General features: G+C 41.3%; 4 protein-coding genes across 10 annotated transcripts; 3 read left to right on the forward strand and 1 right to left on the reverse strand.

Annotated features, from left to right (window-relative positions):
• Positions 1-4,067: 4,067 nt before the first annotated feature.
• Positions 4,068-12,972, forward strand: N6AMT1 (N-6 adenine-specific DNA methyltransferase 1). Of its 7 annotated transcripts, none has more exons than XR_008840289.1 (8): positions 4,087-4,261; positions 5,142-5,231; positions 5,648-5,738; positions 6,279-6,362; positions 6,459-6,600; positions 7,268-7,395; positions 7,775-8,208; positions 10,642-12,972. XR_008840289.1 is itself a non-coding variant. In XM_056489217.1 (7 exons), exons 1-6 carry the CDS (start codon positions 4,128-4,130, stop codon positions 7,372-7,374), a joined length of 648 nt encoding a protein of 215 aa, XP_056345192.1. In that variant the 5' UTR covers positions 4,068-4,127; the 3' UTR covers positions 7,375-7,395; positions 7,775-10,508. The 7 variants fall into 7 exon arrangements, 2 of the variants coding, with proteins under 2 accessions (XP_056345192.1, XP_056345165.1); XR_008840290.1 differs by having other exon boundaries at positions 10,665-12,972; XR_008840287.1 differs by having other exon boundaries at positions 4,088-4,261; positions 6,459-6,639.
• CGGBP1 (CGG triplet repeat binding protein 1) lies at positions 12,596-18,999 on the reverse strand. Its single transcript, XM_056489234.1, has 2 exons — positions 18,943-18,999; positions 12,596-17,098 (listed from the first exon to the last, which is right to left on the reverse strand). Exon 2 carries the CDS (start codon positions 17,077-17,079, stop codon positions 16,576-16,578), a length of 504 nt encoding a protein of 167 aa, XP_056345209.1. The 5' UTR covers positions 17,080-17,098; positions 18,943-18,999; the 3' UTR covers positions 12,596-16,575.
• Positions 19,000-19,476: 477 nt separating this feature from the next.
• Positions 19,477-49,463, forward strand: ZNF654 (zinc finger protein 654). Its single transcript, XM_056488429.1, has 9 exons — positions 19,477-19,637; positions 28,117-28,262; positions 31,156-31,237; positions 32,510-32,645; positions 36,307-36,509; positions 37,247-37,386; positions 41,464-41,605; positions 43,046-45,362; positions 45,691-49,463. The coding sequence occupies exons 1-9, from the start codon at positions 19,506-19,508 to the stop codon at positions 45,696-45,698; spliced, it is 3,306 nt and encodes a 1,101-aa protein (XP_056344404.1). The 5' UTR covers positions 19,477-19,505; the 3' UTR covers positions 45,699-49,463.
• A 2,661-nt stretch (positions 49,464-52,124) lies between these two features.
• On the forward strand, positions 52,125-60,372 carry C1H3orf38 (chromosome 1 C3orf38 homolog). Its single transcript, XM_056488439.1, has 3 exons — positions 52,125-52,317; positions 53,461-53,666; positions 55,687-60,372. The coding sequence occupies exons 1-3, from the start codon at positions 52,185-52,187 to the stop codon at positions 56,260-56,262; spliced, it is 915 nt and encodes a 304-aa protein (XP_056344414.1). The 5' UTR covers positions 52,125-52,184; the 3' UTR covers positions 56,263-60,372.
• Positions 60,373-69,937: the final 9,565 nt, after the last annotated feature.

Raw genomic sequence — 69,937 nt, forward strand, 5'->3', positions numbered from 1 at the left:
AGGACCTTTCCAGGAAGGGCTGTACACAAGCATCCAGCATTCCTGCTCTCTAATATGTCATCCCTGGACCATTCCTCAGCAGGGCTAAAAATCACACAGCCATGCCATGATGTATTGCAGCAATGCGAGGGCAAGGATGGGAAGCATGGAAGTAAAAAGAGATTTGAGCTATTCACTTTAGAAATACAACAGAACTGTGTGTAAACCTAGAATTGCAGGATAAACCCCAAGGTTTGGCTTTTGGTAGTTTAGGGAATTCAGGTGTATGATAACAAAGAGTCATTGGGAAATGCAACACTTGGAGAAGTGAATTATGCAGACTAGAAATTAGTAACATCCAAGTGGTTTTCACATCAACAGCAGCAGTAGTTCTTGATAGCCAGAAAAGCAGTAAAAAAGATGATATTATTTTGGCCTTAGTTAAGTGATGAGCATGTTATTCAAGGATGCCAAGGTCAGAAGAGGATGAAAACATTTGATTGAGGTAAGAGATGGAAGCAAGAGAATGAATGAGAGCAGGAATAGGTTTAAAGCTTATTGGTTAAATAACCATCTCAAGCATGAGATAGTGTCAAAAAGAAATAGAGTAAGAGACTGATCTCTAAGAAAGCTATGTCTTAGAAGCTAAAATACATAATGAAAAATAAGAATTATTAAAATTTGAAGTGTTCAAGGCCAGGTTGGACAGAGCTTAGAATAAACTGGTCTAATGGAAGCTGTCCCTGCCCATAGCAGGGGGTTGGAATGAGATGATCTTTAAATTCCCTTCTACCCCAAACTATTTTATAATTCTATATTTCTACTGAAGATATTAAATGCTGGAGCAAAAAGGTTTGGATGTGTGTTCAAGAGGTCGAGAAGGAAAGCAGCAGGACCTCTGCATCACTGACCTGGGATAACAATTAAAAATAACAGCTGAGTGATGATTTTGGCCATGTGGCAGAGGCAGGACACCTTGCTACATTACTGCAGTGTCTGTCTCAATTTTTAAACACCAAAAATTAATCTGCTCAGGCTCCCATGCAGCTTGAGATGTGATGTCAAGTGGAAAAGTATGAACTAAGCTGAAATTGGCAGCAGGAGCATGAAGTGAACAAGAAACTGAATATAAGTTGGTAATATACTGTACTGAAAAGGCATAAGACAGATTCAGTCACTACTGGTGACTTCTGAATTTTCAGTCCTGGGGCTGATTGTGCTTAATATTTTTATCAGGATCCTTGGCATCACTGTGATAACAACAAGAAATCAGGAGATATAAATTTAAAATGAAATTATCAGAATGTGAGCAATAGCCATGCAAAAAGAGAACTATTAAAATCAATGAAACACAACAGAATTCTCACTTTATGGTCATTTATTTGGAAGTTATTGAGGAAAGCTTAAGAAAACCAGCTGATCACAAAAGGGCAAAAGCAAGTGCACCCATGAGCCTGGCATGTACCATGGAAGTTCCACAAGAGATAATGAATCTTGTAAATTCTTCAAAGCATCAGGAAGGCATTATCTGTAATATTTTGTGCCAGTCACATTCGGGGTGAAGTCAGACTTGAATCCATATGCAGAAAGTCTAGTAATGTGGTAAGAGAAATGAAGGTAATGTCTTGTGATAGGAAACTTAAGACTATGTTTTATTTAGTCAAGCAGAACAAGGATGGATGGGAACTTCTCTTTGCCTACAAATCAAAACTGTGAAAAGAATTGCTTAAATTTACATACCTGCCAGAAGAGTGAGTATAAAACCTATGTCCTCCGTATTTAGGCCAGGATCTACAAGGTTTCTAATTATTAGAGCACTGAAGTGTTATCTTTTAATTAGAAATACTGATGACAAGAAAATTTCCTACTTTTAGGAAGATACTTGCTCAACTGAAGAAAGAAATTATGAGGTTTCTTCCAGCCTTCTCTTAGCAGTTCTGTCTTTGAAGTTATCCTGGTGGCTCTACTTCCTCAAATGCAGCAAAACAGGAGAATTCCCAGCCCAGCACAAGATTTCTTCCAGGAAATGCATCTTTGAAATGTTTGAGAATTTTACAGAGGAAGCCTTTGAGGAATGAGAGGAAATGATGGGTTAAGGATTCTGTACGAGAGGCATGGCACTGAATTCCAGATGGGATGAAGCCATACAGCTTAGTGTAAACAAATGGTTATGATTCCTGTCATGATCAATTTTTCATCTCCATAAAGCCCAGTTTAATAACATGGCACAGGCACCACTGAAAAATGGGAATATCAGCTTTTCAACAATTTCCCCAAATTGAAATAGAATCTGTTCTGGCAAAAACAGTATAGTTGTCTACCAATAAAAACATTTTAGGTAGGTAGTTATATAAGCAGTAAAAATAAATGTTTTATAAAATTCACCCACAAGGACTTAGAATATTAAAAAAAGCCCCAATAATAATTAACTAGATTTCATTAAGTATGAAACAGCCAAAAATAATAACCAGTACAGCTGAAGGAGGTGAAGTCATTTCTCCTACTGCACTCCAAAGCTTGACCACCTGGAGAGATTAAAAAAATATATCCAAAGAATTAATTTCCCTAATATGGGCACAGTGCAAAATTCTGTCTCTTAACATGACTTCATTTGGCCAAAGGAATGGAATTTTATGCAAGCTTAGTATGTTTTACAAGTACTTGTTTCTCTGGCACAGCAGCAAATCTTTGGGATGGCAGATAAAATAATGGAGCATCTACTACTTTCCTCTGGAGCCAAAAAAAGATGGTATTGTCTCCTGAAGAGAAAGTGACCTTTTATATTAAAAGGTAATATTAGTACAAGATCAGGTCCATAAATAAATTTACTCTGGAAACTGAAATTTTCTGAACTTCTGAGTTTCTAGAATTGTTTTTTTTAGATAGTGGAGCAAGAAGCCGATTTTAAGATAAAGCTTGGTGGTTTCATTTCCATGACAGGACAAAAACAATCCTTGAGTCAAAACCTCATCTTTGGATCTGTCAATATTAATCTCTGGATGTCTGATTGCACTGACTTTGTTAACATCACCTTTTTCCTTTATTGGCCTAGACAGTCACCTCACTCAGAATTTGAGTCTTCAGGGCATTAATAATCCAACACAGACATTTAATGGGAATTAGAATCTGTTCAGCTCTTTCTTCTGCTGCTGATCAGAATGTCTTTGGGTTTCGTTGAGTAGAGAAAATGATTAATCTGATCTGTGGCCTGAAATTTTTCCTCAACCCTTAATTTTGCAGAGCATCATTTCTGTTCGAGTGCTGCCTCCAGCCCTGGGATCCCGGTACAGGAAGGACCTGGAGCTGCTGCAGAGTTCAGAGGAGGCACCAGGATGAGAGAGGGATGGAGCAGCTCTGAGAAAAGGCTGAAAAATGGGATTGTTCAGCCTGGAAAGGCTTCAGGATGATCTATCTGCAGCCTTCTAGTACCAGAAGGGAGCCTGCAAGGAAGATGGAGAGAGACTATTTACAAGGGGCTGGAGTGACAGAACAGTGAGGAATGGCTTCAAGTGGATAGAGGGTAGGTTTAGAGTGAATATTAGGAAGAAACTCTTTTACTGGGTGAGGGTGGGGAGCCCTGGCACAGGGTGCCCAGAGGAGCTGTGGCTGCCCTGGATCCCTGGAAGTGTCCAGGGCTGGACAGGGCTTGGAGCAGCCTGGGACACAGGAAGGTGTCCAGGGATGGAATGGGATGAGCTTTACGGTCCTTCAACCCAAACCAATCTGTGTTTGCTCGGCACATAAGGATGCCGGTGTTGCCGGCTAAGAATCACAGAAATGTAGTCTTTTTTATTATTGTAAAATAGAGCTTTTTTGGATATCAACGTAAGGGTTTTCCCCGTGCGTTTCAGAAACCTCCTCAGCTGCTCTTTCCTTCGGGTTCGTGCTGACTCCCTGTGGCCGTTCCCGTGATGGAAACACAACCTGTGAATCCGGCACCGAGACCGCGAGCAGGAGCAGCCCCGCGCTGCCTCCCCGCCCTCAGGGGTTTCAAACATAAACACTTTAATGCTGTTAGATATTAACTATTTAATGGATACAGCCGATCAGATCGCACTTCAGCGACGCTGAGGGGCAGCGGCTCCGTCCCGCCCCGTCCCTGCCCGGTCCCTCCCCTTCCCCCGGATGCGGCCGGGCCGCGGGCCGGGATGGCGCTGCCCACACCGCGCTACGGGCCCCTGGGCCCGCGGGGGCCGTTCCGGGACGTGTACGAGCCGGCCGAGGACACCTTCCTGCTGCTCGATGCGCTGGAGCGGGACGCGGGCAGGCTGCGGGAGGCTGGGTACGGCAGGGCCGGGCTGGGCATTGCTGGTGTTAGAGCCATGAGGGAGCGGCAGAGGGGCTGAGGGATGGGGCTGAGGGCATTGCTGGTGTTAGAGACATGGGAGAGCGGCAGAGGGGCTGCGGGATGGGGCTCAGGGCATTGCTGGTGTTAGAGCCATGGGAGAGCGGCAGAGGGGCTGAGGGCATTGCTGGTGTTAGAGCAATGGGAGAGAGGCCAGAGGAGCTGAGGGATGGGCCTGAGGGGATTGATGGTGTTGGAGCCATGCGAGAGCTGCAGAAGGGCTGAGGGCATTGCTGGTGTTAGAGCCATGAGGGAGTGTCCAGAGGGGCTGCGGGATGGGGAAGGGCCTGAGGGCATTGCTGGTGTTAGAGCCATGAGGGAGCACCCAGAGGATGAGGAAGGGCCTGCAGAAGCCGGAGTGAATGAGGGCACTTGGCTCCTTCAGCCTGTAGAAGGGGGAACCTCATTGCTGTCTGCAGCTTTTCTGAGGGGCAGCAGAGGGGCCAGTGCTGATCCTGCTTTCTGGGACCTGAGGGAATGGCCTGAAGCTGTGTTGGGAAGGGTTTGGGTGGATATCAGGGAAAGGTTCCTCTCCCAGAAGCTGGTGGGACACTGGGATAGGCTCCCCAGGGAATGGGCACAGCACCAGACAGAGCTCAGAAAGTCTTTGGAAAACACTCCCAGGGATGCACAGGGTGGAATTGTTGGGGTGTCTGTGCAGGTTGGACTGGATGGTCCTTGTAAGTCCCATCCCACTCTCAATATTCTGGGACTCTGTACTTGAACATTTTTGGGAGGACAGCATGTTCTATAACACTGTCTTGACCAATTCTGTGTCTGTTACAAACAAAAGCCATACAGAGTGTTCTCTCTTTAGAGTGGAGATCTGTCTTGAAATAGGATCTGGATCTGGTGTGGTTTCAACATTTCTGGCTTCTTCCATCCTCGGCCCCAGTGCACTGTACATGTAAGTATAACAGCACTTAAACTGTTCATGCAGTAATGAAGGATGCTTAGCCCAGGATGCTTAGCTCTCTGTAATACATAATTCTCATTTTCACATTTAAAAAACTCTTATTTTCTTGATTCCATAGATATGTACATCAGAGCAAAGAGAGCCTGTTGAGCATTTCTGAGCTTATGGTGCAGCCTGAATTGTTTACTTTAGGTTCTGTAACAAATGAGTAGTGATGTGACTGGAAATACATTTTCCCATTTCTCAGACAAATTGCTAAGCCTGCACTTATGTATGCTAGGTTTAATCTTGTGGGTCCCTTTTAAATCAGGATATTCTGTGATTGTATAAACTAGCTTGTGGTTCATAGGGTTAAACTTCCAGGTACAGTAGCCTATAATTTACACTTTGTAATATTTCCCTTTCAGATGCACAGATATCAACCCCATGGCAGCTTACTGTACCCAGGAGACAGCTCTGCTTAACAATGTTCACCTGCAGCCTGTCATTACTGACTTGGTAAGAGAGAGGTTTCAATAGCATCTCCTTCATAGGTTGTGTAATTTTTTAATTCTGGAGATTGTGGAGTTAGGGTTGGAAGGGACCTCTGGACATCAACCCCTGCCAGAAAACCCCCAGCCAACTACTCAAGCTCTAAATTTCAAAATTAAGCTCTAAAAATTCATTGTATTAATTAAAAAAAAAAAATAAAAATCTATATAGTTTGGAAAGTGCTGGAGAAGGAATTCTATAGTGGCCTGACATTATCATGGCCCTTTGTCTAAAGTTATGCAGTTCTTGGTTCTCAACCTTTTCTGATTTAATTAGAACTTGTGTCTGTTACCTTTAGTATATTACAAAATTTGATATGGAGAAAACCTAATTTTTTTCATCTTTTTAACACTTTTATATGTTTATAAAATATGATGTAGCTAGGGCACAATAAATGGCATTTTAAATGGCTGAATAACTGCACTATGTAACTGTATTTTTACAAAACATTTGCAGTCTTCATGTTTCCAAAAAGAAACCCCACACAATCATCATCTTTACCTACAGGTCAAAGGATTATCCCCAAGATTAAATGGGAATGTTGATCTACTGCTGTTTAACCCACCATATGTGGTAACACCTTCTGAAGAGGTAGGAAAATGTTGAAAAAACAGTATTGCTGCTGTCTGTTGCTGTGACAATTCTGTTATTCTCTATTATGACAATATTTGCTTTCTTTCTTCCTAGGTGAAAAGCCATGGAATAGAGGCATCCTGGGCTGGGGGCAAACAGGGCAGAGAAGTAATGGATAGAGTTTTCCCATTAGTACCAGACCTGCTTTCACCAGGAGGATTATTCTACTTGGTCACTATTAAGGAAAATAATCCAGGTGGTCACTGTCCTTGGACATTCAAATATGCCAAACCAGGTTTAACATGGTATAAATCAAAATGTTGATTACAGCTAGACCAAAAATGCAAGGAAATTTATCAAAACTAAGAACTCCCCAAGCTAGTTTGGAAAGTGAAAGTGTGTAGGACCCCAGCAGTTCTGCAGGAGTTTAGTTCCAAGTCTGAAAGGTAGATTAATTAAATCATAATTAATTAATGATGCCAAGCCAGTTCTTTCTTATGGAAGAGAATGCTGGTGTTAACCTAAAAGGCTTGGAGGGAAATGTGATATCTTTCATTTTACAGGTGTAGAAAAAAGATTTGGACTTGCTTCTTCTGATCTACTGCTTAATGGCCACAAATGATCATGTAATGTCAAGATTATTCTTCACCCCTGATTTATTAGGCAGCTTTTGTGAAAAGGTGCTACAGATTTCACTTTCTCCTACAGTTTAGCTTCATACAAAATTCTAGCAAAATACTGAACTTCAGTTTGTAAATAGTGACCTTTATTTGTGCTTAGAGATTATTTTGCATTAAAATTCCTGTCTGAAAGAGTAGGAGGACAGAGTTTATAAACTTTGCTTTACAGTTTGACAGATGCCTTAGAACTATTCTCTAGAACCAATTTCAACTCATTTGTAACCACTGCACTTTCCATTACAGATGAAATTCTGGAAACAATGAAGAAAAGTGGCTTAAAAGGCACACAAGTACTTTCCAGGCAAGCAGGACAAGAGATGCTGACAATCCTCAGATTTAAGAAGTCTTGATAACTTCTCTTCACCTGCCAGGTAGTAGGCATGAAGAAAATTGAACAGTTGTCAGTTGGTAAACACTGAAGTGAATGTAACCTGCTCTCTGTTAATGGTAGGAACTTACTTATGCAAGCAAAACATCAAGAGAGAAATGAATCCAACAGCTGAACTAGGGAACAAAATATCAATGGGTTCATAATGATCTCATATCATCTGACATAACCAATGGCACACAGCAGAGAGTCTCACTTCTAGAAGCCATGCACATGTTTCACTTTTAATTTGTAGTCTTCAGTTGTCATAGGTCAGAACTAGGGTCATTTTGCACCATCAACATTCACAACAAACTGCAAGTTTACAAGCAGCACAATTAAGATATCCTTCTGTTGGCTTAAAAAGTTCTTTCCTCTCCCAGGATCAGCATTCTCAGCACGGATCACTTTGGCCATGGTTAAGGACCAGAGTCTTCCATGTCTCTCTGACCTTCAGAGAAGAAGAAAGAGCCTGGTTAAAATACACAGATGCTCAAGAGTTCACCACAAAAGCATTTGGAGGAAGTTTGGATCTGTGCAGAGATGGAAATACAGTGGCACTTTATGCAATGCAAAATGTGAAGGCAGAGTTGTTTCACTTGTTCTCACATACCTGTCAAATATTTTGCTGCTGTACTACCCAGGGTACTGAACTTCTCTTCCAACATAAGAAGATAATTCAGCAGCAGGCAAGGAGGATTCTTCAATTCTTCAATCCCTTGTAACGAGCACAACAGTTCTGCAACTCATTGAACACCTTCCCTGAGCTTCAGAGAAGGCTTCTCAAGGAACAGTGGAAAAGTTTGTTTTAATGATTGTACGTATTTATATTGCCATTGGGATTTTTTGAGGAGTGCAATTTTGCAAATAGAAATTGAATTTTAGTCCTTTTTAGTTCCCCGCTCCTCCCCCCTCCCAGTACACTGGAGGATTTTCTGGGGCTCTCATTGTTTTGTCTGTGGATAGCTTTGCAACATACAAAGCTTAAATTATTTGGCTGCAACTCCCAGCTTACTTTTGGCCAAAAAAAAAAACCTCCAAGCAAGTTTAGAAGGGGTAAGATGGAAGAACATTAAAAAAATATTTCCATCGTGGTTCTGTAGAGACTGACTTGCAAGGCTTTTGTTTGTGTAACGCTCCTATAAACATTATTTTGATATTTGGAGTAATTTGTGTCATTTTAGCAGAGCTTTATCACAGGAGGATGCTGGGCACAGTCCAGTCCTCACATCAGCCCAAATTAGCAGAGCCTCATACTCAAAAACTGTGGCCATTCAAAGTTGAAAGAGGGATGATCATTAGATGTGGTTAAGCTAAATAATTGCAGATACATTGTCAAATAAGGATAATTTGATTGCAGACTGGACCTAGAGCTTGTAGGATTTTCAGTTTTCAAGCTCAGGGTTGAATGCTACCAAAACCTTTGGCCATGGTTCAAAAGTACTTTGTCCTCAGGTGCTGGAGTTCTTATCTAGCCAATTACTGAATATTTCTCAGTTATTATCATTACTATCCTCTTCAATTAAATTAGGAGGCTCTGCTATAGTAATAAAATGAGACCCATTATCTCCAGGGTGCACTGAGCACTGCTTTGGTTTCTGTTCTCCACCTGTAATGTGTAATAGCTACAGACAGGTTTAATTATGAGGCCACATCTTATTGTAAACTTGATAATTGCTCTGAGCCAGCATTACCCGAAGAATGTACAGGAATATCCTTTTTATCAACATGACTGCAGAAACTTTTATTGTCTGGGCATTGGAAGGAGAAGATGATCCTGAGGGTTTAAAAATGAGCAAAGCTGCAGGGTTTTTTGTTTTTTGAAAGATGCTGCTGCAAGCGAGGTTTTGATTTTACAAGAAGCAAGATAGCAGAGAGGAGGGATGCAAATCAGGATTTTTAAACTTTGTCAGTGCTTCTGCATGACTCTAATTCAGCATCAGTTAAGAAGTTAAAAAAAATTCACTATTCACACAACAATTTGCACTTCAGGGGATGATTGTTTCAGATGCTTGTTCTCAGCATCTTCATAAGGACAAGTAATTTGGATTTTGTGTGTTCCTTTCTCAGCATGTCTTTCCCCTAAATATTTTTAAGACATTGAAGCACTTAGCTGAACCTTCCCAAAAACTCTGGCCCGAGCAAAGTTTCTTCATAAAGTTAGAACCAAATTGAAAGCAAACAGGAAGTTTGTATATAGCAATTGTCACCTCTGCTTCTGATGGAAATGCTTACCAAAGTCTAAATTACCAGGAATTTTTTCCCAGAGTAATATTTTGGAGAAAATAATGGAACAACATAATTTTTCTATCAAAAATTTTGTGTTTGGACGGAGTGTGTGATGATCAGGAGAATCCTACTGATGTTTGTGAGGAACTGAAAAAGCCTGACAAAATTCCAGTCCAGCCTAAATAGAAAATATTTATGGAAGAAAACTCCTTGAGTATAACTGCACACACAGCAGGGCTCCACTTGAGCCAAAACACTTGTACCACAAATTCCATTTTTGTGCACTGAAGACACTTGGTGGCTGCATCCATAGCCAGCTCAGAGAGAAAAACTGGTTTTTTAGGGTAGTTTTTTTCTTGTTGAGACTTAATTACCATCTTGAACCATTCTATTTTTATTATATTATTAAGATACAAATGAGATCTTTTTGATCTCCAAATGGTAATTTAGATTTTTTGGTTTTGGTTTTTTTTTTTATTCAGTCCATGGATTTGAGACGCTGCAAGAGTCTAGTTTTGCTTTAAAAGCATGTTTCAAGGGATAGTAAATGCTAAATGAATATAAAATAAGTATTTGTCAAAGTAAGGAATGAGAGTCCTAATCCTCTATACAGTCCTAATCCTGTGTAATTAGGAAAGGGAGATGCAGAAAAAGATGCACTGATGTGCACTGTGTGTAGGAACTTAGTGACATCTTTGCTGAATCCTAACAGACATCAGGTATTTAAAAACCTTCATTCAGTGCAACTGAATTCAAAGAACTAAATCAATTTAAACACAACTAGCACAGTTCTGTGGTGGATATGATTATTTTGGAAGAAAAGGCTCCAAAAGATGGGTTGAAATTCAGATCTGAGGATTGTTATAAATAGAAACTTTCTTTAACTGATTCAGCCCCCTCTGCCATGGCTGTTGCTACTTTACTGGATGCAAGTGAAAAGAAAAACCCAACCATAATCTATGCAATGCTCTTTCTGTCCCACCTCAGTTTTGCTTCTGACAAGACCACTGTTCTATTTCAGGGCTGCATTTTTCCTGTTTGCAGGAAACCACAGAGTGAGACACAGCATTCTGAGAATGGGCTCCAGGAAGTCTGCTGAAAATTACCTTTTAACACTGCATGAAGGAGGCTTTAGTGTCTTAAAGGTACAGCAATGTTCCAGTGTCCCAGCAGCTCCTTGCCTGTCACTGGTGATCACAGAGCTCAGGATTTGCTGCTGCACCAGCCAAGGTGGCCCCTGCAGCTTGACTCCTGTAATTCTCTGTTAAAGGAGCGATCAGCTCCTTCATTTTGATGCAAGTCCTTCACAACATGAGATTCTTTGCATCTCCCCACTTTTCTTTCTGCAATTTCAGTTTCAGGAGATGAGCTGAGCCTTGTTAAACCAAACCACGCATCTTGAGCCAGGTTCTAAATTGTAGGCTGAGCTTGGGTGCTCTCACAAGGGGGCTCAGTTCATTCAGTCCAGAGCTGGTTAAAGCTCCACTCGGGGTTTATTGTCTGTAAAACACTTCCCTAAGTGAAACCATGGGTATTGTAGGTGTTGGATTTGTCTTGGGGTAATGACAGGCTTCAGAAATAAGGGAAGGGAGGAAGCAATTTAAAGCTAATTATAGAAGAAATAAAGTGAGAAGGTGTCAATTACTGCAGTGAAATCCAATGCTGAATTTGAGCTATTTTGTACACTGGAGGACAGATTAAAAAACCACTTGAGGCAAACCAATACACAAACCCCTCCTAAGAACCTCTTAAGTCCTAAATACTTCTCTCCAGCTCTGAACAGAACTACTGAACAATATCTTCAATTGAGCTGCAGTAGCTCTCTGTATTCCAACTCTCATCCTGCACTTTCTGCTTCTACCTGAGATGTGCTTTTGGATATGAAAGAGGTGGCCTCTACCACCACATGAGCCACAAATTCCAAACCCCTTGGAAAAAAGGTGGTGGGAAAAAACAAACAAACAAACAGAACTGCCACAGATTATCTCTCCTCCAGCCTGTGCAAATAACAAATGTCAGACCTAATTATCAATATCACTGTGGCCTGACAGCTGTGTGTACTTGATCCTACTGCATCCTGGATATGGATTGAAATGCCTTGATTCATTTAAAAAGGTTAAATGGTACTATCAGAATTTAGAATGGCCCAATTACTAAACTTTAAATATTTGCTTCACCTGGTTTTGCATCACACAAATCCTGACTGATTACGTTGATTTTGCAAGTGTGTTTCTGCTGTTTCATACAGGAATTGTCCACACAAGGAAATTTTACAAAGGGCATGTTTATTTCTATTCTGCTTTTTCACAACATAAAGCACTTGATCTTAATATGCTCTGACCTGCAAATGACTGAAAATGAGAAAATAATGGTTCATAAATTCATCAGTCAAGAGGTTGCCTGAATTTATCATTGATCCATCCTGAGATGTCAAGACAGGTCAGAATTCAGGAAAAGAAATGTGTAAAACAATCAAACCCACACTTGATGATAATTTTTGATGGGTTGATGTTATTTGTTCAATTTTCATGAAGTCCCCAAGGGAGAGGGATCAAACTGTGACCTTTTTGGATTTTTCCACATTGCAGAAGCCCTTCCTGAAAACATCTGAGGCCTTGGATAGCTGCAGGATCCTGTACCTACAAATCATTTACTGCAGTGTCAAAATGCACAACAGTCCACCTGGTATTCACTTGGAGCAGAAGGCATCATTAGGGAATTTCTGTCACCATGAAGAAACTCAGGAATTGACAGGAAGCAGAGGTTTTGTAAAAGCAGTCCTTGCACACCAGTCGGTGTCCTTGCACAGATAAATCAACCAACTGCTTCAATATCTGATGTTCCCTTAAGCTACAGCAGCAGCTTCTAAATTTTTCCTGTCCCAGTCCACTTGTTCTGTCTTATTTTACATCACTCTGTGAACTACCACATGTTCTTGATCCACTTGATTGGTAAAATAAGAGATCATGCATAAATTCTATAAAAAAGGAATACCTTTATTTTTCTTTTTTTAAAGAGACTGTTTTTTCATTACCAAGTGAAAACTTTACAATGTAAAGTATTTCTCTTCAGTATTGTTTTAATATAAAAACTTAAATCACTTACTCTGGTCTTACTGTTCCTACAGGAAGTCTTGTGGCACTGCAGGACCCCAGGTATTTTCAGCCTCACTCTAGTATCTAATCATAAGTTCATGACTGTTATTTTAAATAAAACCATTTCTGTGGCCACTCACCATCAACAAAACATTTCTACCACCAAAACAAAAATAAAGCATCTTCATTAGACCAAAAGAGACCAAACTCTAACAGCACTATTACAGTGAGAAGCTTTGTTAAAATAAAAATATTTTGAAAGTTAGACACGACTTTAAAATTGTACAAAGACAACAAGCACTCAAATTACACAGAGTAAGTAGCAGTGAGTACAATGTGAATGCAACAACAGTAAGCCTTGCCTCTCTTTATATGTAAATATAAATAGAGATTATCCTTGCCAAACTTCCAGCTTTTTTTTTTCCCTTTTCCTGAAAACCAGCTCATTATGCTGCAAAACCTTACAGGGAGCATCTCACTTTCCAGTTCAACAGAATTGCCAAAAGGGGCTCTGGCTAAAACCAGCCTTTCTATCATGAGAATATCCCATACTGTGCAGAACAAGTTTCTCTCTCTGTTGAAAAACAGATTTCCCTTTCATTATGCTGAATGCTTCACCTTCCCTTGGGACTTGCCAAATTACAGGCTTCAAAATAATTAAAAATTTTGAAGCTTACTCATGTTTTGTCAAGAACATGCAAGCTGAAACTATCATGGTGTTTCCATGTAAGGAGTCACTGAACAGAGAATGCTCCTCTTTGTATTTTATTTTTGCAAGTGTTGTTTCAAGAAAAACACTTGGGAGCCATTTTAACTGATTTTGCTAAATTAGTTTAAGTATTGGTCAGAAAAGAAAATTTTTCTTCTTTTAATTTTTTAAAATAACATTTATAGTTCAAATATATTCCTAAAACCACCTGGCAGAATTTTGTTGCCATCCTCCCTTCTGAGAATTTTCTTCTTTACAGGAAATACATTTTTGCACAAGAAATTAAACCCCCATGGTGCCTGTTCAAATAACTCCATCACAGCCTCAAAACTAGAATTTAGTTATTCTTTAGGTTTAAATAGATGAGAAAACTTTTGCTGTAAATCTTCCCTGAGATCAACAGCAATGAAAAGAAAGTTATGTTTTATCCAACTGCAGCCATACTGGCAAAATTATGTTCTGAATTTGAGTGTTTGCAGGACTCTGTTTCATGATAGAATGCAGCCACTTACTCATATTTTCTCTAAAAATGTGATGATTTGGGTTATGTTCATGATTCTAAACTTACTCTTTCTAGATTACCTGGAAGTGCTTTGTTTTTCATAGCTTTACTCCATTATTAATGTTTGTTGCAATGGATCAATGTCTTGATTTTCAAAAAACTTCAAAAGTATTATGGCATTATTTTTAAAGGAAAATATCCTATTCTTAAGACAGTAGTGTCCAGCAAATTGAGTTTGTTACACTTGAAATTTTTTTTTATTTTTATGTAAAATTGTAACTTTGCAAGGAACTTGATTTTTTTTTTTTTTTAGTTATGCAAGAGCCTATTTAATGTTCCCATGAAGCATTTCAAAATGTCTGTCAATCTGTCAGTCAAGGGAAACACATACAGCATCTAATCCTATATAAAACTGTTGTGGGGTGCAGCCTGAAAAATCCCATGTTAGCAAAAACTGAGTGAACTAGCTCAAATTCCTGAATGCCTTTTGACCATCCCTTTTCTCTAGCTGCTTTTATTTTCTCAATATCCCATTATCCTTCATTTGCCTCAATTCTAAGACAGTGCTGCTGAGGTTTCAAAAGAGATGAAAAATTAAAGCAGGGATGTTGTTTCACTGTAAGGAAACAGCAGCTGTGAGAAAATACTTTCAATTCTTGTCAGGACAGAAATGGCTATTGGCAGTTTATCTTTCACTTGGCTTCAGAAGATTTATTAAACAGTTCTAGCCCAAGGCAGTTAAGGATTTTAAGCTAAACACAAGCTTGTGCACTAAAAAATGATATTTAGGAAGGCATATCTTGATCTCTAGGATTAGATTAAAAAGTTGGTACTGCTATTTCTGTCTGAAGTCCTAGACCAGCAGTAGGCTGAGCACCCCTGGACTGATGCACTCGGGTAAGAAACCTTCTGCTTTTTAGCTTTGTCCATTTATTCCAGCAGGTTTCATAGCAGGACGTGGAACACAAGTGCATTTCTGCAGACTAATTGCACAAAAAAGTACTTCTTACTATGTAAATCTCTCTCAGCCCAGCAAAGGAGACTGCTCTAGATAGAGCTGGGGAAATAGCTCCAAACCCAAAATAATCTGATTATTTTGTCTCTTTTCAGGAATTCCTTTGGATTGCTGTAAATAAACGGCTGTGAAACTCTGCTGGGGAAAGGAAGCTGGACAACTGCCTCCACCCTTGGGAGTTAAAGCATCCTTATGCCATTGTACCCATGGAGAGAGGATTCCTGTGCTCCTAGGAGATGCTGGGCACCTCTCTGAACCCAGAGCATCTCCAGGAGATCTAGAGCAGGCAGAGGTCAGTTGTATTCCAGCACTTTGCATAGTACTCCCTCATTTAATTCAAAACCTTTATAGAACACTTGTGTCAGGTGAACTATTTGGCATCATCATTTGGAATAGCTTAGTAACAGTTTACTAGATTTTGGAGAGAGTAACATTATTGAAATTCTTCGATTTCCCATTTTGCTTTTTGCTAGTCCAATAGATGTGGCCATGGCACAGAGTAAGAAATACTGCCCAGGTCTGTAATTCCAGTTTAAATTCAAAGTGTATGTGCCTTCCTACTTGTGCTTACAAGTACTGAAGAGCCTTTGCAGTAACTGCTTTAAAAACTATTTCAATCACTTCACCTCCCTTGACTGAAACGCTGATGACAAGGCCAGAGGTGTAAAGGACCTTCAGGGAAAGATGGAGCAGCCTCTTCTCCTGTGCTCAATGAAAAAACCTTCCCAACTCCTGAATTTAGTACCTCTGCCATCCCCAATATAGATTTAGCTTAGTCCTGCTAGTAGGAAAAAGGCATTAATCTTCTCTGCTAAGAACTTGGTCCAGGATAAGTTTCACTTGACAGCAGCTGCACTGCAAACCACACTCAGTTACTGGTTTGTCTACTCAGCTTTCAAATATTGGCACTGAAATGGAAGGGGGCATGTGAAACCAAGACAAAGGGACAGTGATTTTAGAAAAGCAGACATGGCAAACCTGCAGAACTCCCAGCCTTATGAGAATAGTGGAGTTCAGAGGTAGGTACAACAGACTGGCTAGTTAAGCTGGATAATGAATACATCCACAGTTGCACCAAACAGCATAAGAGAGAGTTCTAGAAGAAAAATGTTTTCTGTTTCAAAACGTAAACCAAGCTTGAATAGAAAGTTGCAGTAGTCCTCCCCCAACAGAGCAGTGATATTTTAACTAACCATCCTAGAGCTTCTTGCATTTTGAAGGTGCAGCACCTCTTCTTGGTCACTCAGGGACAGGATACTGGACAAAGCAATCCACTGCCACCAGCAGCAATCCCTGTATCACACTGTCTTCTTAGATGCACTCTGAAGTGGGGTCCTCCATTCAAGTGCCTTTGTCTCAGCCTGTTACAGCTGGACTGATCAGAGATCAGCTGTATGCCAGGGATGCTCCCTACATTCCTCAGGAGCTCTACATCCATGTAGCTCTGAAGTCCACAGCAGGGTTAGCAACAATATTCAGCACGCTGCTAAGTTCAGGAGTAGATTGTCATTTCTACAAGAATACAAAATAGCTTGTAAAATCAATATGTAACACTGTATATATGCATGAATATAAAAATAAACCACACCATCAATATGTAAAACTTCACAACAAGGATGAAAACAGTTCTCTTCTCAACGGTCTTCGGTGTTGATGAGCTGGTTCTCATTGTCATATCCATCAGGCAGATATGCTTTCCTTAGCTGCTCCGACTTGGGTATGGAGCTGCCGTTCTTAACGTAGCGGGACAGGAAGGCTCGCACAGAGGGGTGATCAGCCTTCTCCAGGGGAATATTGGCTTCCAGGCACATTTTCACAAAGTCCTGGATCACACTGCTTTTCTCTGTCTGGGCAGTGCTGTTGCACTGCAGGGAGGCGGTCAGAGTCCTTTGCTTCTTCCTGACGTTCTGCTCCTCGAACTCCGCCTTCCTCTTGGTGTGCGTTTTGGACTTGAGGTGGTCGTTGATGGCGGACTTGCGGACGTGGTTCAGCACCACGTTGCAGGAGGTGCAGAAGAGCTTGCCGCCGTCCTCGTGCAGCTCGCTGCCGAACTCGGTCACGCGGTCCTGGGGCGTCACGTACAGGGCGGTCTTGGAGCGGTTCCGCGATGGCGCCGACTTCACCCCGAAGCGCTCCATGGCTGCCTGCCGGGCACAGCTGGGAGACAAAACAGGGCACGTTCAGCGTCCAGCCTGGCACCTGCTGACACTAAAATAGCATCAACTACACCTTTGTGACTCCAGGACTGAAAGGCTCCTCATTTGGAGGTCCAGAGAAATTGGGAGATTGAAACAAAACACTTTTTAGTTTCTCAACAGAACCCTCAAAACTCAATCTGTTAATCACCTAAAGTCTAACAAAAACACTTTTGCTTTTCTTGAAGAAGCTTTTTTATCCTTTACACTTTAGGACAAAGGGTACTTTCTTCTTAGCATTTTCAACATATTTGACAGTTTCTTAATTATGTTGAGTCAGTATTTTTCTGTGTATTTTGTCCAGAGCAAGGAAGAAAACCATTACTGTCACTTATATAAGCCAGTAACCCCCAGCAGTAAAAAACCCCAAACCAAAACCAAACCAAAGCTTTGCCAGCACTTGTTTGGAAACAGCCCTGATTTTTAAACCATAGCTGTTAGATTGAACCTGAACTTGGAGCTTAGAGCAAATAATTTTGTCACTGCAATTGCTGCTGGAACAGCCTAATGGGAACACAGAATTGCATATATTGCCACGCAAAATAAGAAACTCTATTTTCAAAGAGGTTTAGCACATCACTCTAAACTAGACCATGTCACCAAAACAGACTCTAACCCAGTTAAGTGCTCTGAAATCAACCAGGACCTGTGTCCTTTTGTTGAGGTGTGGAGTAGCTACTGCAAATCTCAACTAAAGATAATTTAACTCTTTTAAAGTAAAGTTGAAGTTAAGTAATAGATCTGTTCAGATTTGGGGGTTTCTGAGCAAAGTGAATGGTCATGACATTAACTACTCATGTCCTCAAAAAAAACCCAAACAAAAAAGCCCCAAAGGCAACAATGTTCTAAGTATCCAGATACCTCGGGGAGGGGGGGTGGATGTATTTCTCTGCACTTGTTTTCTTTTGTTACCCAATTTGCTGTTACAACATTTTAAAAAAAAAAAAAAAGGTTGAATACAGTTTCTTCTGCCCATAATGGTTTTTGCCCAACCTGGAACGAAAGGAATAGAGAATTTTGTCTTCAAGATTGTCTTTTTTTTCTTAAGCCATTGCTACCTGAATAGATTACAAGCTTCTGCAAAGAAAAAAAAAAAAAAAGGAAACAAAGATCTCGATGTAAACGGCTTTCCTAGTGAATTACTTTTTGCTCTCACTTTGCAGAACCGTAGGTCTTGCACTCATACAAAGATAAACAATCTTTATCCAGCATCTATGTAACCTTCTTCTTTCTTTTTGTTGCTTTATACAAAGCTTTATACTTTCTTTTATGTTGCTTTCCTGAGCAACCATTTCCTGAAATCAAGAAGAAAACAAGTCCTAACGCAACGCAAACTTGTTGCTTTGTCTTCTGAAAGGCCAAACAAAATTTCCCCACCAAACCAGGTGTTGTAGCCTTACTGCAGCAGAATCCCTCGGGATTCAGAGAGCAGCTGAACACAGGATTTTTGGTACGCCTGTTTTTGGGGGGGTGTAAATTTTGGCGTGGTTTCCTTGATCAGGGCTGCTGCCTCCCTCGCACGGATCCGCTCCCCGGGACACTCCTCGCTGTGACCGCTGTCACCGCGCCCGGGCCGCCGGGTAAGGAGCGGGCAACGAGTCGGGATCTCCAAGCCCGGGGACCGACACCAGAACTCGATGCGTTCCTTGCCCCGGTTTGTTCCGCGGGTTAAACGCGCAGAGCCCGGCGCGGCACAACCCAGGCCCCGCGGCCGCGGCCCTTCCCCGCAGCGCGGGGTTTCCCCGAGGCCCCGCAGCCTCCTCCCCACGCGCGGATCCTCTCAGGCCCCGAGCCTGTTGCCATTACCCGCAGCGGCCGCGCAGCCCGCCCGCGCCCGGGGCCGCCCCGGGGCTCCGCCGCCGCCGCTGCCGCCGCTCCGCGCTGGGCCCCGCCGGGCCGGGCCGGACGCGCCGCTCCGCCGCAGCCGCACGGCCCCGCCCCGCCGCCGGAAGTCACTCGCTGATTGGTTCGCCGCGGAGATGGGTGAGGCTTACATCCAATTAACAGTGGGGGGCGGGCGTGAGAGCGCTGATAGAGGCGTGAGCGGCCCAATCAGGGCGCGGGCGGCCGCGCGCAGTGAACGGGGGCTAGGGCAGGCTGCTGAGGAGGGGGGCGTGACAGACGGGGAGAGCAGCCAATGGAAAGGCCGGACCAAAGTAACGACGGGACTTTTCCACCAATCGCAGCGCGCTTCTGCGAAGGGGCGGAGGCAGAGACGTGCGGCGGGTTGATGGGCAGGACGAGCGGGCCAATGGGCGCTCGGCGCGGCGGGGGCGGTGCCGGACGCTGGGCGGCGCGGCGGGGGCGGCTCTTCCGGCGCGGCGGGGCGGGGCGGGGGCGCTCGGTACGCGCGGGGCGGCGGGGCCGCCATGGCGGAAGACGAGAGCGACCAGGAGTCGGAGCGGCTCAGCGAGGAGCTGGAGGCGCTGGCGGCGCCGGGGCTCCCGGCCGGGCTGCCCGCTCTGCTCCGCAGCCAGTACTACTGCCGCCGCTTCTGCCAGGTGAGCGGGGGGCAGCGGCGGGGGGAGCCGGGCCGGGCCCTCAGCGCTGCCGGGCCGTGAGGAGCGGGGTGCGGGGCGCGGCCCGGGGGAGCGGGGGCCGGGCCGGCCGGGCCGGGAGGCTCCCGGGGGAAGGGAAGGGGAGGGGAGGGAAGGCGGCTCTGGGGAGGGCAGGGACAGCCGGGGGCGGCTGCGGGGACACGCGTGCTGCTGCCGGTGCTGCGGGCAGAACGATTCCGGCTGGCCTCGCCTGCGTGGCGGGGGGAGGCGGAGAGGCAAGAAGGGCCTCGGGAACAGTTCTCGTCTCGCTGGCCGAGTAGGACCAGGGTGTTTTATGATTTTTAGGGTTTTGTGCTTGGAAAAGCAGCGTTTCCTTGATGCGGACCCGGAATTGTGCTCCTCGCAAGCCCTTTAGGTGTGCCTTGCAAAGTAACAAGCGCCAACAGGTTGCTTTTCCTGGCTGTTTTCACCAGCAGGTGCGAATGGAACATTAGTTACCTCTGCTGTATTCCAGCCACGCCACTTGCTGCTTCCCAAAACACAGCCCAGAGGTCATTTTATATAGATTTTATCAACTTTTTGACTTATCTCTCCACTACAGTTGTCTTCTGCCATCTGTAGAAACGTGCTGCCATGTTGTCACTTTGTTCCTGTTTTATCGTTCAGTGAAACATCCTGTTTGAAATTCTGTGTGCTGTTATACGTGCTTACAATACTTTTGGGGGACATTCTGCTCACTATGCACGTAGGTTGCTTTTGGGGGCTGTTAATCCTTTCATATTTTCTTCTGTTTTGTGACCTGTCAAAAATTTTAGAGCTAGGAGAAGGAGAAGCAAATGTTTTTAGGAAGTCTGGCATTTTCTACAACCGTAAGGAATGACAACCATGTTTGATGAGGACATTTACTTTTGTTTAACTCTGAGGGGTTTATCTTGAATTTTTCTCTCTGTTCTTACTGTGTGTTGAATATATTTTATTGAGGAAGTGCAGACAGAGTGATAGCTTCATGTACTAATGCCAATCCCAGGGAAAGGTATGAATTAGGAAACAGAGGACAAGAGCAGGGGAAGAATTTTCCTGTGAAATAGTTGTATCACAAGTATTTTATGTGTTATATATCTAGCATTGACTTCTTCTGCAGTTGAGGTTTTTTTTGTGTGGGGAGATTGCCAAACCCTCTCCCCTACTTTGAGTTGATGAACTCTCCAGAAAAGCAGCCAATGTTCTGAGTATGTAAAGTGCTCTACTCCTTTTCTCTTAAACTTTTTTTTTAAAATGCCTACTTTAATTAATCCTGATGAGAGTAAGTTAATATATTAGTAGTTTGTCCCCAGGGTTTCTTTTGTTTTTTTTTTTTGCTTGTTTTGTGTAAATTTGGCCTGGTGTGAACAGCAGTCATGTGCTTGCTCAAGGTAATCAGTGTTTTGTTTAAGCATGTTTTGTAGTAAAGGGGTTTTCTACTGATTTAACTCTGCAAACACAAGATCCTAAGGGGTGTGCTGGTGTGAAAAGCCTGTAGCTGTGTGACATTTATGGATTGACAACAAATGAAGTTGTATGTGCTCCATGTGAGCCCATTTCCCCTCATGGGGTTGATGCTGTGTAATTATACATGTAATATATATTTGTGCTTTTCTATCCAGATCTTCTGAAGGATGTATTTGGCTGCTGTGCAGACTGAGCCTTTCCTCCTCACTCCACTTTGCACTGATAACACAGTTTTGCTTCTCTTCCTACTCATTTGGCCCTTCTGAATGTCCTAGTTTGCCTCCCGTGCTCCTGGTTTTGTGTCAGATGTGGAACAGCAGTTGTCAAATAGTTGCTTAGTGATGGTGCAGTGAGTTTGCACTCACTGAAAGAAACACTGTTATGTTCAGAATAACAACCTATCAGAATACATGGCTGTGCTTCAGACATGGTGTTGAAGCTTGCTGTCACCTGAAAATAATATTGTTTAAATTGCTTGTGGTTTAGCTGATGAAGTCTGTGAGCATCTCTTAGTAAGAGCTATAGGAGAAATCATGCACCTTGTAAATAAAGCCTTTTTCAGTCTGCTGATCTGTTTTCTGTACACAGAAAATCCTACTGATCTTTGAGAGTGGCTTACAGCTTAAAATGCATTGGTGTGCACATCTTTCACCTTTGAATGATGTTAGAAAGGTAAAAAACCTGCTGTAAACAGCCAGATTCAGTTCTCTTGAGGCCTGGAGTATTGTAGATCACCTTCACTTTTGGATTGATTAAGTACCAGTTTAAAAAGATGAGATGTCAGGATTATGAGAGCATTTTCCATAAATTTATGGTTAATGACAATTTAGTGATACAAGGTGCAGTTGGAATGTGGCATCTTGAAGCCCATTTGTAGTTTTGGGATTATGTCTTGTAGGTGTTCATGGTCATAGAGAGTTGTTACAGCCTGAACCTTTCAAGGCAAAATAGAATAAAAAGTTTTCTTGGAATGTTATTTGAGATTGATGACATGGGCAAAGCAAAAAATCAAGCTTTCTGTGGCAGGAAGGGAAAAAAGACAGTTGGAAGATGGGTCAAATGCCCAGTTTATGCATCTTGCCAGCTGTTTCTATGTTACTTTCTGCAATTTGCTGATGTGGCTTTTATTCTCATTTGTGGAGTTCCAAGCTTTGGCAGGCAAAGCAACAATGCATCTGTAACTACTTTGTAAGTTTAAGACATTTGAAAGGTGGTACCTAGAAGAAACTCCCTCAGCCTAAATGTTTGGAAGAGTTTCAGCTTGTGTTTGTGTGCAGCATTTGAAATTCTTTCATGAGGTTTCTCAGGAGCCATAACCATTGAGAGGTTCCTGTGAGACTGAAATACAAATGGTGAAGAGCTGTGAAAACAGCATACATGGTGACTTTTTTGGTTTGGGGGTTAAGGGGAATACCTTGTAATCAGAAGGATGAATTTCCAGTTTTACTCAGCTTAAAAACAAACTTTAATGGTGAGCTAGAAAATGGATGTAGCTTCCTTCATTGCACTGGAATTGGGTTCAGTTTTATTAACAAGAAAAATTAATTTTTTTTTCAGGATATTTTCTCATAACATTAAATACTATCAAAATATTACAAATTGCTTCCAGCATTTCTGTAGTTGTCCTCAGGGCTGCATAACTGTACTAGATGTTATTTTGTTGTTGGTACTGACTGGAATAAACACCAGGTGAGTTCATCTCAAGTAACAAGGTGATGCTGTGAGGGATAAACACTCTTTGATCTGTTCTTCCTGTGGCATCAGCTTACAGCCTTCCAGGATGATCCCACTCCTGAAAGAAGGCCTTTGCCTACATTAATTGGTGGAAAAACAATTCTTATAAAAAAGTTAGGTAGTAAAATATAGCAACACACCAGAGAAGATAGTGTTTCCTGGATTTATTTTAGCAGGCAAAAAAAAGGCAGGGAGGGGTGTGTGACTCAACTGTTGTTTGTCTTGCTTTGTGGTGATGGAAGTAAAAAAAAGATATAACTTTAGATGTTTGTTCTTCTGACTCTGGGGTTAATATAGTTTCACACTTTTTGTGCCTAAATTTAAAAGTATTTGCTTTTGTCTCTTACTCTGGACTTCAATCAATATTGGTTAAGTTGTTTTTATATTAAAAAACAAACAAACCAACAACAACGAAAAAAAAAAAACTGCAAAGAAAACCTCCCCAAACCTTTAGATTATGCCAGACTTTTATTCTATCAAATTTTGGACCTTTGGGATCCATATTTGTTCTACATACACCATTTTATGGTTCAGCTCCACAAATCTTGCTGACATGAATACTAGTAGTAAAAAGTGATTTCTTCAGCATCCTTGAAGCTTATTTCTCTGAAGAGACAGAATCTGTAATTTTTCACCACCTATTTGCTCATTTAATAATTTGTGGTGTTGATGTTTTGGGAATTTTGTATCTTCCTGAACAAATAAGCTTTATCCTTATTAATGGCTGAAATTTTAAGGATGCTATTGCAAGTCATATTTTCATTTTTCATGTTTTTGAATGTTGATACTGCTTATTGCATGAAAACTTGCAAAAGGCCAATCATACATTTCAGTAACTAAAATTTTAAAGACTGCCATAACTACTTGAAACTATTTAAATTCAAAAATTAACCTGTCATGGTGGGTTTTTATTTTACATGTGGGACTGATGGAAACCAGTGTATCCAGGTTACTTATTGGTAGTTTAGTATTGTGCTGCTTGAGATTCAAGCAAATTCACATTTAAAAGGGAATACTTATGAAACAGTGGTGTTTACTGCCAAGTTGGATGCCAGGATGAGCTTCCAGTTGTGGTGAGGATTTACCTGTGTATGCAGCAGGGTGTTCTTGGGTTAGGTGATGTCAATCCTTCCTCTGACACTTGATGGGAAAACTGCAAAATACTTTTATCATGTAAAAATTATTTAATATAAATAAATAAAAAATAAAGTTTTTCATGCAAAACTGGGCAGTGGAAGTGGAAGTGCACTTGGCTGCTCAGTCAGGTCATGAGCATTCACAATAGCAGTTGATTTTCAGCCTCTTTATCCGAAGATTGACTCCTCCAGGCTTCCAGTCTTCAGTGCTCTTGTCCTTAGCATCATAAAATCTTTTCTTATTCACATGCTCAGGGTGGTTCTCATCAGCTTTTGTGCCTGCTGCCCTTTCAGCTTTACCCCCGGAAATGATCTCCCTCTTTTACAAGTGGGATTAAGGAGCTGCTGTTTTCCAAAAGAAACATTTGTTCAATACATTGTAGACTTTTCTTGATCGTTGTAACATCTTTTTACTTCTCTGAAACGTCACTTTTTGACACTTTCAAACCTCTTGATATTGCTACTTTTCCAGGTCTTAATGCCTTTTTATTAAGGATAGCTTTTGTATGAAAATTAGCTCATGATTTTTCCTTGGAAAAATGTATTAGTATTCTAACTTAGAAAGGAGTTGTAGGTTTTTATACCTAAAGGAAGGATCTCCATTGAGTGATGCTTCTGTTTGCTAGCTTTGCTACATGGGCTTGTTCAAGTTAGAGAAGGTACACTTTAGTGCAGGAGCTGATGCAAAAAATCCAAAACTTATGTCCTTTTGTTTAGATGAGGAAAACAAGTAATTGTGCTTCTTCCCTGATACACTCCTTTCATTAGCTGACTTTCATTTGGGGGAAGAGGTGCTAATTAATTGATGAGGAGGAATATTTCTACTTTTCAGTATATGTATTTATTTCTCAGCCATAAATCATACGTAGGAGCACTTACTACAGTGCTCCAGTCATCCCAAACTGCTTTTCTAGAATTAATGTATAGTTTTCACTGTTGTGCAAGTGACAGACTATAAACTGTATAAACTACATGACTTTTTGGCTTGCTAAATGTAATGGGCATATGGTACCAAATTTTGGGTATTGTTCTTACCTCAGGCAGGCTGAGGAGATGGATGAGATTTTGGTGATTAAGAGTAGGGGGAAGCATTTAGCTTTAAGGGTAGAAACTTGTCTTATAGGATGTGTCATGCTATTGCTGGGTGATGTGTTTTCTTTTGCCAGAAGTGTGATTATGTTTGCTCACTCCTTATGTAATATTCACATATGAATTGCAGTAAACCCATTGCTTAACATATTTTAGTATAAAGCCATTTTAAACTTTTACATGTTAAGTAATATTTCATATTACCCTAAAATCCTTATTTGTAAGGACATGGTTGCCTTGTTTGTATTTGGAAACAAAATAAAATGTTCTTCATCCACTGAACAGGTTCAAAAGACAGTTAAAAAGCTGTGCTTATTTCTTGTGATGTTTCTAGGAAGAGTAAATGTGGTATTACTCAAGTTTTAGAGCTGAACTTTGGTATCTGAGCTGCTCTGGTATTTCTGCTGATCAGGCAATTGTGGTGGGTGTTGCTTTTATTTATGGATTTTAATTCTGAGGAAACTTTGGTTTTTCTAAGCTTGCCCTTTTTGGCTTTGTCCTCTCTTGTGACACTTACTCATGTTTATTATAATGAATGACAACCATTATATTTGCCAAGAAGCTTCCAGTGTCTGAAAACTAGAAAAACTCACAAAATTATTGTGGTTTTAATCCTGTGATGACTTTACTGTTAAATCTCACAAGAAACTATGGGAATAACTTTGTTTGAAATCCTAGTAATGATAAACTTTTAAAATTGTTGGGATTTTTAGGGTTGGGTTTTTTTGGTGGTTTTTTTTTTTTGTTTTTTTTTTTTTTGTCATGTGGAGGAATAGGAAAAGCTGTAGCAACTTCCAGCCTAACACTGCATAAAACATTTGGGGTTTGTGTCCCATGTATTTGCAAATCTAATTATTTGCAATGCTGTTTCTCTTAAATTTTTGAAATACAGCCAAATAACTTTATATATGCATATTTAATTGCTTAAAATATGTGTATAATTAATCAGTTAAAACATAATATTCCAAGAAAAGCTATTATTTCACTAGTTCAGATTTTGAATTGCTGCCTTGTTGTTTTTGGGGTTAACTGCCTTAGCTGCATGCTCAGAAATTTTTGATAAGTCTGGCCTTGATTTTGTTTAATGATACACGTCTGAGTTTTGGATTTTCTTCTGAGTTATTAAAACTTATTAAAGGAGGGGAAGCAGTGTATTGGTGTGGGAGAAAGGTGGAGCTGAATGGGGGGTTCATGTCAGGAAGGTGCTTCAGCCTCCTTCCAGTGCCTTTATCTGCTCTGAATGAGAGAGGAAAACAAAAAGTCCCAGTGTCTTCATGGTTATGGCAATGGCAGGCACAGACAGGCTGGAGGATGATGCTTTAAGGGTATTAAAAATTGCACCCTAACAGAGACTTGGAAAGCAGCTGTTGCAGAAAGTCACATAAAAAAGGTTGCTTCCCTTCTGCTTTTCTCTCCTGTGTTGGACAAGGAAGAGGCCACTGTGCTTTGACAATGTTATGTTTTTTGGTGTTTTTGGTTTTTTTCATTATCTTGAAATTAGTGTGCCTGTTCAAAATGTGCTGATAAACTTTTCCTTATGTTCTGCTTTGCAGTTCTGTTTCAAAGCATGGAATCTTGAGTGTTTTGTACAAAAAAGATGCTTGGTTTTTATTACAGAGAAAGTTATTCCATGAGATTACCTAAAAACAGACACTGAAGTATTCATTATTCCCTTCTCCTCCTATATTGAATGTGTATGGGTTATGGTTTGGAATTTATTTTAATCTTAGTTTAGCTTTTTGTCCACACGCTCCCACACCCCCATCTTTTCCTGAGTGTTGCAAGTCATGTGAGAATTGACCAGTTAAACTTCTCTTTCCTGTGACTGATGAGTTCATGGTTTCAGGTTATCTACATTCAAGAAAAAGTGCTATTTCTGTTTTTCCTGAGCAGTTTGGGATGGGGGGCACCATTGCTGTCAGTCTGTTTTGGTACATTTGAGTTGCAGACCAACTGCCAGGCCAAGGTGGGGTTGCTGTTGTGTTCCTTTCTCTGCTGGCTCTGGTATTTGTGTGGCAGAGGAGCTGGTGCAGACTGGGACTGATGGCTTTTTTTTAGGGAAAGGATGTTCCCTCCAATTAATTCCTAACTGAGCTTACATTGGGTTCAGATGAGTGCTGGAAGTGCAGTGAGGGCTGTACAGCAGGACACAAAATGTTGTTTTATTGCTTGAAATAATTTATGAACATATCTATACTGTGTCCTTCAGGTGCAAGCTTTATGAAACATTCTGGTGGGAAGTGATGCTTTATTTCCACTTTGTTTGACCTTTTGGAGGCTCACACCTCTAAAGGATGTTTTTTCTTTCTGTCCACTTTGTTTTTCTAAGGCTTTTGTGGTTTTCTATAAAAGGATCTTGGCTAAAACTATTTCAGGGAACTCTTAATAGATCTGTGAGGCAGGACTATCTTATAAAATGTTTAGTCTTCTTAAGAGGAAGAGTATTTATCTACAAGTCTGCTAATTCTTCTTCAGTTGACCTAGATATTTGCTGCATTAAGCTAACAGTTTTTTAAACAAATTATTAATATAAGTTTGGCAAACTTAGAATCTGCATACAAAGTATTAATCCATCTCAGCTGCTGTTGCCTTAGATCTATCCTATGTCTAAATAAAGCCAAATTTACTCATTTGATCAGATAAGGAAGAGTGACTGGAATGTTTGTGACTCTCTGCTGACATAGAGGCTGGAAGAGTGCAGGTTACTCTTTCCCCTATTGGAAAGGTTTTAGACTAGAATGTCTGGATGTTGTTACAGACTCTCTAATTTGATCCCCTTGCAAAATAAAACTTGTGTTTAATGCAAGGTACAATATCTACTGTGACACAGCATAAAAAGAAAGTATTTCCTGTCTTATCCTCTGACTATTTGAAGGTCCCTTGTGATATTCCTTTCAGGATATAGGTTATAAACCAGAAAACAGTCAAATTTTTCAGGTTACAAACTCTGCTGCTGAGGGAGTGTTAAGTGCTTCCCCTGTCTGCCCAAGGAGAGAGTGCTGGGTAATGAGCTGTGTTTGCATGTTTTTGCCCAGGTTGTTGAGGACTATGCTGGGAGGTGGCAGGTCCCTCTGCCCCAGCTGCAGGTGCTGCAGACGGCGCTGTGCTGCTTCACCTCTGCCTGCGTGTCCTTCCCAGCCGAATGTGAGCACGTCCAGTACGTACTGAGTAGCCTTGCTTTGTGAGTACCTCTTCATTTGCATCATTCCTTCCTTTCCAGCAGCACAGCCAGAGGCTCCAGCTCCTCAGAGCTCCCAAGAGGGGTTTTACAGGTGGTGTAGCTACACAGAACAAAGAATTGCTAGCTAGAATTTAGTTTCGTCTTTTTTATATCCTTGTTAAATATTCAAGTTGGCTATGACAGTGTTTTGTCATAAGGGATGTCTGGCAAAATGAATAATCTAAGAAATAAGTGATCATCATAACCTTATTTTGGAGTATTTGAGGACTGACCTTTGCCAGTAGATCATTTGAAATAATTTATCTCGAATTTTTATTTCTGTACTTCTAGTGGTGTAATAGGCTAAGTACTTCTTAAGATAAATTTCTTAAGAAAGAAGTCAATTACTTTAAAATTGAATGGATTTTTATGTTTGAGTCATGAAAATGCTTATGGGAATTACTTGTCATGCAGTTAACTGACCCAGAGTCACATTCAGCATCAAGAGTTGCAGGATATGTGTCATAAATTTTGCTCTAATTTCAATTTTTTTGATGCATTGGTCATTTTCCCACATGAAGACTGGAAGTATCAGGGTAATAAGGACATAAGGAAAAAAATAAATGCTGTCTTTAAACATTGGTGAAGCTTCACTGTGGACATTGCCTGCTTTGTGTGTGTGAAACTGTTTGACAGAGGACTATTTATGGCATCATAAGACTACAATTTTCAAAGTTACATCAAAATATAGTGACATCTGTTGCTGTGGGTTTTTTCACTAACTTTAAGGAAAAAGTTCAAACCATGTTGATATGTACTTTTAAATAGCAAAGCTTAGGAGATAAAAAGGTGGGAATTCAGGTATTTTTTGGATGGATACATTCTAATAATTGAGAAGCAAATTGGTCACTGAGTTTCTGTCACCCTTGTCTGTTTTGATTTTTGAGACTGGGTTTACTCCATGAGATTTGCTTCCATTCTAGGATGTTAGATTATTTAGTCTTCTGCCTGGCTGGCACAGTTTTGTATGTGATATGATATAAAGGGATCCCAGGGCTTAGTAGCTGCAGTTACCTGGGCAACCTTGCTCAAATCTCTTTTGAAAATTCAGTGTATATTAGGTTTTAGTTCTTGGAGAGCAAAACTCTGACTGTATTGTCATCCTTGAGTAAGATTTCCTTGGTAACCAGACAATAAATAGGAGTAACTGGTTTATTTCCTATACTTAATAACCTTGCTATTTGTATCCAATGAAGCAGCATCTGCATTAATGTCAGGGGGTTTTATAATGGTGCTACACTGGTGTTTTAAGGCAATGTTTTGATGCCACAGCAGTGTTGTGATCAATCTAGATGGATATAAATGTCAATATGCAGTGCTGCAGACAATTTTGAGATAAACAAAGTTGGAACTGACTGTAGTAATTTTACCTGGAGACTGCTGATGAGGAAATAAAAATATTTTGATGGCTTTCTTTATTAGACTGTGAGCAAGTGCATTGATAAAGCAGAAAACCATAGTTTACACTTGTTCACTATTGATTTCCAGATTTTTTTTTTTCAAGCTCTCCCTCTTTTTAAATCAGTCAAAGCAAATTTAAATGCAAGCATGTATCACTTTCTCTAACTAGTTTTGTCTTATTATTTAAGTTCCAGTTTGGTTGTTTGCCAGATCATGACATGACTCATGGCTGACCTTTCCTGAGAGTCAAGTACACTGCAAAATTTTGTTTAACATGAAACGAGATAATGTTTTTTCAGAACCAATACTTATTTGGGTAGGGATTGTTTTTTTATTGCATATTTGAATTGAGATTCAAAGACCTAGCTTTGAGAGAAATTCTGTCACTGAACATAGTAACTTTGCATCTATTTCTCTAAGCCTGTTTTTGGCATAGTTAATCATTAGCTGGGAAAAAAAAATGCTTTAGCATAATCTATTGGAAATCTAATTTTATGGTACTTTTCCATTATTCCTACAGAAAACTTAATTTTGTCTGTAAGTATTAAGACTTTTCATGCACAGTATTTCTGAAAATGTTACTGAGGAGAAAAAATGCCTTTAATTTGCACAGTATTTTTTGAAGTCCTGCCTGTCCCTCTGAGACTTTCTCAGTTCTTGTCTGCTGCTCTTGACTTTCTCAGTCAGCAATTGCAGCTCATTAGTGCAGTGCCTGCCTGGTACTTTTTCCGAGTAGAAATGAAATTTCTCAGAATCTTCAGGCAGAACAGTAACAGTTGCACTGCAGATCCGTGAGCTCTGACTGCCAAGTTTTTGATTAAATTGACTCAACTGCATTATCTGGAAGGAGGCTTTCATAAATGAAAACCTGAAGTGAAAGGAGATCTGGAAAGCTGCTTTTTACCAACCTCTGATTCTGTAACAGGATTTAAAAGAAAGAAAATGCTAGACCAGTATTTTAAGATAAAAGCCATGGAGCCACAAATCAGTTTGAATCTAAGCAGCTGTTGAATGTATTGGTCCTTTCTTCAGCCATTTCTGCCACCTCTCCTTGGGGTGGTTGTTCTTCAAGTTGTATGAACTTGAATGCCACACAGAAGGTGAATGTAGTTTTGTTTGCATATTTGCACAAAAGCTGTCCCTTTCTAAATAATATTCAAAAGCTTCTTTTGAAAAGATAAATTAATTAGTACCTTTAAACCAACATCTTCATAGAGAAACTTCAGTTATGGTAAGACAGTCTGAAATTAAATAAAGTGTGTTTTTAGAAAGTGCCTGAAAATATGAATTGTTTGTCACCAAAATCCTTTGAGTGACTCCACATGGGCACAAGTTTAGAATTCACAGAATTCCTAATTTTAGTTTGAGTGTTGCAAAAAGTAAGAGCCTTACAGTAATTTCATTTTTCTAATCGATGTTTTTAATTTGGCTTGTCACTACTTCTGTTTTTTAGGAGTTTTTTTGAACTGCTGCTGTTCTTTGGAAAGGATGAGTTCTATGAAGATCCTTTGAAAGATATTTTAGGTTCAATCCAGGTAGTGTTGCCTACTTTCATATAAACTTTTAATATTATTTTAGTAGATGTAAAGACAGTTTTGTGAATATATGACCTGGAGGAAACATGCCACTCTAGTGAAAGAAACTCTGCTTGTTTGTGTCTATTTCGAGCTTAATGTCATTCAGTTCATGATGTGAGATCTCATGTTTTCTCTCTGGTTTAAAACAGTAAATTTGAAATTGAAGCTTTATCTCAATGAAATCTTCAAGTCAGCATAAACATGGATGGTTTAAATTGTTCTATTCTTGGGTAGATTGGTACAGAGTTTTCTATGTCTATGTACAACTGCATAAGATAAATGACCCTGGATTAAAAACTTGTTTTGCCAGGTAAACATGGGGTTTGGTTTGTTTGGGGTTTTTTAATACCTGAAAGGATTTTTAGGGTTGTGCCACCACAATTGAAAACTTTGCAGGGAAAGAAAGGATGAAAAAGATGAAAACCAGAGTTGTGTCTCTATTCATACTGCTCATGCATTTTGAGAAAAAGCTCTTCCTTTGCTATTTTTATGTTGATATCTGTCTGTTACTGCTTCTACAAGTGAGTGTGCCAGCAATGTTTCTGCATCAGTTGTGTAATCAAACTGGCAGTGAAAAGCAGGTAATTGTATGTGGATGGAAGCCATTCTTCTGCTGCATTTTTCTTTCAATATTAGATAACTTTTTCATTACTAAAATTTTCTGTTGATTAATGGTGTTGTTGACACTTTTACAGCAAATAAGGTGTGGGGATGAGAAAACTTGACATGTGAAAATCATGGCTGGCTAAAGCATTCCATGCTATTACAGGCAAACATAACTTCTGACTTGTAGAAATCTCAAGAAAAATGATTGCTTGAGGGCTGGTGACTCATGGCTTAATTCAGTTTTTTTCCTCAGAAATCACAAATCCAGCTCAACATGTCTAAATCTGTGCAGGTTGCCATGAAGTGAAGACTTGTCTCAATGTGTGCCAGTAATATCTCCAATCCAAGTTGGTTTTGCATTATTATACAAATGGAAGGCTCTTTCTGAGGGCTGTAGAAGCCATGAATTTGACCTTCAACAGTTCTGTATTGCTGTTTTTAGAAAATATGAGTTGTTGCTTTAGGGCTTTCTGTATGGTCAATGAAAGACTTTGTAGCTCAAATTACTGACTGAGGAAATACTCAGCCATGTATGGGTTTCTTGGTTTGTATCTTTGGGATAGCCTGACTATTTTTAGACAGCATCTTTTAATTCTTTCTAATTGTTTCTCTTTTTACACTTAGGAATGTCAGAACCTTTTGAATAAATACAGGAATCTGAACCTGGAACTAGTGACTCGAATCATTCGAGATGGTGGACCATGGGAGGATCCAGTATTACAAGCAATTCTTAAAGCAAAGCCTGTGTCACAGGAACTAGGTACTTCATTTATCACAGTAATTTTCTAGAGTACTGAAAAATATGTTCAAGTATGCTTTTTAAAAATATATGGGGTCAGGTGTTATCAGCTGGCATTGCACAGTGTTTTAACTATTTTTCTGTAGTAAAATGTGCTGGTCCCTTTTTTATTTGAAAGAAAGCTGAATTTCTTTGCTAATTTAAGTCTGCTTTTATAATGTAGAGGTTAGATTGGTCAGACACAGGCAGCTGTGTAGTAGTTCATAAAATTCATACAGTGGATTTCTAAGTCAAAGTGTATACTTAAAGCACAGAGACCAACTTGACTTGCATTAGACTCCTGAAATAACATGATTGGAGAGGATCTGATGTGTATTTGTCTCCTGGCACTCTGACTCATCTAATTTTTCTCTTCAGTTGTAAATACTTGGTCTTGTGGCTTTTCTTGGTTCTGTTTCCAATGATGCCCTTGGCTACATGTGACAGCTGCTTTCTGTTTATGGATATGTAATTCCTGGAGCTGGGAAAGGTGCAGTTCATGGGAACAAAATCACTGGAATGTTAATGAAAGTTCCTAAGAAAAATACCCCAGCTACAGTGAAGTCTTTACTAGCATGTTAAGCAACAGTGTTCAAAGGGGAGCTCTTAAAAATTGTTTTTATTTGATAGTGATGGGAAATGCCAGTTCTTCTCTAGTTGTTGTGGTGTAGTGTCTGATACAAACTCACACTGTGTTTGTGACAGTGTGTTCATTGAGAGACAGGAAGAACACTAAAACAGGACAGCTCAGCAAGCTGCCTCCTTAACCAGAACAAGTGTTTTGATAGCAAATTCACATCATTATGCCTTTGTTCTGTCTCTTTTGTGAAGCAACTGCTTGAGCAACAGATTTACCCATGGTTTTTATTAGATATCTCAAAGTTCTGGTCAAATACCTACAGAAACAAAATGAAAACCAAGATGAATCTTGTTTTGTTTTGTTCTGCATTGCGTGATTTTGGTGATTATGATGTGGAATTAGGTCTCCATCTCTCCAGTAAAGAATTAGTTTAGTCCTTTGCTATAATGATTCTCTTGGTCATCATGAATCCTCTCTATGATGGGCAACAGTTTGAGGATGTTTGTTTTTAACCTGGCAGAGCAGGAATGAGACCTGTTGTCTCTAGGTGAGCACTTTGTTCCCTTTGGTTTCAGGCTGTACCTCCTTCCCCTCTGCTGAGAGATTTTATCTCCTTTTATTTTCTGATATCCCTACACACAGACTTGACAAATCTCATCTATGCTGACAAGTCTTTTATATTAGACAATTATATTAAATAAAGCTTGTTCTTTCTTCCTCTCACTTCCTTCTGAAGTTTGATTCTTGTGAAGTCTTGCACAAAGCAAACATCCTGTGCTGCTTTATAGGCTAGGAGTGTTTAGCATGTTTTTTGAAACTTGGCCATGTAGTTCCCTCAGGAGTTAGTTTAAATAGGAAAAACTGCCTATTATTGCTGAATCACCAGCCATTCCTTGCAAAAACCAGTTTGTGTAAACTACATAATTCTGTCCTGGGGAGAATCTTAGGCCAAGACAAACCTCTCTGTGTCTTTACATGAGTTGTAGTAAACTTTGACATGTCACAATCTGTTTGGAGATGGCTGGAAACAAAGCAGTCATTGAGTTGAAAGAAAAATAGTAGGGTTGGAACATAGGAACAATCAACTTGTAGTGGACTAGGGAGAATAAGGTGAGCATCCAGAAGAGAACAACACAGAGGTGCAGTCAGATGGAGTTTCTGAGGTGCTGGTTGATGGCTCTTGCTCTAAAGCAAAGCATCACTGCCTGGGTAAGTTAAAATGTTGTTTCTTAGTGTATCACTTAGACTTGGCCAAAGGCTGCTGGAGCTGGCAGTTGTCTTTGGCTTGGGGGGGTTAGAAGAGCTCTGTGTGCTGCCCTGGGACAAGAGGACATGGCAGGACAGGGAGGCTGATGCCAGCAGCATCTGTGAAACTGAAAACAGAGGAGGCTGTAGGAACCCCCGTCCTTGGGAGCTCCTGCTGGCAGTGGTGTAGGGGATGGGGATGCCCTTGCTGGGAGAGGAGGCTGTCAGACTCATTTCTGGAGCAGAAGGGACCACACCATGTGGGAATGGTAGAACAGAGTGAGCTGTGCTGTGGGGTGCAGTTCTCCCTCCTTTAAGGAAAAAGAATGTTACAGCCACTTCTTGTTAGATGGGCAGCATTTCTTTACCATTAGCACTTACCAAAGCTGGGTATTTCCAGCCTTATTTTTCAGTAATCTGTTGGGTAATGCTTGCATGCAAAGCAGAGGATGTGGTTTATTATCCTAAGGGTGGTAATTCAGAGGAGGAGAGGCCTTTACTTGGCCCTAAGGACTTTTCCATATAATGACTTTTCTTGCACTTCATCACCACCATTAGACACTGACTTTCTTTTTAGTCCTCTTGTTTTCTGAGCTTGTTCTCAAAAGTGCTAATGGGATGATTTTTTTCTTACAGTGCATCTGTTAACAAATCAAGTTGAAACCTGACACCTTGAATAATACTGCTTAAATGTTCATTAGCATGGAACACTGCTAGCTTGCATAAAAATGAAGTTGCTAGAGAAATCTTGGGTTTGAGTGTAAGGAATTATTTCAATCCTTCAAAAAAATTTTAACTGAAAGCTTATTGTACAAGTAATCTCTTCATTTTGGGGAAAAAACTAGTTGTTCAGATTGTGGTTTTTAGTAACTATTTCTTAAGTATCACTTTAACTTGCTTGTAGTTAATACAGATTGCTTCTAAAGGATGAGCTTTCAGCCTTCACTGACTTTAAACTGGCAATCTCATTCTTTCTTTCTTTCTTTAAAACATGAAACACTAAAGTACTACAGTTGTAGCCTTGAGTGATATTTTAACTTTTAATCCAAAGAGACACTACAACCTGTATAATCTTTTACAAGAAAGATGCAAAGCATGTCTTCCAGGTATTTCTGAATCTCCAATTTCTTCAATGTTGAGTATTTTCAATATCTCACTAGAAATTATTTCATTCAAATATTAGTGTTACAATTATCTTTTAGAGCCAGAAATTAGGAGCCATAATTTAAATGTATTTAGACAGGATTTGTGCCCAATAGCACTTTCAGAGGAAGATATATTTTCCAAGCAAGCAAGATCAAGGCATTCAAAGCTCCTTAAAGCAACAGCATTTGAATTGTAGTGAACTTTTTTCACCACTTTGAGATCTTACATTTTAATGGATAATGAGTATCTTGAGGTTTTTATTTTTAATTTTAAAATATTTATAATTATAGCTTTGGAAGTGATGTCAGTCCTGTACTTCTGACAGTGACATGGATTCTGCTGCTGAGAAGGGAGGGAATTTTCTTTCTTTCAAATGCTCACATCTGCTTCTGTATAATATGAATTTTACCAATCTTTTGCAGCACCTTGTGTTAACTTATTAGAAACAAAATACTGAATTAGATTACTGGTTTAAGGAAAATAACAATTTCTGTTTCCGAGCAGAAGGAACAGATTTCTTATGGTATTTAATTTAATATTTGGTAGACTTTTTTAGCAAAGCCTTTATTTTTTCTTGATATTATTTGTTATTAAAAACAACATTACATTTAGATATATTTGTTGTTTGGACTTCATATTCTAATTGCCTTTAAATCTTTCTTTTCTGTGCAGTTAACAAATATTTAAGCTCTGAAAATCCACTGTTCTTTGAACTCCGTGCCAGATACCTTATTGCCTGTGAACGCATCCCTGAGGCAATGGCTCTTATCAAATCTTGCATAAATCATCCAGATATCAGTAAAGATCTGTATTTCCATCAAGCTCTTTTCACCTGTCTTTATATGTCACCATTAGAAGATCAGCTATTCCAGGAGGTATTGTTTGTCAGTATACATTTCTTTTTTTTTTTTAAATGAAGTGGTGCTTTATACGTGCTGTGTACAAGTTGTCAAGAGGAGCATGTGGAATTCTGATTTTGTGGAACCAAATGTCATAAAATCAGGCAGCCACACTTGTGTTGCTAAACTTAGTGCTGGCTTAAGCTTGGAAAAGTTCACTGTGAAGTGCCTACAAATCTTGTTGACCTAAATGCAATTTTTTGGTCAAATATTCTTGTAGATATATATTCCCTAAATATTTGTAGCTTCAATGTATTGACTATTAACTATTTTAGTAAAAGCACTTGAGCCTAATTGATGTTAATCATACATTATATAGTTTTGTTAAAGTTTTTTAATAAGCCCCAATATGTAAAATGACACTTGAGCTGAATGTGGCCCTGTTTTATCACTGATAGCATGTAGTAGATAACAGTGCTTTTCTTAACCTTTGTTTTAAGCAGAAGCCACCAAACAGTGGCAAGAACAAGCAAGAAAGTGTTTTTGTGTAGTGTTTTAATTTCTCAGGCAGTTATTCTGATGGACATTACTCTAAGAAATATGAAAGAGCTCAAAATATCTCCAAAATCTTTACTTAAAATTGTACCCAAAAGCCATTCCTAAGATATCCTGTGTTATTAGCAATTCCTGAAATTTTTAGTAGAGCAGGGTCTGATTGGTTTTGATTTCATGTCAGCAAATTGATCTAAATGGATTTTATTTTAATTGTATAGCACTTGTTGAGGACTGATTGCAAGAGTGGAATTGAGATCATCTGCAACACTGAAAAAGAAGGGAAGACTACCTTAGCCTTACAGCTTTGTGAATCCTTCCTAGTCCCACAGCTCCAAAATGGGGACATGTATTGTATATGGTAAATACTTTATTTCTGGGGAAGCAGCTGAGCAGAGGATACATGCTTATTGCCAAAATGAAGCTCACCTAACTTAAAAATACCAGATAAAACTGATATTTAAATGTTCCTGGTGCTTCTGTTGTGCCTGTTTGCCCTTTTACACAGAGTCATATGCAGGGTAGCCTAATAGCTCATAACTTACTGTTTGAAAGTAGCAGAAAAGTGAAGGTTTACATATCTTACCTAGAAATGTAGCATTTATTTTTAGCAAAATGCAGTCTGTAGGCTTTAGCCATATAGATATTTTGCTCTGTAACTCTAGTGTCACCAGTGTGCCTAAAGAGAGAATGTATGGTGCTGGAAATGTGCTGTTGTATGGGAACTTGGATGTCATGAACAGAGGTATCACCTAGATGGGGTTCTCTAGAAAACATTGAAGATGTCTTCATACACATTTAATTGTCTTGATAGCTGGGCTTGTTTTTAGGGCTAAAAAGTGTTTTCTAGAGAGTTGTCAACAAATTTTATCATTCTAAGGGCTGAAAGATGGCTAAGGAATGTAATCCTTCTGTTGAGCCTGTGTAACTTCTGTACCTAAAGGAACATCTGCATTCCTTGATAAAATATGCTTTGTTTGTTTATGCAGTTAAAGCAAAGCATCCTAGATGCAAGGATTTGGTGGAGGTCAAATTATCAATCTATCTTAATTTTGGTATTGAGTTCAGAAGCTACATCAGATTTGTGTTCCCAGACTCCAGGAAATCAAGAAGCTTTGTCTTAAGAAATTAATGAAAGTTAGATATGATAATGTTTGCTTTGATATTATTTTTCCTTAACTATTGGACTGTTGGATGAGTAATTGCTCAATCAAAACCATTGGGATTATTATAATGACTTCCATTTATAGTACAGTGTGTTGGCAATAGCTACTGGCATTTTTCATCCAGTCTGTCCAGGAAAAGATGGACAGGACTGTCCCCATAGGAAAGATGAAGTTCAACCAAAAAGCTAGAGTTTGTGTGAGCTCAGTGGGAATTGAATCCATCTTTGCTGATTCCTGCCCAAAAGCTGCATCTCCCTGTTTCTTACTAGGAAATGACAAGTGTAACCTCCATGGATTAATGCTTCATACTTGGGGGATTCAGTTTTTGAAGAAATGCATTTTTAATACTCCAATTAAAACTTCTTTTGCTGTAGTAACATGTTGACCTTGCTCTTATCTAGCTGATCATTGAGTTTTGCATCATTCATTTTTGAAATTGCTGTTCAAAGCAAGATGTATCTCTTTTTGTTCTGGCAAAGCAGATGTCAAAGATGAAATTCCAGTAGAGGCTCCTGTACTGTTTGATACCTGATTTTCAGGGAAATCATCTTGGCATCTCTCAATGTTTTAATTTATTCAGAATATAGAACTTGAGGATCTTTGGAAGAGAGTTCAGAGCAGTTATGTATGTGCAGCTAAAACAGATGCTTCATTCTTCACAGATGCTGAGCCTTAGTAATTGTGTTCCCAGCAAGAACTCTGTGTAATACTTAATAGATCATGGAAACTGCAGCAAAGCTTGTGAAGGCATGACTATACTGTAATCCAATTTTTTGAAGAAGTAGGAGCCAGGTTAAATTAACCTATAGAGTCTATTTTTCCCCAGGGAAGATATTAATGTCTCCAGCACGGTATAAATCAGCTCACCTTGTTCTGGAACTGAGGGCCTTGCAGATCTAAGAGAGATCTAGCTGCTAACACTACAAGCAAAGATGAGACAACAAAACAGATTAAAAAGCTGTAAATATCAGATATTTGCTACAGTCTATATGAAGTCTTCAAGCTAAAACCATTAGCTGTCATCTTGGGGGAAGATGAAGCAGCTTTAAGTAGCTTGGTCACAAAACTCAAATTTTCACTGATGTTAAGAATAAATTCTAGATTCAGGTGAACTAATTATTTTTCTGAAATTAAATCATCAAGCAAGGTGTGCTTGGTCATACTAAAAATATTTTTGAGCAAGATACTGGTAAGAAATCAATTCATATTGCTTTGTGTCAAAGTGTTGTCTCTTCAGGAGGACACAGTATTTTGATGGGGCAGGCATAGATGGCCTTCCTTCTTTGACAGATGATTTTAAAATGCTTTTTTGCCCATTTTCAGATGATTCCTATGCAGTAAATTCAGTAAGTCAAAGAATTTTTATCACAGGTTTGATCAGGCTTTTGGGAAATAGTGTTCCCTTCTTAAGAGTAGCAAAGGGTTTAGATCCAGCTAAGTTAGGGAGGGTTTAACCATTTCATGTTGCTGATGGAGACACACAGTGGTTTTGATATTTTGTAGGTAGTTAAGAGGCTGGAATGCATGGTTGCCTCTGGTAGAGGTGCTGAGTTGTGTGATCTCCCAATAACAATTTAAATTGTTCCAACCAAGTCAGAAATGGACTTGAAAAGGAGAAGCTGTTGTATTGATATAGAAAAATAAAACTAAAAGACTAAAATGCTGTTTCATGTCATGGTCTAAGTAAATGGTGGGTAACACCTTGTTCTTCACCCATGCAGCTCTTCCTTCTACTTCCAGTTTCCTGCTCTCCTTTTTCAGCTCTTTCCTTGTGCCAGCCTAGCACTTGTCTGAACACACAGCAAGCCCCTTTAACCACTAATCTCTCAGAAGAATAATTTGATTTTTCTCACATTCTCTGGGATTAGCATTGAAATGGTGTGAGGCAAAGCAGAGAGTGAGATGGATTATTGAATTGTAACATATAACATAAAAATACTCAGTTCTTACTTCTGTACTTCAGGTTGAGACTGCTACTGAGTTGTTAAGAATGATCTAGTGCATGAAGACACTAATAATTTCAGACTTGCATATGAAGTTTGTAAATATGTAGAAATCAGGTTTCCAGCCTGGTAAAGGCAGAGGTGAGCAGTTTGTATCTTTAGAAAACCAGAAAGATTAATTTGTTTGTGTGTAGAGCTGCTTATAGGCCTCTCTTTTCAGTTTCCCCCATAAGCTTAATCTTTCTTTCAACTTTAGTTCTCTTGAGTTCTGAATGAAAGAAAACAATCAAGGTGTCAGTGTCAAGCACAGTTCTAGAGCTGTCCTGAACTTAAAAGTGGGGTTAGTTTTGTCATAGGCAGTTCTGTCACTTCCCTTCATTCAGGGAGCTCTGAGCTCACTAAGAGAAGCTTAATCTCAACAGGTTTGTCTGAATCTGGAAATCAGCCAAATATTTTGTCAGTAACCAGGTTTGTTTTCTGAGGGAGAAGACTGCTGGAATAGAAAAGTGTCTTCCTTCAGAAAATGAAAGTCAGTGGGTCCTGCTTTCATTGTAATGTGGTGGGATTTCTCCTGAGTCCTAGCTAGAGCTACCCCTGTGTGAGATCTTTGTGCTGGCAAATCTTCTTGTGACTAGAAGCTAGGCCAGCTGCCTTCCTAAGTCTCTGAATTAAAGTGCACAGAACTTTTATGCTGTAAACTTCAACTAGCTCTATTTTGTAGCTAACACATCCCTTGTGCAGAGTTTAGCACTAATCTGTTCTTACATTTCCTGTTCTCAGGCAGGAATGTTTGACAGCAGATCATGGAGGTGTAGCATGGCTGTAGAGCCTGAAGCTTTGGTGTAACTGCTCTAGGCAGAAAAGTGTGCTGTAATAACTGGAGAACATCACTATTTCCTGCCACATCAGGAGCTTCCTCTGCTGCTTCCATTTTTCACATTCAGAAGCTTATTTTCCTGAAGGACTCTTCATCCTTTTACTGGAAGTCACTTAATCCCAAGAGCACACAGATATTTATTGCCTGTGGTGTTGAGGGCTAGGTGCTGTTCCATCTGATTTTATTGTGCACTTGTCTGAAACTGAGCTGAATACATGAATGTTTTGTTGAATATTTAATTGGCTGGTGATAGGTGATACCCTGAATGCTTTAACAAAGTACTTAAGTTGCATTTTCCATTGTGCACGTTGTGTTAATTAGATCAGTATTGCACCCTCAAATATTATTTTAGTCACAGAATATGCAAATAATTGTCTTTAGCAACACATTTTGCTTAATGAGAGAGTTCTAAAACTCAGTGTAATTGGAATATTTTATTCTCTACCTAATAGGGACCTGATCTTCATTTGGAGTAAACTGCAGCTCAAATCTAACCCATCAAAACAAGTATTTGTGGACCAGTGCTACCAGCTTCTAAGAATTGCTACAAATGTCAGAGTCATTTTCCCTTTCATGAAAGTCATTAAGGATGAAGTAAGTTCTGTTTTGTTTTTACCTCATCCTCCATTATTTTGGTAACCAGTTAAAGTAAAGAGAAATGATGTTTATATTGTGTAATGACCACTTTTGGTGGAAAGTTAAAAAAGAGGGGTTAGGGAAGGACACATTATTATCTGTAAAATTTTGTCAGGTTCCAGAATGGGCTTCAATATTATGATTGCTTGTGTGGTTTTAAGATTTATTTTTTTTAACTGAATTCTGAGCTTTTCTGTTTCTGCAGCAAGTTAGAGGAATAAGTCCATGGAATAAATGTGAATGATTCATTGGTTGGGTTTTTTTTTTCAGCCTGACCTCTTAAGGAAATAGGATCTCTGTAAGTGTATGTACCCTTCATCCTTGTTAAATTCTGGATCCTTTTACCAATTCTAATCAAATTGGAAAAAAAATTGCTTAATATAACATTAAGGAAAAGGCAGAATAATACAGGAGAAGACATTATTTTGCTGCAGAAAGTTGTGCTGTATTTCATGCTTCAGATCTCAGTCTTGTTCTGCCTCATCTGCAAAAGAAGTCACGTGCAATGCTTTGCACACAGGCCTGTGAGTTGTTTCCCAACAAATGTTTTTTATCATTGACTTGACTAGACAAAGCTCCTTCATATTTTGTGCCCTAAATGAATTCTAAATTATTTTGTCAGATCTAAATACAATAATTTGCTGCAAGGGTATGTATTCTAGAATGCTTGTGGTGATATTAATAATTCTATTTGCATGTGAATAGTCATATTTTTTTAATAGCCCCCTACTTATGGAGCATTGTCTGTATTTGTTAAAACCCAAATATAGGAGATGTTCATTATTTCTAAATTTCCTGTACCTCTTATGACTTTAATCTGCTGCCTTTTGGGCAGTGTATTTCTGATCATTCCTCTGAGCTCCCTGTTCATGGCAGGGCCCCCAGCTTGAGGTGTGGAATAGGAATTCTGCTCATTGAATGGATGAGTCATCAGTTTTGGAAAATGAAGCCTTTTAGAATTCTTGGCCATGGGATGTATGGTTCTCCTGCTGGTTGTTCAAGACTGTGAGCATGGTTTTTATGTAATTCAAGCTAGAAAAGTTAGTAGAGGAATTGTCTAATTATAGTGTGAAACAGCCTAAGCATTGAAGAGGCAGGCAGAAGATACTGAGAGATGAGATATGATCTCCCTCAGTTTTGGTTTATGTCCCAAATAATTATCTTTAAGTATAGAACTGCATGGAGCAGAGCTGAAGCTTTGTAGCTGTACAGCTTTCAGTGCAAACCATTTTTGTGTCTGTATTTGTAGCCTTGTTTGAGCAATACTTAAAAATGTTCCTGCCCTTGGGTGAAGTTCAGTAGCAGGATGCTTTCTGGACTGCTGTTTTGCAATAGATGAATGTAAACGTGTGGGATGTTGGGGAATTGTTGATGTACACTCTTATTTCCTCCCTGCAGGTTGGTGAAGATGGCCTTCAGATCTGTGTGGAGATATGTGGGTGTGCCCTACAGCTGGACCTCCGTGAAGATCCCGGCATGAAAAGTCTGATCTATAAAGCAATCGCTCATTTCCTACCAAATGATTTGGAGATCCTCAGAATTTGTGCTCTCTCCATCTTTTTCCTGGAGCGCACCTTGGACTCGTACTACACTGTTGAGCACCTGTACAAATGTGCAGATGAAGAGTACAACGAGTGCGCTAGCTCTGTCCAAAACCGCGTGCGCTTTGAGCTGCTGCCCATCCTGAAGAGAGGATTGTTTTTCGATCCCGAGTTCTGGAATTTCTTGATGATCAAGCAGAATTGTTTAGCGTTATTGGGGGATAAAGCTTTGGATGGCTTGAGTGAAAGTACACTGGAAAACTCTCCTGGAAACGCAGAGAAAACAGCAGAGTACAGGGCTCAGGGTGAGGAGCGTGGCTGTTTAACAGATGTCAGCAATGGGGAGCTTGAGCCTGGGAGCTGCTCTGCAGCCCGCTCCAAAGGGAGTGCCAGGAAGAACCACCAAGCCCTTGAGGCATCCAGAACCTTGGATCAGACTGAACCAAGGCACCGCTGTGTGATCTGCAACAAGGAGTTCCTTGGGGATCACATAGTGAAACACGCACAAGCTCACCAAAAAAAGGGCAGCTTCTCCTGTGTGCTTTGCACCAGGAAGTTCAGGCAGAAAGGACTCATGCTGAAACACTTAAGGAATCATGTCAGGAAGATAGAAAGGCAACATCTTGCTGCAGCGCTTGAGGCTGGTCAGGAGGCTCCTGCTCTTCATGAAGTGCAATGTTCTGGTGTTTCTGTGTCTCTTGAAAATGGGAATTCTGAGGGTTCCAAAGATACTGAACCAGAGGCTCCAGTAGCTCAGAGTTCTGATCAGGTCCAAGAGGAGGCTGGGAATGCAGAACAGGTTTTGGATGCAGTGGAGAACCATCTAAGTGACCAGGATGATGCTACTGAAAGCAGTAGAGACAGCTGTTTTAATAATGTTCCTGATGGTTTATGTACAGAGAGCTTGCCTGAGGATGATGAGAGCTCCAGTAAAGAGTCACCCATTCTGCATAAAGTGAATGGAGTGTTTTGCCCTCAAAAAGACATTGATGCTTTGGATGAGGAAGGAATCTTTAAGTGCCCTGCTAATGGTTGTGCTAGAGTGTTTAAAAAAATAAGATTCCTCAACAAACATGCCAGAAAAACTCATCCAACTGATCTGAAGGTGCAGCAGCATATAATGAAATGGAATAAAGGAAAATGCCGCTTCTGCCAGAGGAAATTTGCTGATTCCCAACATTTTATAGACCACCTGAAGAGACATGTGTATCCAAATGTTTATTTTTGTTTACACTTTAATTGTAATCAGCGATTTAAGCTGTCGACTGAGCTTGCAGAACATACAAAAAGTCACAGTGTGTTTAAAGCTCAGTGCAATTTCTCAAACTGCTGTGAGCTATTTGAGGAGCTCCCTTTGCTGTATGAACACGAGGCTCAGCATTATTTAAATAAAACCCCAGAATGTTCAGAAGATGCAAGTGAAAAAGATTCTTCAGATGATCCTTCAGAACCTTGTAGTTATCAAGATGATGATGAATCTGTTAATGAAAAAGAAATTGTAGATTTACCAATTCCAACCTGGAAGTCAAGAAAGGATTCTGCAGAACCAAAGACATATATTCAAAGTGTGGAGAAGAAAGCAAATAATGTAATTCACAATGGAAATGAAAGCTCATCTGAGGGTAGTGCTCCTGTTTTAAGTTTGATAGACCAAAAGACACCTGTGTTACAGCCAAATCCTGAAAACTGTAATGTTGTTAGTGACCAACTGGTCAATGGGCACAGTGACCCAGATCAGACAACATCCAAGGCAGCCCAGGTACCTTTGGACAGAGTAGCAGATGAAACAAGGACAGAAAATGGGTCAGTGTTACCAGTTTTACAGAATTGTCATGATGCACCACAAAATAATGCTCCTGCAGCCTCACAAGTACCTTCTAAACCAAATCAGACAACAGAGACTACTTCATATGGTGTCATTTTAACAAAACCCTATGTCAGACCTTTGCCTCCGAGTTACCTTGATGAACGTTACATTAGCATGCCAAAAAGAAGAAAAATTTTGGCTGATGAAGTAGATGCTTATTCTGAACAAGACAAAATTTGTAGCAAATCAACAGAAAGATTTAGGTGTGGCAACTGCTTGACCATCTACTGTAATTCAGAAGCACTTGAGGCTCACCTTGCACAAAAGAAGTGTCAGACGCTCTTTGGATTCGATTCAGATGATGAAAGTAAGTCTGCAGTCCTTCTGTGTTGGTTTCTTTGGCAGTCAGTAGCAATCAGAAAATGGTCTTTGAAAACAGGAATAGATAAGGCAGACACTAACTAAATCACAGTACTCTGCTAAATTGGAAATTGAAATTGGACATGCTGTTCAGAATGGGAAAGAGGTGGTGAGAATTTGTAGGCAAACTAATGGAAAAGACTTCTGATAAAACAGAATGGGGTAAATCAATCAATCTGTCTTTCCTTGCATATTTGAAACTAAATATGGTGAAAAACATAAGCAGTGTTCTAGATTAAGGAATGATTTATGTTCTAATCTTCTGTCTTTTACAGGTGCCTGATTCAATGTTGTGGAGAAAAGTATCAGATGAGGAGTGGTGTAAGGAACACTACATGAAGCAGCATCAGTTTGTTTCCCAGTTGGCCTTAATCATGAAGCAGTCTCAAATTCCTGTAGAAAAACATGATCTTGATAAAGACAAAGCACATTTTCTAGACAAAACTCATAGAGGAGTAATAGGAGCTCTGCAGGTCTTGAGTCCAGAAAAGTTGCTACAAAACCCCCCAAAGTACCAGTTATCCAAAAAAGCCACATTCATTCCAAATGTGTGATTGAAGCTTAATGGCACAGCTTTTCTAGCATGAAAGTTGAAGGACAATGAGGCATAGAGGTGAGGAGGCAGTGGAAGCAGAGGTGTTCATTGCCCTGTGGAAATCCAACCAGCCAGTTCTGAAAGCTGCTTTAGTTTGTGTGGTTAATGGGTATCCACACAGCTGAGAAGGAATCATTGAAGGAGGTGCTACATTCTTACCTTGTGGATAAATGCATAAAGAAACCATGCATTCTTTGTTTTCAAAGTTTGACTGTGTGAATCCATTATCTGCTCAAAAGCATGGAGCTTGTTTCATAAACTTCTACTCAGAATCCAAAGAGGAATGTGGAAGGAAATCTTGAGATAGATGGGATGCTGGAATAGCCAAAAACTTGAAAAACAAGCAGGAAAAAGTGAGTTGATGTGATATTGTGTGAGACTTGCACACAGTGGAAATGAGAGCCTGCAAGAGAAGCTCTTTGCAAGGCTGAGGTGAAAGTGTCCTGTAAAACATCCACTGTAGGGGTGGGAAGACCAACACAAGGGATAGATTGTGTGGATATTAACAGCAGCTGATGGAAGCAAATCCAGAATTTTGGGAGGGTTAAGCTTGCATTACAAATTCTGCAAGTACAGAGGTCCCTCAGCTGTTGGTAGGACCAACAAGAACTTGAGAAGGCACACAAAAGCAGAGCACATCAGGTTGGGGTGAACAGAAAGGTCAGGAAGAACCTGTTTCACATCTGTGATGTTGCTTAATGGTGGTGGGCCACAACTCAGTAGTGTCAGTGTCTACAAAGTAGAAAACAGGGATCCTCTCAATCCTGGAGACACATTGCAATCCTATTTATTGGCATCCCTTGAAAGGAGAGCCTTTCCCAGAGGCTGGTGAAGGAGTTATTAAATGTTAAGCACTTTATTCACAATTCACTGTTCATAGAAACAATCACAATGTGAAGATAGGAAATAGGAGTCCTTCAGTTCTATATGGAAAACTGAAATACAGAAGATTTTGAAACCAAAAAGATGCTGTTGTAATTTTTGGTCTTCCTACCCTAAGGCAGAGGTGTGTCAAACATGCACATTGTCCAATTACTATGCTAATTTATCCTCTAATTTATCTCACACTGTCTTGCCACAAAGTATTTTTTTTTTTTTATTTGGGATCCTGTTCTATGAAAATTGTAGTGGGATTGCAGGCAGGGGAGGAAAACTGATGTTCAGAGTCATTCCAGAAATGTAGGACAGCACAGAGCAACTGTTCCTGCTCAGCTGTCACTGAAGAGTTTGTCAGTGTGTGCAGGGCTTAAATCAACAGGTGGGTGGAAATCCATGAGTAAAAAGTCAGGGGGTGCATAAAACCCCCTATTCATTGTAGCAATGGCTCACACTTGCAAACCCAAGGGTTTCTCTGTAAGACTGGCTGTGAACTAGTTCAGGAACATAAACTCAGTAGTTCAGCAATGCCTCTGCTAATAATCCTCTGTGGAAGTAAACAGACATTTGCATTAATTCTGCTTTCTTTTCTCTTCCTGCAAGGTAAACAGAATGCAAATTCAAAATCATGCTCTTGAGTTCTAGAAGAGTTTTGCCTTAACTTTGAGTTGGATTAACATAAAAGGTTATAAAATTATGATCACAGGTATGTGTGCATTACATGAATCCCAATTATGGCCCACTTCCAGAGATTTGTATGATGCTTGAGGCACCAAAGAATTTTTTTTGCAGTTGCAAAAAATCTGATTTAAATGCATAATTCATTATATATACATATATACACACTATATATATATTTACATGTATAAATACATTAAAGTTTTAAGCATAAAGTTAATTGGGGTCCTTATCAGACAAATGCACTTTCACATTTTTTACTTTGAAGATACCAACTAATTTTTAAGGACCCAGGTACTGTGTTGAATGTTCCCAGGCTCCCCTTCTTTGCTTGACATTGCTTAAATATATTTGGGAAAAAAGAGGTTCATTTTCAAGTATTACAGTTCTGAAAATCTAAAAACTGAGTCAACAAAGATATGACAAAGATGTTTGTGTAAAAATCTTTTTAATGTACCTTTTAATCTTTGGTGCTTTTATGCCTTTTCCCTGGAGCTCCATATGTTTGAAGATGCTTTAAAAACATGATTGAGACTTGTATTATCTTTGGTTTAAGTGTGTAGATAAATGCATCTGTGTACATGCATAAACTGTGACCATAATTTTTTGTACCTGCATTAAAATCATTTTTGTTCAAAGATGCTTTTCTGGGACACCACTGTTTGTTTCTCTCATGTATTCAGTGTGTACACTCTGGAAAACAGGAAATGTGAATTCTTATGTAGATGAAGATGAGCATTACCTAACAATTATCAGGAATCTGTTAAATTGACTTAAAGCAGCAAGTGGGTGGTAATGTTTTAAAATTATTATTTTCACTTCAAAAGACATTGCATTTTCTTGAAGCTACTCTCTGATACCTGTTAGTATTCTCAGACAGTTGCAGTATTAAGCAACTTTAATCAGAGGCAAAAAAGTATTTGGATCATGTGTGGAATAATTCTCCATGCTTTTTAAGGATTCTTTATTATTGTGAGTATTACCCCACATTAAGCCTGCAACTTCTAAGGCTGAAAACAGGTTAAAAGTCTTGAAAGTTGGAAGTTTTTGGTTGGTTTTTTTTTTCCCCAGGTATTAAGCATTGTATGGCATAATTGGAAATCCTTAAAGATGTATCACTTTGATTCAATAAATCCTGATGTACACATGTAATGAAAACCTCCAGGTACCCTAAAGCTGTCTGAAGCTATACATGAGCTTAGGAGCCTTGTTGGATCAAAGTTGGTGCAATTCAGTGCTCATAATTGTATTTAATAACATTCCTCCAGCTGGATTTGGACTTTCCTTTTAAGAGTGTCTCCTCTAACCCCATCATGTTTCACTGTAAAGGTTGTGTAATTTCTAAGTTCAAAAAGCTGCCACTTGGTGTAGGCACCTTTCACCAAAAAAAAGAATACTGAAAGTATGTTGCAAGTGGTCATATCTGTGGGGCAAGGTCACTGGTACTTTGGTTATTTAGCCATATTCATTAAAATTATATGAATTGTATAGTTTGGATAATTTATAACATTAAACTTTGTGATTTTAATATCACATGGAAGGTTCAGCTGTACTCATTTCTTTTATTGTTTAACACCAGTGCTATGGACAAAAGACCCAAAGGGGGTGGTAGTGTTACTATTTTCTTAATTTATTTGGTACTGTATAACACCTTTCTGATTAAATGCAGTGTATGCATTTTGGGACTCTTAATTTGTAAAAGCTGTTACAGGTTCAGCAAGAAAGGAAATTTGTGCTTCCTTGTTGAATGTTAAATTATTTTACTTTGCATTTTATATGAGAGTACAAATTAAAACTGAGCCATCAAACTGCAATAAATCTACAGTAGTGTTTCATTTTAAAAACCTTTTGTACTGTACATAGATTTGTTCAATAAAACATTGTCTTTGTTGTTGATAGAAACTGATCTTGTCTCTTGGAGAATCACTCTGGAAGTGCTGCTGTGATGTTCAGAGCTACTGTGTTATGTTTGGTACATGATGGTTGCATGGCACCTGTGTGAAGATGCCAGGTCTTGATGTTCCAGGTGTGTGGATATTTGGATTTGAACAGATCAAGCTTCAAAATGGGGGCAGCAGCTAATTCCTAGGACTCAAAATCCAAATTTGGGGCCACAGACAAGTCTGGGTGCAGCTAAGATACCTCTGCTTCTGCTTGGTTGTCAAGTTCAGACAGACAGTGTAGCTGCTTTTTTCTTTTGCTTTAGAAAGTTCAATACTGCCACCTGAACTTACTGGATAATTTAGATTTATTATTCACAGCCCTATGAATTCCTAGGTTTTTTTGACTGTCTTCTGGAAAAATTTGGATGGTGATTTTTTTTGTGTGTGTGTAACTTCAAACTTAGCTTTATTTTCTACTTTTGATAATTTTGACGAGGTCCTTGCCTGAGGAAGTTAAATGTGGGTATAAGGGTAAGGGGCTTCAGGTACATTTTGCCAGCAAAAATATTTATCAATATGACAATGTGTACATGAGCCATTTAATAAATTCATTGTTAAATGTGTTAGCACCAAATATAAACTTTGCCCCTCCCTAGATGGACAGGAGAGAGAAAATACAACAAAAGTCCTGGTATAGCTCCTTGAATTACAACAGCAGTTCATTGTTACAAGAGTATTGTTCATTTTTTGGTTTATATAGGCTAATAATTTTCCTGTTTCTTCCCCTTTGGGAATGCCAGTTCCTGCTCAGTGCTCAAGGCAATTAAGTTTGAATTAAAACTCTAAAGGGAATTCTGAGTTATGAGAAAGAGAGGAAAAAAATGAAACCTACTTCTGAGATTATCCCCTTTCCACCCCTATCACTTCCAAAGGGGAAGCACTTACAAAGTAAAATAATATATAAGTATATTATAAATAATCCTGCTGAAAGGGCTGGTCTTGGTTTAGAACAGGAAAGGGGCTGTGGGGAGACAAGTCCTGAGTATTGAAAAGTATCTCCAATCTCCCTGATGCCAATGCACTTTTCCTCTTGAAGGATTAATGGGAATGTGACCATTCTGAGACAACCTGCCCCTCCTTTCCCCTCCCACCCCTCATTTCTTACTGAAAACACAGCAAACATCTCAATCTAATTTTTAAAATGACATCTTGATGATTGGGTTTTTTTTTCCCTGAATTCCAGAAGATTTGGTTAGTTATTAGTCCTTGAAGGCTGCAAATCTAAATAAGGGTTTATTGAAACAAGCAAAATGAAGCAAAGGTAATTTATATTTTTCAGATGCATCATCTAATTTGTAGTTTGCAAGATTGATACTAATCAAGAATATTAAATCAGTGTACACGTGAGGGGAAGTTTGGCACAGCAGACAATAGGCATTATTATGTTAAAGCTTTCCAGATGCTTCCAGACTGAATTTTTATCTGAATGTTGAACTTAAAATTCATGCACAGATTTTGTTCAGCTGTTTCTGGCTTATATGGAATTCATTGCTTCATTCAGCTCAAGAGAACAGCTCCTACTCAGCTGAACGTGTGCTGGTTTTCCTGATCAGCCTGGGAGATGTGCATGGACTTGTTTTACATCTCAAAGAGGAAACAATCATCTAAAAGGCAGGGATAAGGAATGTATGTCTTTTCAGAACCTGGGTCTTCTGGGTTTGAAATCACAGGCACCTTTAGCACAAAAAGGTTGTTTCTTTACACATTCATATTCAAACATGGCGTGGAGGAGAGCCTTGGCTTTTTCTGCCACAGAGAGCTCAAGCACTCGTACCTTTATTTTCCTTGGCATGTACGTGACGATGCTTAGCCCACCTGAAGCTTCTGCTGTCTTCTATCCCATTTTGTTCATCTTTTCCCTTTCTCAACTTCAGGAAGGGATGGACACACCCACTAATAAACTCCATATGTATAATTCATTATCCATAGCTCTGATGTGTGGAGCCTCGCTGCCCGCCGCTCTTTCTGCTGTCTTCTATCCCATTTTTGTTCATCTTTTCCCTTTCTGACACCCAGTATATGTATTATATATCTCTATATCTCTATCTCTCTCTCTCTCTCTCTCTCTCTCTCTCTCTCTCTCTATATATATATATATATGTATATATATGGACACACCCAGTATATGTATTATATATATATATATATATATGTATATACATATCTATATATATCTATAGATATAGATATATGTATAATTCATTCTCTATAGAGCTAAGCGCCGCCGTGTCCCGGCCCTTTCCCGTGCGGAACCTCGCTGCCGGCCGCTCTTTCTGCTGTCTTCTATCCATTTTTATTCATCTTTTCCCTTTCTCAGCTTCAGGAAGGGACGGACACACCCAGTAATAAACTCTCTGTGTTATAATTAATTATCCATAGCTCTAATTCCGTCTCCTTTCGGCGGTCCTTTCCCGTGCGGAACCTCTCTGCCGGCCGCTCTTTCTGCTATCTTCTATCCATTTTTATTCATCTTTTCCCTTTCTCAGCTTCAGGAAGGGACGGACACACCCAGTAATAAACTCTCCACACCCAGTACTAAACTCTCCATGTTATAATTGATTATCCATAGCTCTGATCCCGTCTCCTTTCGGCGGTGACCCGGCCCTTTCCCGAGCGGAACCTCTCTGCCGGCCGCTCTTTCCAGCCGGCGCCCGGCGCTGCGGCGCGCGGCGCGGCCATGGCGGGCGCGGGGCTGAGCGAGCGGGAGCGGGCGGGCTGCCGGGACCTGCTGGAGCTGCTGCGCACCGAGGAGCTGCTGGCGCTCACCGACACCGTCACCAACCGCCTGGTGCACCCGGAGAGCCGCCAAGGTGCGCGGGCGGCGCCGGGGCCTGCCCGGAGCCCCGGTTCGCTTCCCCGGGCCCGGCGCTGCCCGGAGCCTCCCTCACGGCCCGGCAGCTCCGGGGCTCGGCTGCTCCGAGCTTGCCGTGCTTCAGGCCGGGTGCTGGCAGATCGTCAGCTCTACACACGCATCTTCTTCCTCTCAGAGAGCTGCGAGCACCGTGCCCTTAGTGCTTAAAATACTGAGAGCTCAAGAGTCTCTCACTGTTGGCACCATCGCATTTGCTTTCAGGTTTTGAAAGGGTGAAATACGAATCTACATTGAACTTACTTTTTTCGCAGGACACTTGCAGTTGTGACTTTTCCCCCGTCACTTTGTTGAAATTTGTTTCGTAAGACTTCATTTTTAATGTGAGTTATCTGATGGGTTTGTTGCCCTGATATGCACTCATCCTCAAGCCTTTAGTATGTTTAATGTGATGTAACTCAAACCTGTAAGATTTGCTCCAATATATTTCTTTAGAAGGTCTTTTGCCTGCAGTATTTTTTCCTCACCTTTTTTTTTTTTTTTTTCACTCCTTTTTGCGGTGGTTGTACATTATGTTAAAAGATTTTTGTGTTTTGCTTCAGTTATTTTTTTCTGGTTAGATTTAAGGTTTTTATAAGTCCCATGTTAACTGCTAGCCTCAGTTTAGGTGGGAACTGTCTGCTGCAACTGCTTTAAAAGTGAATTTTAGTTTGTCATGTTTCCTCATTCTTCCAGAGAGCCTTGTAGCTGGATTTTGTTTATTGTTGCCATTCAGTGCACTGTTGTTATGCTTGAATGTGTTTCCTTATGAACATGGGATTTGTAATCACATTGATGTGGAAATCAAACGGATTTAATTCCATTTCCAGCAGGCTTCAGGAAGGAGGTGAAGCCTCACTTTAATGAACTGCTGTGCATTGCTGAAACACTTCGCTGGAATTCTTGTCCAAGAAGCAAATTTCCAAGCCTTTGGGTGTATTCTGTGTCTGATGTGATGAGGCCATATTTCAGTTTGCAGACATTTCAGTCTCTTCCTGCCCTGTCACCTTGTCTTGTACTGTGTTTGGAAGTCAGGAGTTTAAGAAATGACTTAGGTTTGGGGTTTTACTGTGAAGGAAGCTAACTCCAATTTCCCTCTTTGCAGAGGCCATTCATGCCATTCTGGTGTACAGCCAGAACGTGGAGGAGCTTCTGAGGCGCAGGAAGGTCTGCAGAGAAATCATCTTCAGGTACTTGGCAGCTCAGGGGGTCGCAGTGCCCCCCTCCTCGGAGAAGCACCTGCTGATCGAGCGCGTCCGGCAGCTCTGGGCAGGGCAGCTCCCAGCCCCAGGGCCCAGGAAACCTGCACAGGTGGGTGCTGCTGCTGCACACCTCTCATGGCTGCTGTTTGCACCTCCTAATTAGTGCCTTGTCTGGGGTTTCTTCACTCAGAGGCAGGATTAAAAACGCAAAGGAGACTAATTTTCTCATGTTCGGGCTTGGTTGTTGATTAAATCTTATCAGAAGTACAGAAGGTTCAGCAGCACTTCCAGCCACCTGCTAGAAGCAAGCAAAATGGAGACAAACCTAGCTAGCTACAAGGTCTCTTAAAGCTGAACAAATAGAGAATTAACACCTATATGACTTATATTTTTGCCCAATAACCAAACTCCTGTGACCCACAATGCAGCACTAACTGTCCAACCAGAAGCTACTACCTGAAATCATGGAGAAGGAAGATGAACACCAAAAAGGAGACAACACCCAAAGTCCTCCATGTGATTCCATACCTATTACTATACTATAAAAACCTTAAATTTAAACCCCTTCACCATATGAAATTACACACTTCTATTTAACTACACACCCATGACTCTAACTCCATTACTCAAATTTGGAAGCCTTCTCCAAGGCCCCAGGTCAAAAGCAGTATTCTCCAGGGGCTCAGTGCCAGAAAGCACAGAAAGCTCAAAAACCCCAGGTTTCTGGGATCTCTCAGAAATTCTCAGGTGCTCAGCATTGCTTCCACAGGGTGACCAGAGCAAATGTGGCTCTGCACCTGTAGGAAGGTCCCAGATCTCTGTAACTCTTGCTTGATTTGGTTTTCATTGGGTTTGTTTGGTTGGTTTTTAAATTACAACATCTGAAGATATCTTCTCTTGTTTTGCACAGTATTTGATCTCTAATGTGCAGGCTCTTCTCTATGTTTTGAATTTTTAAATTGTCCTATAAGCTAAAATAGAAGATATTCACAAATAGTTTTTGTGGAACAACTGAAAACAGTATAAATGGCACAGAAATCCTGCAGAGGCCCTTGTGGTTTTAGTGAGTCTATTGATAAAATGTGCAGTTTCCAGGTTGCTGCCATTTGTTTTCCCTTTGTATTTGCCACACTTAATACAGCATAAGGAAATGTATTTTGGCAATAATAGATTCTTTTGAAGTTAAATTTTTTGCCATTTAACAAATCCTTGTGGTGTAATGAACTTCAGGGGTTTATTTGTGGTTCTGATTGGCTGCCTTGCTGCAGTTCAGAGCCCCCATGGGCAGCAGCCCCACCTCCAGGGCTGTGAGAGCTCTGTCCCTGTTGAGATCCTATTGCACTGAGCTTTCACTCAGGGATTAACTCATGACAGGATTTAGCTGAGAATTGTTCTCAAAACAATTTTCTCTGTGCATAATTCGAGAAAAAAAAAAGTTTCTCTGAGCAAAGTTCTGTGGTTGATGGTACATAAATGAAGTACTTAAAACATATTAATAAATTTAAAGGAAAGTCAGTTGATTTATTTATGACATACATCTTTCTTTGCATTTGTTTTCTCTTAATTCTCATCTCTTCTTTCTTCACAACTTTGAAGAAATGGGAAACCTGGACCTATGTAACAGATTTGGAAAATAATTTCAGCTAGTGGTGAAACAAATACAGCATTTCTATACAGAATTCTCCAGACTTTTCACATTTCATTACTTAATACTTACAACACAATTTAATACTAGACTTTGGTGTTAGCAAACTTGACATTTGATTTACTTCTAAAAAAAAGTCTTGCTGTCAAGTCATAAATACTGGGAAGTCCTACAAAGTAACTGCACATTTAGTTCCAAAAAATGTCACTTTACATCCTTCCCCTGCCCTTTTTCAGTAGAACCAGGATTTTCCTCTTTGTTTGTAAAGAGCCCAAGACACTGAAGCACTTTTTAGATGTAATTCAAGGAACCTGTCCTGGTTCTCTTCATTAGATAATCATGTTTGTAAAAATAAATGGGATTTTACTTTGGTATTTCTCTTCAGGCACTGTGGCTCAGAACACTTAAAAGGTTTAATATAAGTATGTGCATGATTTTATGTTATTGCTAAACAATTCTAAGAAAAAAATTTGCTTGACTGCAGAGTCATGGAAATGGACAGAAGTCACCAGAGGATGACATTGGTGGTCTAGGAGGAGAATTCTGCCAGTGGTACTTTGAGCTCCTGAACTCTCAGCACCCTTTGGGAGTAAAATCTGAAGAGACATGGGGACCACAGCATTTTTGGGAGGATGCCAAACTGAAGTTCTGTTACAACACTTTGGAGAAAAACGTGGAACAGTATGTGGGTGCAGACATGGTGAGCCTGCGCCTGCTGTCCTTGGTTAAAGAAGAATGTCTCCTCTTCAACCCCAATTTGCATTCCAGTGGCCTGAAATGTGCCATGTCCCCTCATGGGCTGGTGCTGGTGGCAGTGGCTGGCACAGTGCACAGAGACAATACTTGTTTGGGTGTCTTTGAGCAAATCTTTGGGCTCATCAGCTGCCCCATGAGGAACAACACCTGGAAAATAAAACTGGTGAACCTTAAAATAGTAGGACAGAATGCTCTGGAGCCTGGCATGCAAATTGAAAAACCTTCCATAAAATATGAGTCAAACCAGCTGAGAGAGTTCTATGATGGGAATGAACTGACTGTGTTTGAACCTCAGAAATTCTGAGCATTTTATCACAGCTGCTGAGGGGTTGGGTTGTTGCTGCCATGCAGTTTCTCTTCTCTGAGTAAGATTTGCTGAGTGGCAAGCTGAGATACAGGGTATTAACACAGGTGATGCTTGTGGGCACTTTCCAAGAGCTAACAAATATTTCATAGGTATTCCTTCAAGTTTTGCACTGTCATTAGAGTGGAGTTTTGTTACATTTAAATATGGGTTTGCAGCAGTGTGTAATGAGGGGTTCACAAACTGCAAATTCTCTTCAGGACACCTGAAACTCTTCACCTGAGCTGTATCAACAAGTCATTGCATCTGAATTTTGAAATTTGGGAGGGCTGAGTGTCTAAAGGACATCTGAGTCCCAAGAAAACCAACAGAAACCCAAACCAAACCACTGTGAATAGAGGCAGCTGCTGTAGGTCTTCTAAATGTGGTTTAATGGGACAGTGCAGGGAACTTGGCATTGTTAAAGTATTTTTTTTAACTTCTTTGCATTAATTGCTTCCTGTCCTTTTACCTTGTGATTCCAATTTTGTCATGAATACACACAAACTATCTCTGTCCCCAGGCAGACAAGCTTGAGATGATTTCCCATTTCTAGCACTGACTGTCTTGGACCAAGAACTTGATTTGAAAACTTGCAGCAACACTGTATGAACCAAATGCTCTGGTAGTTATTTTGTGTATAATTACAACAGAGTCCTTAATATAATAGTTGTGATTTTTGTATGTTTTCTCAAAATATGTATTTTGTTTACTCTGAGCTGCTTTATTACATGTACTGAAAGTCCATTTGTTACCACTGGGTGGTTACAATGATAGGCCATGCTAAGAAAAGTGTTCAAGTACTACTTAATAACTGAAATTATTGCCAGTGTAAAACTTGATTGATTTTTTTTTTTTTTTTACTTTATTTATTTATAGGGGATTAGAGCTGAAATGAAGTGAAAACTTCTTTTTCTGCGTCTTGTTTGGGTTGTTTGGGAGTTTTGTTTTAATTTTTTGGCTTCACTATTTAAAGTTCTGAAAACACAAGCATTCCCCATAACTTAGCAGAACCAAAGGAACTGTTCCCAGGTTTGTCATGGTAAGGTTTAGCTGGGTGAGAGGAAACAAGAAGGTTCAGAACTGATTTTTATGAACAGTCTGATTCTTGCTTTCTCCTTAAAGTAATTTCTTTTCTAAGCAAAAGTTCAGATACTGTGTTGGGATGTTCTTTCTCAATAAACAGCTGAGTTGTGGCTTCTAATTTTTCTGTTGTTTAGAACAAATATCCTTACTGAGAGTTCCAAATTCAATTTTCAAATCATTGACACAGGCAGAATTTTTTAAGAGCAGAAAAACATTGACTGTGTGGCAAATGTGAGAAGGTAATTTTAGCTGAACCTTGACTTAAAGGGAAAGGTTAGGACTTGTTTAAATGGAGCTGAAATTGTTTCTGGACTTGTTTAAATGGAGCTGGACAAGTTTCAAAAAGCTGAAATATTTGCAGGAGTGATTTCATCCCTCTTTTTAGATGCTGCTGTTCAGAGCTGAAGTAATTAATTGTTGATTTACCCTTGGAAGCACTGGAATCCATTTTACTTGTATTTAGGAGATTAAAAGAATTAAGTAAAATTTCCTCAAAACTGTTGTCATCCATTTCCCTCTGTTTCCTATCACAACAGATATTTTCAATAACAGTTTCTTATCACTACCACTGAAGCTGCAATGCTAAATTTGTGCTTTCTAGATCTCTCTCTTGGCAAATAATTTGATAAAAAGCAAAATTCTGATTTGTAGGAAAGCATGTGGAACTTTCTGAATGTTGAACAGTGGAAATTGTGTCCCTCTCTGCTTTCTTGGGATGCTCCCCATGAAATGAAGTTCTAAAGTGTGATCAGGAATTTGTAAAATGTGTCTAATAGTCTTCATCTGTTTAGACTTTATGATTTTTTTATTCTACTGTTTTTTTTCCTGTTAAAATTGTCTTTATCATGACAGGAAATCTTTTATATTCCCTTGTCACAAGGTGCTTCTGCTTCTTCCTGCATTGCTTGCTGTTTTCTTCCAATCCATTATCTGTCTTAGTAGCTCATTCTTTTTCCCCTAAGAGTTAGATAAGGGTAAACTCTGCAAGGTGATAAAATTCTGTAAAAGTAGAAATACAGGCCTGCAGTAAAGATATCAACAGCCATAGCATTTTGCTTTTAGCTCATGCAATGTACTTCAGTTTTCAAAGCATTTTGAAGACCTGCTGCAGCTTGAAAGTTCCTTTTCTTTTTTCAGGGTACAAAGTAGAAATCTGAAATTAGATGTGGGTGTAGCTGCAGGAGAGATGACAGTGCTGTGACCATCCCTGCTGCCTGCAGGAAGTGCAGGGCCTTGCTGGATCTCAGCAGGTGACAGGAGTGGCCTCTGGGTGACATCTGGTGGCAGATTCATCACTTGCCTGGAGCTGCAGTGCTGAGGAGACTGTGCAGAATAAGCTGCTTTATCCCACTCCTTGCTGGCAACAAAATGCCCTGAAATTGCCAGGTAACCTCTTGCCTTGATCTAAAGGAAAGCTTGAAGGGAATCCCTCAGCAGAATGAAAAGTAAGAAACCTCCTATCTTTCCAGTCTAACCTTAAAGAAATGACAAAAATACAACATTTATTGGACTTGTTGCCAGTAGTAATTGCCCTTACAGAAACTCTTTAGAGACATGGGCTAGAACAGAGCAGAGATTTTTGTGAATGTGATGTTTGTGCAGGGAGGCATCTGCTGGAAGGAGCAAAGGATGTGTAATTCCTGCACAGCCACCTCTTCTCTGCCCTCAGAGCATAAATTGCAAGGGAAATAACATCATGTTGTACATGCTGCCATAAATCACTCATTTTATAACCAGTAAAAGCCTGAGCTGCTCTCTAGATGAGGCTGGGGTGCCTTGCCAGCATTTTCCCACATAAGACTATTGAAAGGAAATGGTGATTTTTAGTAACTTAACTGTGATTTAACAAAACAGGCTCATCTTTGGTATCTGAGCTTTCTTCCTCCTCAGCTGCTGAGGTCTGTTGTCCCAAATAATGGACAGGAGCAGCTTTCAGGTAAGGAATGAGTGACTGAAGTCCACCAGGAGAGGTGGCAGAACACACTCAGCCCCTCAGTGTCTTTCCTCTGTTTCAGGAGCCTGTAGAAGATCACTGCAAGTGTCCTCTGAAGCAGCCTGGATAACTCCAAGTGTGCTGTTTGAATACTATGTTAGAATTCCAAAATACCAAACCAAATGTTTTGATTTTTCCTCTTGGCAAATTGCAGAACCTCCCAAGCACAAGGAAAAACATGTTCAAGCTGTCACAGGCCTTACTGCAAAGGCTGTTTTAGGTACCCCTGGCTGTCACTGGGTCATCTGGGTTGTGTGGGTGGGTGTTGCACTGGGGTCTCTGCTGTGTCTGGCTCTTTTGTCCTAGGGTGGGCCCTTTACAGTGCCCTGAGTGCTTCTGCAGGCAGCATTTTAGTGCCAGTCAGGAGGCTGTTTTTGAGGAAAATGCTGTGTTTGCTGCCACACCCACAGTTGCTGTGATCTGATTCACATTACAGAACGTTCCCCCTGGAGTTCCCTTGGGACAAAATGCACCAGGGAGATCCTGCAGCCCTGTGGATACCCTGCAGTCTGTGAGGCACTCAGGCTGCAGGACCACCCTGGAGCTGGCTGGCAGCAAACCCCCAACACATTCAGAGATGCTGTGCTGGCAGCATCTCAGCAGCAGCTGTTTCATGCTCCTGTTGCACAGCACTGTTTGCTAATGTAAACACAGCTTAGGGGTGATGAAAATGGTAATATGGCCTCCTTAGGATGAAATTAAATTCGTTTTCATCCTAATGCCTTCTTAAAATGTGTGTATATAAATGTACATACATATTTTTAACAAGTCTTTCACTCACTTTCTAGCATTTCCCTTGCAGGATTTATATTTCAAATGCAGTAATTGTCAGCTCCTCTTTAACAGCAATAAGCATAAGACATCATGTCAGTACTTGTTCATTTATTCCTTTTTCTCAGTTCATTAGTGTTATTTATTGCCTGGCTGGATTTTGAGTATTAATGAATTCTCCTCAAAGTTTGCATTTTTTATTGAAATAAATCGATCCCTTTAATATCTCTTCAGTAATTATGTGTTTAGATATATTTGCACAGTGCCCCAGCTCTAACAAGATTAGTGGCAGGAAAATCCCATTCTGCAGATTAGCATGATGTATTGAGTTGAACTTTAGGATTTTCCTCTGGTGCTTCATTATGAAGGTTTACAGAAAAACACTTTGTCTTCAATTACTTGCTGGCTGATGTGCAGCTGAAAGGCTCAGATGAGCAGTCATTTTTTTTCTCTGAAATTAGAAACATCATCTTATGAGACACAAACTCTTTAAATGCTGCCATTGGAAATACATCTCATGACACTAAAAGGATCTCAGTATTTTCAGTTTACAATTCAATTTTCTATTTTGTCACATCTGTGGCACCCTGACAGTGACCAAACCATGAGCTCCCTGCAATGTCTCCTGCATCTTGCCAGCCCCTTGCAGCTGTCCCTCCCTCCCTTGAAACATGGCTGGGCTGGGGTGCTGTGGGTTCCCCTGGCTGCCTGCAGACCCATTTCTACATTAAAACTTGTGTTGGTGGCAGAAACTGATAAATATCTGAGCATTACCACGGCACAGATGACTTTGCAGCTATTGTAATAATCATAAAAGTCTCCTTCCAGCTGTCTCCAGCAGCTGCTTTCCCCAGATATAACATGCAAGGACTCTGCTGGAGGCAGAACATCACACATGGAGCTCAGTGAGGGGTTAACAGCAAGGACAAAGGCTGTCAGAGCAACAGAAGGACAGATTCCAGGTGAGATGAATTTCAGTGCTGGTTGGTCTTCCCTGTTACTGAGCCAGACTGGGACTGTGTTATGGATCTGCCAGGTTCTGTAGGAGCCCAGGAGGGCTGGTTTGTCACTGGCAAGGCAGCTCCTGCTTCAGCCCAGGATGCCACCCCTTTTCAGCTGGCTGGGAAACATGAGCAGTGGCAGTGGTGACAATAAAACCACTAGATCATAAAATGAACATATTAAAAATATTCTAATTCCAGCACTGTTTGATGCAAAAGAGTCTTTGCATCAGGGAGAAAACCACCCACAAAAAATTTTACACTGTGAGTGCAAACACGGTTTGCCCTAAAGCTTTTACATATGGAACAGAGGGCTTGGATTCCAACCTAAAAAAGTTGGATGCTTCCAGGCTGTAGCTGACAAACTTTGGCAGCAGGCTGACACTGCTAAGCATGATGGATAGGATTTTTGTAAGCCCTGCCATGGAAAATATCAGGCTGTGGGCTCCATGGGGAGAAGCTGGTGTGTGGATGAGCCCTTCCAGTGCTCCTGTGACACAAGGAGACAACTGCAGCCCTTTGGGAAAGACCACCCACCCTGTCCTCCCCCAGACCTGGGAAGAGGTAAAAATGCCTGCTTATCCTAAAATGTGCTTTATGGGACTTGTGACTCTACCTGTGGGAAGCTGCTGAGCAGAAGTGTCCTTCCTCTTGCTTGCATGATGCCAGCTGTGATTTCTCATGTCCTGGAAGCCATAAGCATTCCATAAATGTGTAAGTTTAATTAGTAACTATGCCATGTTTCAATTGCATGGAGGTGATGCAGTTACCTGGGACAGTTCCTTGTGTCTAACTCACTCAGAGTGCCCTAAATCTGGACTTTCCATCAGAAGGCACATGTTCTACCTCCTGTGTGCTTTTCCTGGCCTCCTGCATCCTGGGCAGGGCTGCACAGAATCAGAGGCTTTGTATTTCCATATCTGCTCACAGTAACTAGAGCATTACAAATTACAGAATGGGCTTAAAATTATCTTTACTTCTTTTATCTTTTAGTTTTCACCCTTTTCACTTTGAAATTATGAGCTCCTCACTTCGCTCACTGATTCCTTCTGCTCTCAGTGTCCCCACAAGACAGTAACACAGTATTGGAAAATCCCTGACATTTTCAGTGTGCAAAAGAAAATGGTGCTGCTGGAAGGTTGTTCTCCTTCTCCCAGTCCCAGTGTTTGTTTAAACAAAAGTTTAAACAAAAAAGTTTAATCAAAACACCTTCAATGTCTATTTTTAACCTGGAAAATCCTGTATCTAATGTCTGTAGATATGTTTTTTGTAGTATTCCAGTTTTTAAACAGAAGTAAAGTTGAGCCAGAAAAGTATGGCTGCAGATCCCAGGTCAAAAGTGAAGGGCTGCTGGACTGGAATTGTATTTATAACTACATTTTTTTGTGATGTACTTTGGTGTCCACAGGTAAAAGTTATCTAATGAATTGTGTGCTCCTGAATGGTATTCAGGATGTTTTAATTTCAAATTCTTGCATCCTTTGAATGTGTATGTGGCCTGTGTGCTTTTCAATCTCTTTTCTGTCTTTCTGTCTCTCTTCCTCTTATAATTCTCCCTTCTTGGAGCATTTTGAGGAACTTTACATCAAATGGGCTTAAAATTTGCCAAGTTGAATGGGCCAAGTTAATTCTCTGAGAAGTGTTTTATGTGGATTGGATGTTGTGGTGAACCCTTTGCCAAACTTCCTTGATTTTTCTTAAGAGCCAGTAAAGCTGTTTTGACCTATTGAGAGAATATCTTGTCAGTGTTTTCTCAACTGCTGAGTGCACACTAGGAAATACTCTCAAGGAGCAAGCCCATTAGGATCCTTCTTTCCTTCTTTTTTTTTTTTTTCCTCTTTTTTTTTTTTTCTACTTTTAAATCCTGCTGTGTATCCCAAAACCTGAGGTGAGTAGAAGGGGAAGGAAGTTGTCTCTTGGAGCAGTGCTGGGGATTGCTGCCTTGTTTGTGGCAAATATTTCACTTGTATGCATTTTTTCTCCTATTTAATGTACAGAGAGAAGTGTCCTTTTTCCTTCTCAGCTGAAATAATGTTTCACATTGATCAAGTCACTTTCTTTTTCCAATTTTGTGCCACCCCCAAAGATTTACTCCCAAAACTTTGTCTGGGGGTTGATGATTCACCTCAGACAGCACCATTAGCTCTGTATTTCCTTGAGGGAAGGATTTGGGATGGAACCAGAAGCTCTGTTCCTGTTCCTGAGCAGAGGAAAGGGTGTTTTCTGTTTGCACCCAGGACAGGTGTTGGTCACTCCGAATGTCCTGAAGGAAACAAAGTGGCAGAATAATTGTGAGGGGACAGTGACCCACCTGATGTCCCCTCTGAGCCCTGGGGAAATGCAGGGCCAGGGAGTTTGTTCTGCTGGTGACAGACAGACAAACGAGGAGAACATGCAGTCCTATAAAAAACTCCAGCAAGCACTTGGGACCTGGATTTTGAGAAATCAGGGAAAATAATATTTTCCAGCTCTTCCTTTCCTGTGGCTTTTTTCATGCTTTTGAATTGACACGTGAGCCAAGGTTTGGAATCCATAACATGTGGGAGAAGCATGATCAGGTTTTTTTATTCTTGTGTTATGGGTTTTTTTTTTTACTTTTTTTGAAGCTTTGTTTTGTGTCAGGACATTGTACAGCCTGCAGAGACACAACTCAGACCTGGCAAAGTCGTGCTGATGCCTTTGGCTGGTGTTAGCTCCAGCTGAAGGGGGGGAAAGGTATGAATTCTTTGCTGAGGAAACAGATTTTTCAGGCAAGACCTGCAGGAAGAGCTGTGAGTTAGGAACGCTGAGCTAAAATGTTTTATTCTATTTTTATTGGCAAAGTCCAGCCAGAGAGAGGTGATAGCTTCCAGCAGTGTTGATGTGTAGGAGAAGAGGAGAAATAGTCAGAGCTCTTCTCCTCCACCTCCAAGGAAAAATGGGATCAGAGGGAGCACACTGCCTGTTTTGCTGTGCTCCAACCTCTGTTCACGGGTGTGTAGATGAAAATAAAAAGGTTTTAATTTGTTGTTGAACTGTAGATACAAACTTGCAACACTGTTCTGTTGAGAGGATAAGTACGTGGCTTTTGTTGTGAGGAAAGCTTTTATAAAAACCTCACGTTCTAGAAATGGCACTTGGAAAATCAAACTGCAATCCAATGCAGGCAACTCTATAATGTAGCCATAACTCATTATGAAAAATACAAAATAAATCAATAGGGTCATCAGCTGATACTAAACCATGTCTCAGAACTGGGCAGGTTTCTGTGTTATATTTGCCTGGTAATGCAGATGAATGAATTCTGGTGTGATCAAGGACCTTGCCCAAAATTTACACTGCAAATTGCTGTACAGCACAGACTCTCCTCAAGTCTGCTTCCTTTGTCAGGAGGTGGTGATGGTGAGAAAGGATTGAAAAAAATAAAAATATATTATTCATTTACTAGGCTTCTTTCTGCTCATTGACATTATTTTCAATGACATCAGTGGCACTGAATGTGGCTCTTGGGGACACAGTAATGGCAATGCAGAAGCAAAAGCAGCTGCACAGGGAGTTGGTGCTGAGGAATTGAGGCAATTAGGAAAAGGTGGTGCTGGAGCTGGGTTGAATCAGATGTGAAAAAATGGCACCTTCACATCACCCTGAAGTGTGATGGTATCAGTGATCCTGGGCAGAAGAGATGGTTTTCTCAAACTAGGCACCTTCCAAGAGATGGGAAATATTCAGAGGTAAAAATCAGAATTCCAGCCAGCATTCAGCTACATAGCTATTCAGAGCTGAACTTCACAACAGCTGCACTTAAAATGCTGTTTTGCAGATCTAACACTTGCAAGATGTGGAAAATAAAATTCAGGATGAATTTTAAGAACGCAACAGGAATAACCAGCGTGGCAGATGTAGATTTAGGGAATTCTGCACTTTCTGAAGGATTTGTTTTTAATGTGAAGCATGTACCTTCACACTCTGTAACATGTGCTCTGATTCCCTGACAGATTCGTTCTGCACAGTCCCGCTGGAATATTGGCACTCACACCATCTATAAACAGACAGTCAAGGTTTGTGCCTGTCAGGACTGGACTTCATTTTATTTACTGCATGGTCTTTGGGGGTGGGAAGAAAGGGAATTAATCAAAAGAAGCATGCAATTCTCCCTTCCTCCTTCCCTTTATTTATTTATTTTTGGAACTTGAATGCTCTCAGAACTCCTCATTTATTCCCAGGGTTCATTTTTTATTCTTTTTTCCCAGTAGGAAAGCAGCTGATCTCAGCAGGTGAGGGGCAGGGCGAAGAGCTGTTGGAGACAAAAGGCATTTCCAGAGATCATCACAGAGATAAGGGGTGATGCGGTGAAGGGGACAGGGTGCAGGGGGAGAAGGGTGGAGGTACAGGGTGCAGAGCAGGAATAGGCACTGGGCATGAGCTCCCAGGGGTCACAGTGAGGAAATTTGCCTTTCTCCATGGAATGTGTTGTCCCTGAGTGCTGTGGGATTGCCTCCCATCGGGAAGATGTAATGCCAATGGAAACCCCGGTGTGTGGGATGTGCTAGTGGTGCTTCCATGTGGAATACTTTATGTGCTCCAGCCTGTCAGTAAGGAAAAACCCTACAAGCAGGAGACACTTAGTATTAAGTGGTAGTGTTGGAAATGATACTGAGTTGAAAATGTTTTTATTTAACTTTAGTCATGGGTTTTGTTCGCCTTTGCCCCTAGGGAAGGGCATTTAAAGTTTCTTTTCTAAGGACTGAAAGGGCTGATGAACTGAACCTTTCAACAGACTGGGAGTAGCACGGAAGATACACAAAGAACAACAACCATCAACGACCATCAGCTCCAAAAAACACCCCTGGCATGGTGGAGACACCTGGTCCGGAAAAACCTGATGAGAGAACCAGGGAATGAGAACCTGATTGACATCGAAGGCTGAGAGATCAATAACCAGTAGGAAACCAAATTCTAAGAACTGTGTAACTTGTGGCCGATGAACATTGGACAATGAATTTCTGTGGGTTTTGACTATGTGAAAAATCTAGTAAAATGGATGTGTGAATGATTTCCTCTGCACAGCACCAGCTATGTGTGGATGAAATGATTTCTGTTGCACATCCTGGCCAGCATAAAGTAATGCCTTGATTCTTCAACACTAAAAATGTTGGAGAGTTTTAGTTTTTCCAGCAGTTATGAAGACAGCAGGGAGACAGCTCAAAATTACACATATTACAGATAACTGAGAAACTCCTTCAGGGCCAGAGCGCTGCCACCCAAAGTTCATGGCCACGAGCAAGGAACAATGACAGACATTCACTTCTAGGGCAGGAAAGTAACAGCCCGCAGAACAATAATTTGTGACAATCATTGCTTGTGACAATCATTTCTTTTACAGGCGGGAATCTCTAGAGGAGAAGCAATTGAAGCAAAATAAGCAGGACTCAGTGCACAACACAGAACTTTAGTGGTGGGATAAGAAACCTCAGTGGGAATGAGAAATCGAGGGGCGGCTCGGGGAGAGCGGGATGGAGAGGGGAGCGGTCCCGTCCGCTCGGGGGGATGCTCACCCCGGGCTTAGTGCCCTGAGCCATGGGAAATGAGCCCTGAAGGCGGCCGGAGCTGCGGGAGGCTCGGGAGGGGCGGGCAGAGCCCCGGCCCCGCTCCATCCGCACTGCGCGCAGCGGCCGCGCTGCGGAGCTCTTGCCCCGCGGTGGCGGCGCTCCCCTCGGGAAAAAGGCAGGAAAGGCAGGAAAGGCAGGAAAGGCAGGAAAGAGAGCCTGCCCTTGCCACGGCAGCGGGGACGAGCCGCGGGATCCATCGTGGGTACCGCGCTCTGCTCCGCCCGCACCGGAGCGATCCCGGCGCAGCATCCCGAGAGCTGCGAGCATCTTCCAGCCCGGCCCGGGCGGTGGCACCGGAGCGCTGTGCCCTGTCCCTATGGCTCTGTGTGCCCCTGGCTCTGTGTGCCCTGTCCCTATGGCTCTGTGTGCCCCTGGCGCTGTGTGCCCTGTCCCCCTGCTCTGTGTGCCCTGTCCCCATGGCTCTGTGTGCCCTGTCCCCATGGCTCTGTGTGCCCTTTCCCCATGGCTCTGTGTGCCCTGTCCCCATGGCTCTGTGTGCCCTGTCCCTATGGCTCTGTGTGCCCCTGGCTCTGTGTGCCCTGTCCCCATGGCTCTGTGTGCCCCTGGCTCTGTGTGCCCTGTCCCCCGGCTCTGTGTGCCCCTGGCTCTGTGTGCCCTGTCCCCATGGCTCTGTGTGCCCTGTCCCTATGGCTCTGTGTGCCCTGTCCCCATGGCTCTGTGTGCCCCTGGCTCTGTGTGCCCTGTCCCCATGGCTCTGTGTGCCCTGTCCCTATGGCTCTGTGTGCCCTGTCCCCGCGGCTCTGTGTGCCCATGGCTCTGTGTGCCCTGTCCCCCGGCTCTGTGTGCCCATGGCTCTGTGTGCCCTGTCCCCCGGCTCTGTGTGCCCTGTCCCTATGGCTCTGTGTGCCCTGTCCCTATGGCTCTGTGTGCCCTGTCCCCCGGCTCTGTGTGCCCTGTCCCCATGGCTCTGTGTGCCCTGTCCCCCGGCTCTGTGTGCCCATGGCTCTGTGTGCCCTGTCCCCCGGCTCTGTGTGCCCTGTCCCTATGGCTCTGTGTGCCCTGTCCCTATGGCTCTGTGTGCCCTGTCCCCCGGCTCTGTGTGCCCTGTCCCCATGGCTCTGTGTGCCCTGTCCCTATGGCTCTGTGTGCCCTGTCCCCCGGCTCTGTGTGCCCTGTCCCCATGGCTCTGTGTGCCCTGTCCCCATGGCTCTGTGTGCCCTGTCCCTATGGCTCTGTGTGCCCCTGGCGCTGTGTGCCCTGTCCCCATGGCTCTGTGTGCCCTGTCCCTATGGCTCTGTGTGCCCCTGGCTCTGTGTGCCCTGTCCCCATGGCTCTGTGTGCCCTGTCCCTATGGCTCTGTGTGCCCCTGGCTCTGTGTGCCCTGTCCCCCTGGCTCTGTGTGCCCTGTCCCCCTGGCTCTGTGTGCCCATGGCTCTGTGTGCCCTGTCCCCCGGCTCTGTGTGCCCTGTCCCCATGGCTCTGTGTGCCCCTGGCTCTGTGTGCCCTGTCCCCGCGGCTCTGTGTGCCCTGTCCCCATGGCTCTGTGTGCCCTGTCTCCACGGCTCTGTGTGCCCTGTACCCATGGCTCTGTGTACTCTGTCCCCCGGCTCTGTGTGCACTCTCCCCCTGGCTCTGTGTCCCCGTGGCTCTGTGTCCCCATGGCTCTGTCCCCTCTCCCCGTGGCTCTGTCCCCTCTCCCCCTGGCTCTGTGTCCCCGTGGCTCTGTCCCCTGTCCCCGTGGCTCTGTGCCCCCCTGGCTCTGTGTCCCCCTGGCTCTGTCCCCTGTCCCCGTGGCTCTGCAGCTGTTCCAGGCTGGTTTGGCACCGCGGAGCCTGCGGGAACCGGGCACTGCCTCCTCTCTTGCCTCGCAAAGCAGAGACCCACTGCTGCAAGGACCTGCGCTCCTGACTGCTGCAGCAGTCATTTACTGACTAAACTCCCACAGTTCTGGCCTAAGGTCTGGGGCAAGCTCCTGGATGGGATTTCCCTAGGGCACAGCCATCCTTCCTTGAGCAGCAGGTGAGGAGGCAGCAGGAAAGTGATGGTGATGCTGGTGGCATTCTGTGATGGGAGCCAAGAGAGGAGCTGTGATGCTGAGGTGGCTGGGAAGGGCTTGGGATCACCAGAAAAGTGAAGAAATTCCTGACACCAGTGCCCACTTCCCCTCCTAAGGACTTTTGTGGGCAAGACCCAGACCCAGCACAGCCCTTGGCTCAAGCTGAAAGAGCAGCAGTACCAATATCAATCATTTCATCCTTGCTGAATGAAGCCCTGGCTCTACAAAGCCTCATTCTTCTGCAGTGCTCACTCCTTGCAAGGCTGTTTGCAGCTCAGCAAGTCTTGCCCAGGTCTGCAATAACTTGTGATGCAGGGAGGGTACCCTAATCTTGATCTGAAAAATTTAAACTAAACCTAAACCACCCAGCTTCACCCCCTGGCAGTTCATTTCAGGGGCTAGCTGTTAAAAATGTGTGCTTTGCTTCTCCTTCTCAGTGACCTGGATTTAGCTGTCAGCCCCTGCCTGGGGTTATTCCTGTCCCTGCTAGTCCCAGTCCCTTCCTTGGGCAATAGAACCCAGGGCTGTTTGCATTAGGGATGTGTCGCTGGCCAAAGCCTCGGGCTCAAGTTTGTTTCCTTTGTGAAGAAACAATGTCTGTGCTGTTGGCGATCCCCGTCCCACTGAAAAACCCTCTTCCTACTCCTGCTGTGATGATGACAGGCTCCAACCTGGGACAAGTCCATGGGAACAGTGGTTTGTGGGGCAGTGGCTCAATCCTTTCACACTGGAAAAGCAGCATTTGCTGGGGAGAGTGAGGAGCTTTTACCTTGGCTCCGGCCCACAGGCTTTCTTCAAAATATCCCTTTCACATGGAAATTCCTGCCAAGTGAAGATTGCTGGCTCTGGCTGGCATGTCAGCCACGGCAAGAGACACAAAGGTTCTGTATCAGTGGAAATAGGTGGCACAAAGGAAGGGGCTTGATTTGTGCTGGATACTGTAATCAGCCAGCAGCGTGCAGGGCTGGGAGAAGGGGAGTGGGTATAGGAAAAGAGAGCTAGATTTATTAACATTAATTCCAAATAATCAGTTTTCTGCTGAAGGCAGCACCACTGGTCTCAAATTTCCCTGCCTCAAAGTCACTTCTGGAGTCCCTTGCCTGCTCCATGGCCAAGAAAGCACACCTGCATTAACTCTGCTGCACGTAATTTATTGAACCACTGTTACCACAAAGCTTTT

This window comes from Oenanthe melanoleuca, chromosome 1 (genome assembly GCF_029582105.1).
Source record: "Oenanthe melanoleuca isolate GR-GAL-2019-014 chromosome 1, OMel1.0, whole genome shotgun sequence".
NCBI lineage: Eukaryota > Metazoa > Chordata > Aves > Passeriformes > Muscicapidae > Oenanthe > Oenanthe melanoleuca.

Bases quoted from the DNA above. Each gene is read 5' to 3' on its own strand.
- N6AMT1 (XM_056489190.1), top strand. From the start codon at position 4,128: ATGGCGCTGCCCACACCGCGCTACGGGCCCCTGGGCCCGCGGGGGCCG. The intron at 5,232-5,647 runs GTAAGTATAACA...TTTCCCTTTCAG, and splicing joins GGCCCCAGTGCACTGTACAT to ATGCACAGATATCAACCCCA. The intron at 6,640-7,267 runs GTTTAACATGGT...TTTCCATTACAG, and splicing joins ATTCAAATATGCCAAACCAG to ATGAAATTCTGGAAACAATG.
- CGGBP1 (XM_056489234.1), bottom strand. From the start codon at position 17,079: ATGGAGCGCTTCGGGGTGAAGTCGGCGCCATCGCGGAACCGCTCCAAG.
- ZNF654 (XM_056488429.1), top strand. From the start codon at position 19,506: ATGGCGGAAGACGAGAGCGACCAGGAGTCGGAGCGGCTCAGCGAGGAG. The intron at 37,387-41,463 runs GTAAATACTTTA...TCTACCTAATAG, and splicing joins GGGGACATGTATTGTATATG to GGACCTGATCTTCATTTGGA. The intron at 41,606-43,045 runs GTAAGTTCTGTT...TCCTCCCTGCAG, and splicing joins TGAAAGTCATTAAGGATGAA to GTTGGTGAAGATGGCCTTCA.
- C1H3orf38 (XM_056488439.1), top strand. From the start codon at position 52,185: ATGGCGGGCGCGGGGCTGAGCGAGCGGGAGCGGGCGGGCTGCCGGGAC. The intron at 52,318-53,460 runs GTGCGCGGGCGG...CCCTCTTTGCAG, and splicing joins GCACCCGGAGAGCCGCCAAG to AGGCCATTCATGCCATTCTG. The intron at 53,667-55,686 runs GTGGGTGCTGCT...GCTTGACTGCAG, and splicing joins GGCCCAGGAAACCTGCACAG to AGTCATGGAAATGGACAGAA.